General features: G+C 36.9%; 4 protein-coding genes across 6 annotated transcripts in view; 3 read left to right on the top strand and 1 right to left on the bottom strand.

Annotated features, from left to right (window-relative positions):
* Positions 1 to 26,051: 26,051 nt before the first annotated feature.
* Positions 26,052 to 30,372, top strand: LOC126816320 (cathepsin Z). Its single transcript, XM_050542743.2, has 7 exons — positions 26,052 to 26,501; positions 27,043 to 27,158; positions 27,375 to 27,599; positions 28,130 to 28,280; positions 28,953 to 29,028; positions 29,506 to 29,595; positions 30,155 to 30,372. Exons 1-7 carry the CDS (start codon positions 26,365 to 26,367, stop codon positions 30,275 to 30,277), a joined length of 918 nt encoding a protein of 305 aa, XP_050398700.1. The 5' UTR covers positions 26,052 to 26,364; the 3' UTR covers positions 30,278 to 30,372.
* Positions 30,373 to 33,496: 3,124 nt separating this feature from the next.
* Positions 33,497 to 38,166, top strand: LOC126816321 (cathepsin Z). The gene is made up of 7 exons (XM_050542745.2): positions 33,497 to 33,661; positions 34,749 to 34,867; positions 35,546 to 35,773; positions 36,133 to 36,283; positions 36,630 to 36,705; positions 37,197 to 37,286; positions 37,672 to 38,166. Exons 1-7 carry the CDS (start codon positions 33,537 to 33,539, stop codon positions 37,792 to 37,794), a joined length of 912 nt encoding a protein of 303 aa, XP_050398702.1. The 5' UTR covers positions 33,497 to 33,536; the 3' UTR covers positions 37,795 to 38,166.
* An 844-nt stretch (positions 38,167 to 39,010) lies between these two features.
* On the top strand, positions 39,011 to 50,226 carry LOC130010339 (cathepsin Z-like). The gene is made up of 7 exons (XM_050542742.2): positions 39,011 to 39,280; positions 43,906 to 44,024; positions 45,576 to 45,803; positions 46,880 to 47,030; positions 48,079 to 48,154; positions 48,484 to 48,573; positions 49,878 to 50,226. Exons 1-7 carry the CDS (start codon positions 39,126 to 39,128, stop codon positions 49,995 to 49,997), a joined length of 939 nt encoding a protein of 312 aa, XP_050398699.1. The 5' UTR covers positions 39,011 to 39,125; the 3' UTR covers positions 49,998 to 50,226.
* Positions 50,227 to 53,073: 2,847 nt separating this feature from the next.
* LOC126816322 (peptidoglycan-recognition protein SC2) overlaps positions 53,074 to 70,173 on the bottom strand; it is a 21,311-nt gene continuing 4,211 nt past the window's right edge. Inside the window, exons 1-5 of one of the 3 annotated variants that reach the window (XM_050542746.1) lie at positions 61,093 to 61,153; positions 59,227 to 59,379; positions 55,303 to 55,494; positions 55,016 to 55,129; positions 54,479 to 54,740 (exon numbers count right to left, since the gene is read on the bottom strand). In XM_050542746.1, coding sequence (XP_050398703.1) covers positions 54,541 to 54,740; positions 55,016 to 55,129; positions 55,303 to 55,494; positions 59,227 to 59,379; positions 61,093 to 61,135 — 702 coding nt within the window. In that variant the 5' untranslated portion in view covers positions 61,136 to 61,153 and the 3' untranslated portion in view covers positions 54,479 to 54,540. Of the gene's footprint in view, positions 53,250 to 53,822; positions 54,071 to 54,478; positions 54,741 to 55,015; positions 55,130 to 55,302; positions 55,495 to 59,226; positions 59,380 to 61,092; positions 61,154 to 70,173 lie in introns of those variants that run through there. The other 2 variants (XR_008787751.1, XM_056100008.1) reach the window with 2 other exon arrangements.

Raw genomic sequence — 70,173 nt, 5'->3', positions numbered from 1 at the left:
ATATAATAATGTAATCTGATTGTATATAAACTGATTAACATTCAACTGTTTCCGTTTTGACTCTAATTTAAAATCAGTTATGTCCAGCGATATAAGGCATGTGTCTCAACCCTATGGCAATTTCTAGCGTGTGGTTATTCAAGTCTATTCAGCAGGCTCTCCAGTTGAATATGTCTAGCCTCGTTCTTTCTGGTCACTTGTTGCAAATGACGCTAAAACGCACTATGATACACGATTCGTGTACCAATGGTAAAATATTTATTTTGTCTTAAATATTGGATATCAGAAGCCTGCCTTTTCCTGGTAAGATCACAACATCAATGTTGATTTGAATTGACAAATAATTCGCATTTTCAACGTGTAAGACTTTGGATGATATTGAGTTAGAGACTTAGCTACTTTAATATACCGTTGTATGGGAATGTCATATTCTGGACTCTGGTAGATATAGTAACATGTACAGCTAACGCATCTGTGGATTAATTTTTCTAGAAGCCTAGGGACCTACGTGAAAGCTCGCATGATATTCTCGGATTAACTTTTATATCAGATGAATACGAGTTCATAATGGTCCACACAATATATGTAATGTTTAGAAATAGTTAGATGTGCATTCCAAATATGTAATATTATTGTTCTAAACTAATTGCACCGTTTATATCGTTTTTGTCCAGATACCCGGCTATAACTTGTCTGACAATATCTAATTTTATCACGGCTTAATTGACTATAAAATGTACTCAAATGAATTATTAAAATTTGATTAAGAAAACAAAATCAATATATCAACAGTAGATAATCGCTAAGCTAGCAATCAATCGGATTAAAAAGCCCATTGAAACATTTTTTGGACTGATATTCAGAGATTCAAGTTCCACAATGCCGTAGTTTTCAAAATCCCATAAATGACAGTCAGTGACTTTAATTGTATTATTGCTGGTTGTTCTACCTGTATATTTATGCACCACCTGTTGTGTTTATTTGAATATCTCAAATGTTTTAATATTATTTCAGATAAACAATATTGGTAATGTTAGCATCTGTTATCCTGAAACAGAAACCACTGACATTTAATTGGCACCACTTACTGATAAGAGCCCATGGTGATTTATAGACTTTAATGCATTCTAAAGAAACAACTTGTGGCCGAGTCGATGTGCCAGAACGAGATGAAGGACTATTGTGTTATTTGATGCTGTAATTGGACTTCAGGGAGGGATGATGTAAATGATCAAATCTGTTGATCTACTTTGTGAAGGATCTCGGCTTTACGTCGAGAAAGATTTCCGATGCCATTTAGATCTAATGTTAACTTGATTGCCCAAGATCACGACGATATTGACACAGCGGTATTGTTTATTATTCATGACATTTCGTTGAACAGACATACTTTGGATTATCACAAAATATACGAATAAATCTTGCGTTTCTCAAATGTCGACTTTGGAAACTTCTCATTTACAACATCAACGAGCATGATCATACATAGACTTAAAATGGATGAAAATCTCTCCGAATACTATTACGACGAAAGTGAACTATTATGTCCGACCGTCAGTGCTTTCTATGAATTTGAAACTGTTTATGGAATCATAGGATGTACAATAGCCACTATAGGAATATTGGGGAATATGGTATCTATAGTGGTATTATCACAGGCACGACTTTCGTCAACTACCTCATTTTTCTTAAAATGTTTGGCCTTGTTTGATACTCTCCTACTTGTCATGGATATGTTAATATACGCCATTCCTTGGATCATAGATATGTGTGGTATTTGGGACCATTTTCTTGTGGCCACTCTGTTTATTGTCTATCCGTTATCAGCTGTCAGCCATACCGGTTCTATTTACATGGTGATTGTGCTGGCACTAGAACGATTCATGGCGGTTTCCAAACCCTTTCATGCCATGTCAAAATGGACGTTTAGCCGAGCTCGAAAAGTAGCCGCTTGTGTGTTATTGTGGTCATTTCTGTATAACGCCCCACGATTCTTTGAATACCGACCTAGACTGTACACTGACTTGACGTGGAATATGACGTGGTTGAACTCTAACAGCACGGTTCTTACAAACAATCGTGATTATGTAATGATTTATTTAGGTTACATCAACCTAGTGATAGAGATTATCTGCCCTTTAGTTGTTTTATCCGTATTTCACATTCAATTATTACATTTATTACAAACAAGAAACAAGTCCATACTGAGGATTAACGCGGTCCGCGAACAGGACACCCATAAACTAGCTGCTACAGTATTTGCCATAACGTTTGTGCTGTTTGCCTGTCAGATATTTGTGTTTGTGAACAATATTTTAAGTACCACCTTATGGAAGGAAGAATGTACTATAGCTTGTTTTCATCTGCATCACATAACAATCATAGTCGTTATGATAAATTCAGCTGCTAATTTCATATTTTATTGTGTATTGGGAAGAAAGTTTCGCATTGTTTTGCTGGAGTTATTCATCGGTCGTAGACAGACAGTAACTACTTACATCAAATCATCAGAAGCAAACGGGCATTCCTTGGTTAGTGTGGGGGCCACGTATTAAAAGACACTGGACGTATTAAAGGTTGGACTATCTTTAGTGGATGATTATGCGCTTGGTTAACTTCTAAACCAAAAACGAGAGACCTAACAGTTTTAAAAGTCACCTTCAAAATCGAAACTTATTGCTGTGAGCAAAATTGTTGTGTATATTTTGTTCTGTTCTTAGTCTCTCGAATTCCTAGTTTTAACAAAGGTGTGTCGATCACTTTAATGTGTGATTTCGAAGCTTGATCAATCGATCCTTGCGTTCTCGAACTATCGCAGGATATTATTATGTGGTCTGTGAAGTGGCGGATATGACTTACTGGTAAGATTTGACAGTAATCGACTGTTAGCTAATTCTTTCCAACCAAAATCAATAATTATTCTGTACATCAAAGCCATAATCTTATTATTTCGTATAAATTTGTGATGTGAAATTTATGTTCGCGTAAATTAGTTTAGGATATATAAAGCTTTATAAAGACAGGCTGACGTGTGGCTTTGTTTTTGAACAGGAAGCTGTTCTTTTGACATCGCTAAATACGGCATTCAATGACACAAGGCGCCACGGACTTAGATGTCAAACTTCGAATCATGTACTTTTTATGGAATATTATAAGAATTGTAAAGGTTCAAATTTGATTGGTTCAATTGCTAGTGCTGAATAATATTGATGCTACAATTTTTAACATTATTCGACTGTGTTAGCCAGACTATTTATTTATTATACTATTTTGCATCAGTAACATTGGTGTTTCATTTGATTAGTCCGATTGATTATATATTAATTTGCATCACGTAACGTACATGTATTCCGAAAAGCAATGATTTGAATTCAAATAATAAGACTACTGATGCTTATAATAAAATAAAATATTTTCTGGTGATACGCTGAAACAAAGATTATTCCTGGTTGTCATTTTTGGAAAATTCGCATTAAGGGTTTGAAAAGACCATGATACAATAGGTTCATAATACCGCTTAGGCGTCCCCATTAAATTTATTTAATACATATAAATGTTTCCGCCAGAAAGTTAACGATATAATTCGGGTTACCATGGGCGTCATACATTACAAAATCCCACTAGAAGGTATTCTGAATGCGACAAAAGACCTCTTTAATGTATGACTTTAGTTAGTCTCCTGAGCTTTGAAATCCATAAATCTGTCTGTATTTAAGCTGTTAGGTTTCCTAATAGGAAATGGTATTTAAAGATAAGTATTAAACGTCTGTGTGTGGCGTTGTGAAATTTTAAATTGGTTTATGCTATTTATATCTAAGAATCTTCTCTATTTACCATATATTTTCCTAAAACCTCCAAGAACTTTAATAACAAACAATGGTTATGGTATAATAATATGACTATAATGCACAGTAAATCTCAGCTATACTCTGTTTTCAGAAGTTGGATTAATTTATATTACTATAATTGGCATAGTCGTGTTGCCTGCTAATAGATCCTTTCTATTTAAGACTATTGTTAGGTGGCCTTAGTGCCCAGATTTCCGGTATGAGTGTAAAACCTTTCGTGTCAAATTATTATGTGGCTTAAGTTTTCCTTCTTAATGACATATTGACTATGTAGCCTTGTTCGTTACGAATCGATTCTCATGCAATCTTCTGTGTGAAATATACAAACTTCAAATCAATACACGTCATTCTTTTATACTAATACTTTCGCTCCAGTTTCCAAACGCTGTTCAACTTTTTGACCTTAATTAAACTATTCTCAGTAAATAACCGTAAAAGTTTAATCAACATAAATAAACAACGACTAGACGGCCATTAATACAGACAGTTTGTATTTATCAATGTTGTGAATAGTGTTATTGATTTGACACAATAACCTCATAACGTTACCAGAGTTACCTTTTGAAACGATGCTAACAAGTTTTATTCAAGCTAATTTGGGACACAAATTTTCATCCATTATGACAGGCATGCTTTACTAAATGCTATAATACCACGTTGCTCAGTCCCAGTCCTACACTGGTTCAAGCACAAAATTTCAACATTCAGAACCGAATACACGGACCGCTGAGACAAAATATTTGCTCCATTTGTGAAATAATTGTGATTAATCTCTTTATCCAATTTATTTTACATTTTTTACGACTGTATCAATATTTTATGACTGTCAGTTAAAAGGTTAAGTATTGTTGTTATGTTGTAAAATGTTATAGATTATTGTCTACGGTTATGATTTTGAATAATTCAAACAGAACAGGGCATTTATTTACATACAGTTGCAAACAGTAACATGCATAATTAAAGATATTTTCAAAAATTATTTGAAACAAAATAATGTGTTTATATTAAACAGAAAATCCTGTCAATTTTATTCCCTAATCTGTTTATGTCTCTTTAGCCTCTGTATAAGGTAAAGTTAATACTACCCACTTTAAAATAATGTTTAATATCATATAGGTGAGGCCAGATGTTCTTTCGTAATCCTTCTTGATTTCCTTCATGTTGTTTTCGATTTGACCAGTAAAAGAATACAATGGAAATCTGAATCTATTTTTTTGTATTTTGAGTTTAATTATGAAAACAAAGTTTTAACAGACGATATTGAAAAGAACTTTCTGAAAAACGAATATGGTAATGAGCGCTTCTATTCCTTGCTTTTATATTCTTTGAAGAATCGACCTACTCACATCGAATATTATCTTTTCGCTTTAAAGTATCCATTGAAAGCTTCTTCTTTTCATTTTTTTATTCGCTCTATTAAATATGATTTTTGTCTGAATATAACCATCTTTACCATGTGTAAGAAATATATTTTATTGTGAAAAATGTAATAAACCCAGACGGAAGATATAATTATATTTATATGATTGACTTATGGTTTGGTGATATTCGCCAGACGATTAAATTGAAGAGATTCTCATGCTACGATAAACCAAATAAGATACTCAAGAATGCCGTCCGTGTACATAATGAATCAGATTAGTTTAAAGATAGCAGAAAATGAAGAAAAATATAAGACACGCCAAATTTGAAATGACAACTGAGTAGCTTATCATTTATATCCACCACTCAACCAGGGCCTTTTTGTAGCACCATGAGCGGGTGGTCCCAAACCGGTCGCCACATCCTACACACGACCAATACATCTTTTCTTACTACATATCTTAGTAGCCTTGAGATCGTCTAGTATTTTCACTTGTCGGCTTTGCTTCCACTTCACGTTGTGTATTTACTTCTTACTGTTTTCTTAAGACGTTTGTCTTCTCAGTAATAACAATGCAACAGTTCGTTTTTACATTTTATATATCGTAGCCGGATACATGGATACAAGTATAGTATAGATAGTATAGATTTCAATACTAAAGTCATTCTCAAACACTAGCCAGCCAGATAGAAATTGATACATATTTTCTCTTCTGGAATCAAGCTGCTGTCTAGCGAATTCTCACCAGTATGATAGTTTTGTAGCTTTGGGTTTTGGACCTTCAATTATCTAATTGGTCAAAAATGATGTAAATAGGTATAGATATTGTTTAAACAAGCTGAATGATGCAATCGTAAATTTCCTATCACGTGTAATACATGATATTCTTATTCCCACAAAACCAGCTAATGTTTACCAAATTGTAACTCTTTTTTATGTAACCATCTGTCACTCATTTAACTTGATTTAAGTACAAATACTACATATATGTGAATCTAATAACTTGCCAAAGATATTAATTAATACAATATAATGCCATCATTAATTTCAAGAGCAAAAATTCTACAAAAAGTGTTACATTTTGCGACATCCGCACTAATTCTTTAGCGGTACGAAAAAGGGTTTTTGGTATCTCATGTGCATGTTTAAGTTGCTTATATTTTAACGAAAATTTATACTACCCTGGTCAACCGAATTCCTGCGAAAACATTTAAATAAAAGAGTATGCTATTTGATTTCAGTGTGTATTACATTTAGGCAAATACACATTAAAGGACAATGTTGGTATCCACCAATATTACATTTGTGAAGAAACTGGTTAAGCATATTCCAAATATAATATTAACACAGAGATCATTGCTACGGTAGATGCGTAACGAAGATTTGAAGAAAATGGGAAGTGACGATAAAATCGATTTTCAGCTCACTGATAATTCCTAGACAAAAAGTTGTTATACTAGACTGTGGGTGTATCACTTACATAGTTGGATATCGAAAAATGTCTCTTGAATGTCTACGTAAAGAACTGTGATATTGTTATTGTTATGTGGATATATTTGTAAAATGTGAAACTATTTCTGAATGTAAAGCTTGTTGAATAAAATATGAATATTTAGTTTTATCTCCACTGTGTTGCTGTTTATTGTTTAACGGGGATACAATATGGGCATGGAAAACTCAGAATCACTTGATAAACATGCGTATCTGAACGGGTTTGTGGTATTACTTACAACATCTAAACTTGATGATCTGATAGGAGCTGCATCATAAGGTCTGTCATTAAGTCAACTGGCATGGTTTCAATTCCCCGGTTGTACGTGACAAGGAGTGGGGTCGCCTGTCCAAACTCGTGGGTTTTATCCGGGTCCTCCGGTTTCCTCCCACTGCTAAAGATCCCTACGCGCAAGCGAATTATTGAAATAAAATTGAACCATATGTTAGTCCCGAAATGACCTAGTTTGTGTCAAGTGGACGTTAAAACATACTCTCTCTCTCTCTCTCTCTTGTATCGAAATATCTTCCATTCAAATAGATTGCTTGGAAGTGCAATAATATGTCTCGAATTATAATGACTAAAATCATAAAAACTGATCTACATGTACATTGTAGATAAATAAATATAATTATTTTACAGAAAACCCTTTGCGTATAGTCAAAATCAGTAGAGCCAAATAAATTGTTGCACTTGCTTGATTAACTGATATCGTTTCATTTATGTATGAAACAGTTGATGGTTCAAAACAAAATTCGTTACATCTCATGATTAACTCCCTCTTTCGCTGAACGTTAAGAAAAAAAAAAATTAAATTCAATTTGATTTTTATTAGATAATGTTAACTTTTATTCGTAGTCTAGCATAACAATTTATAAGCGTGATATTTATTGATATGAAAAATGACTAAACCAGATACTTCCCTATTTGTCTAATAGATATCTTAAAAAATAATAGATTATGAACTAAGATAAATGAATGACATTTACAACATCATGTTTTTCTCTGCAAAGCTATAAATCAGTTCTTGAGAACTGACAGTGGCTTCTTATTTAACCAAGAAAGGTGCCATTTGTATAATTAATTATTCATTTAAACATAGTATTGCCGTTACAACAAAATGGATAACCTTTTGAAAATGTTCATCTTTGATACGTGTTGTTTTTTTTCGGAATATGTTTTGCCCGAAGGTGGATTTCACAGAACTAATTAATGAATACTCTACAGATGTCCATAACTTGATTTATTAAATACCATGAGAATTATGTGTTTTATGATTTTTCACGACCAGTTGCAAATATCGAAAGTGAATCGAAAAGTTATCTTCCCAGCAGCCTGTAATATAAACGGAAACTGAAATAAATGTCGACTTACGTCATGTAATAACTAGGGCAGACGAGCGTATACTTTTAAAATCGCCCGTGTGCTCGTTCACTGCGACGACGATTCTGTTCGGCGAACCATTCGCCCGACCGATCGGCCGTATCTAACAGACGAGCGTATTTTTTCGCGTGATCGCGCCGAATAAATATCGCCAACGATTTTTTACGGCCGATCACGAACGGACACACGTAGCGATCGTCTTGAGAGTGTATGCGATGCTGTGAGTAAATTATGCCGATCATGTAACTTGTTCTAAATGGCAAATCGCCGCAATTAATTTGATAAAAAAAACCCCGTAGAATACCTAGAAGGGCTCGTTGGACAAATCGCAACTTCTGGTACAGGAGTTAGATTGAGCGCTTCTGCAGTGGAGGCAGACATTTTGAGATCATGTGATGTCAATCATGTCTCCGACTGGCTAATAAAAGTGGTTCGCCCGGCAATATACTCTAGACACGGGCACACGAGCGAATTTGATCGCCGGCGAAAAATATTTAGCTAAAAATATGTAACATGCTAGATACGAGCGATTGATCGGCGGATATGCCGGCGAATCGATCGCTGGCGTAAAATATTCGGCCGAAAATATCTGAACAGTCAACCCGAATAGTCGAAATCTGCTGTCGCAGGACAATGCACTTTGCCAACTGCAATGTTGGGCAGTGACGTGTCCAAAAAGTCCTGTAGCGTCAACGTTGCTTCGTCAACTGCATTCTCCAGAGACGCCAAGTAGCGACTTGTATCACTATCATCTTCGTCTAAGGATGGCGTTCCATATGTGCCGATCGGTTTCTTTTAGAATATCAGGTAACTCTTATATACGTCACCGTCTATCTGTTACACAGGTTTTTTTGGGGGGTACCCGTAAGCCACTTAGTTTACCACAGCCACACATGTTATTGACATTCTAAATATTGAAGATAAGTAAATATTCAGATTAAAGACATAAAACGACGCCATAATAACCCAAAATGTTTGAATACATGACGTTGAGTGATATTAATTTTTGAGCATGTTAAGTAAAATTTGTCACAGAATACACTTGAGCATTGTACTTTATCAGGAAGCCACATGCCTTGATAATAAGCGGTAAACTAAAAAACAGTAACACAGAACGGTTACCAACTAGTTAATTCCCGTTGAGAGATAATAATTTATAATCAGACATAGTATGTTACGCATTCTAATTGTGCAATGGGTAAAACCAGACCAGGCCACTTGATCACCACAGAAAAAAAGAATCATTTATGTGGAACAATATTTCAGGAACCGTTATATTCCGTTATATAGATGCACTACATTCTGATTTTTGAAAATTGTACAACTCCAAATGACATGCATCTGTTTGCAGAATAAAATATGTTCCAGACGAAAAGCATGTTAAATCAATGTGTTGTCACACTTCTCAACAACTCTTACGCTTGGATTGTTCGCGAGTTTTAAATTGTTTGGTGGGTGGTTGCTTGTTTGTATAGATATCAGCCGGGGAATACTGTATCAAGTGTAGAACTGTAACCGATTGTAAATGTAATTAATAGCTCGGATGCGTGACATAGTGGGGTCCAATCAACCGCGATTGACAATACTTCTGATTAATGAATGTTTTAAAAAGTAAATTGAATGACGGCAATACTGACACCAATTCTAATGAAGTTATATTTGGGACTTTTCGATTCACCGTGTTCTTGTTAATTAAGGATTCACCCTAATAGATATATGTCAACACTTTTGTACTCTATTTTAAAACCTATGACAATTTATCGGTCTAAGCAGTTACGTGACAATGAATATTCTAATTATATAGCCCTCGGGAACTCTGACCGTTTTCCATATTTTTAGTTGATAAACGTTATCTGTTCATTGTACATGTATCCTTTAATCTAGGTTATAACGAGTTTTCTATTCCTTACAGAATCTGTATAGAATAGTCTCCTGAACACTAGTCTGCCAATTATAAAAAAAGTAATTTAGCATCATTTTGTCTTGTGGAAAATTGAACCAATCACAGTCCCACTCAATGGCAATAAATATTCCTTTGTTATCTATTTATCAATCCCATTTTTCTATCGTCTTCTCTAATATATTACCAATAATAAAAACGTTAGTTTTCTAGTGCTGTATTTTTATAATCCTGCGAATTTCCCAAATTAAGCAGTTCCCGATGATCAACGTTGTCAGTAAACAAATTGTTTATAATATATTTTATTTCTGTTTTGTGGCACTCGTAATGAGTACATTCATTTTTAAAGTTCGTTTTGGCTATAAAAAAAATAAGTCATAAAGGGAGGTGAGAAAATTTGATTAAATAAGAAATGAAATGGGGTTTAACGTCCTACTGTTCTGCTCTGACTGGGCTAATGAAGACGGCGGATTAAATAAGACAAATGAAATGAAATGAAATGGGTTTAACGTCCTACTGTTCTGCTCCGACTGGGCCAATGAAGACGGGCATACGCCATGCACTATACTATGAGGGAAATTTTGCCCCGGCAGCGGCACTATGGCCTACACTTATATCGAATTCCAAGTGCCAAGGGATCTTTTACGTGCTTGCCAATGTATACACGGGACCTCGTTTTTTCGTCACATCCGAACGACTAGTACATGTAGGAAATCCTCGATGAACTTTCTCGGCCAATGCAGGGAACGAACATGTGACCTCCAGGCTAGCGAGCCAGTGTCTTACCCACCTGGCCACCGTCGATTAAATAAGACATTCCGTTTACAAACAATCACAACTCTATAGCAACATATTTACCATTTGTTTGGAATCCATTGAGTGGTTTTAGAAGAAATGAAAATGTTTGAATTTGCACGTGCCCAACCCCTACGTAACACAATAACTATATTTAAACAAATCTGAAAAAACGCTGCCCAAAGGACCATACCTTTTATTCTTGGAGAATTAGTCTACGAAAATGTCTAAATCTCTCTCCTTTAAGTGTTCCCACCAGAAAAAACGGAATATTTTATTGAAATCCACTGAGCTAATGTCCAAATTCGCCTTAAACGTATCCCCATCTCACTTTTATTCTCACCCCGTGTATCAACAGTTGAAGATTATGCGTAAATGCCCAAAGAGTCCCCTTTAATATACCACTGACCCTCTCTTATGGAAGCAATCAAAATTTTAACTCTGCCATTCATAGTTTTTGAAACGAATGTCTAACACGAGGCAGACATCTTGAAATCCAATATCGACGTGGCTGCTTTAAATGAATTTAGGTGTTTATGAAGTCGGATATACTCACCAGGTGCAGTAAGTGTTGGAAGTTTGTTACAGTTTTTGAGATACAAATGAATGTCTAAAAAGTAGCACCATTAATCCAATATGTCGATCATTTGACCGAATTTCGGATACATGTATTTTCATAATTTTCACTGATATTGAAAACATTGGTATATACATTTCATTTGCTATCCCAAGGGCAGTTGAATTGGGAGATATGGACAAGACTAGGTGATTTTGGTGGCCACTTTGGAATTAAAGATGGCGCCAACAAGGGCGTGCCTTTATTTAGGGTCGATTTGTAAATGATCATTAGATGTCTTAGTAACCATGTGCATCGTTTCATGCTACAAGAAGTGGACGTTTATGCTTAGTCGCTCTACTATTATAAAAGACATGATCACACTTCAACATATTACAGATCGAGGCCAATCCCTTTAAAGCGTTTATAGATTATTTATAGAATTATATTAGAAAAACCTTTCAAATATGATGGTTCTTATTGATTTATGTAAATACGGACAATCAATATTGATATTGCAAAACACAGATATTCTAAATATATTGTGCGGAAATAGCCTAAATTCGTTTTGATTTTTTTCTTCCGAAATTTTTAAAGCTCAAAACAATGAATCTCTTTCCAAGCTGCAAGAAATACATAACAAATACTATAAAATGTCTACTGGGACGCCATGGTTCACAGTCAAGAGGATATGGAGGGCAGAAGTATTTTGTTTTAGAGCGCAATACTAAGATTTAATCGCTAAAGGGTTAAATCGTTTTATCACAGTACATGTAATCATCATGGGTAAGGGGAGGTAATCCGAATTGAATTTAAGAGTTGTCTCTCTTGAATAGGCCTTTCTTTTGACGCCACGTTGTCACTCAGCAGCATTAACGTAGAGTTTGTATGGCCTTTTATTTATTGCAAATTTAATTTATATGTTCTTATTTCAATTTCTGGTTTTGGTTTCTCACGGAATAGCCCCCATTTTAAACTAAAATGTGGGGTTATTATTGGGGATGGTTCGGATTAGTCGGAGTATGTGCTAGTATATTTTGGACAATGCTCTCGGCATCGTTGTTGGCCTCCCCACAAGCCCGGGAACCGCTCATTACGGACTTTTCAAGTCTGTAGTATGTTTTACATATTAAATATTGGACAGCCCGCTGAAAATGAATTTGAATGGCACATTCTATCTTAAAGTTAAAACTTGGCTCCTCCCCTAGCCTAGACAAATTGAGGACATGTAGATGTCCTTCCCAAGCTTAGACCTGGCTATGAGTCCCAGCAGCACCCCCCCCCCCACCCCCGCGACAGGCCTGAACAGGGCTACAACAATGTAAATGTTATGACAGTTGACGCCTGAAATGGGGTGGGTCGCTTTCCCAGCCGCTTCCTTGCACGGATTGGCTAATATTACTTAGTATTAGATTTGTTAAGCTTTCTCATCTCATCTCATTTCATTTTTTAAAGCCCAGAAGTAGAAAAGATATTATTTAAATATGCCGAAGACACGATCAACAATCTCCAAGAAGAAGACAACAGGGCCAATCAAATCGAAGTCGGCGACGTCGGCAGCAGTTATGGAGACGCCTTCTACTAATAGTGCATCTAAGTCTACAGAAGTTCAGGTCCAGGAGGGCCACGCCTGTGACAGCGTTTCTCCAACTCAGCCAGCTTTAATACCTGTTATAAATTCTCTACCTTCTGGTAATATTTTTGATTCAATTCAACCAGTAGAAAGCGCTTCTAGTGAGTTAGGCTACATGTATCCATACTCTAAAGCAGAAAATTATCAACGGCGATTATGTGGATCTTTGCCAACTCCTCAGTAGGCACCCGCAGCAAACTGATCCGGGTTCGCCGGTATTTATTTATTCTGAGGGTCATTTGAAGCTACAACCCAAACCCTCTGGCGCTGCCATCAAAGACATAAGCCAGTGGACAGACGCCTTTATTGTTTAATCCGAATTGAATTTAAGAGTTGTCTCTCTTGAATAGGCCTTTCTTTTGACGCCACGTTGTCACTCAGCAGCATTAACGTAGAGTTTGTATGGCCTTTTATTTATTGCAAATTTAATTTATATGTTCTTATTTCAATTTCTGGTTTTGGTTTCTCACGGAATAGCCCCCATTTTAAACTAAAATGTGGGGTTATTATTGGGGATGGTTCGGATTAGTCGGAGTATGTGCTAGTATATTTTGGACAATGCTCTCGGCATCGTTGTTGGCCTCCCCACAAGCCCGGGAACCGCTCATTACGGACTTTTCAAGTCTGTAGTATGTTTTACATATTAAATATTGGACAGCCCGCTGAAAATGAATTTGAATGGCACATTCTATCTTAAAGTTAAAACTTGGCTCCTCCCCTAGCCTAGACAAATTGAGGACATGTAGATGTCCTTCCCAAGCTTAGACCTGGCTATGAGTCCCAGCAGCACCCCCCCCCCACCCCCGCGGCAGGCCTGAACAGGGCTACAACAATGTAAATGTTATGACAGTTGACGCCTGAAATGGGGTGGGTCGCTTTCCCAGCCGCTTCCTTGCACGGATTGGCTAATATTACTTAGTATTAGATTTGTTAAGCTTTCTCATCTCATCTCATTTCATTTTTTAAAGCCCAGAAGTAGAAAAGATATTATTTAAATATGCCGAAGACACGATCAACAATCTCCAAGAAGAAGACAACAGGGCCAATCAAATCGAAGTCGGCGACGTCGGCAGCAGTTATGGAGACGCCTTCTACTAATAGTGCATCTAAGTCTACAGAAGTTCAGGTCCAGGAGGGCCACGCCTGTGACAGCGTTTCTCCAACTCAGCCAGCTTTAATACCTGTTATAAATTCTCTACCTTCTGGTAATATTTTTGATTCAATTCAACCAGTAGAAAGCGCTTCTAGTGAGTTAGGCTACATGTATCCATACTCTAAAGCAGAAAATTATCAACGGCGATTATGTGGATCTTTGCCAACTCCTTAGTAGGCACCCGCAGCAAACTGATCCGGGTTCGCCGGTATTTATTTATTCTGAGGGTCATTTGAAGCTACAACCCAAACCCTCTGGCGCTGCCATCAAAGACATAAGCCAGTGGACAGACGCCTTTATTGTTTACATTAGTTTATACCTAACCGCCCATCCACAGGCTGTCCAGGGCTTATTAAAATATATGCATTTGATTCGTCTTGGCTCGCATGCGCGTGTTACAGGTCTTGCATTGAAATCTTACGACGAACAGTATAGGCTAATAAGGGCTACAGACCCAACCACTACATGGGGAGAAGTAGATCAAGAGCTATGGCTCCTTTACATGTTTAGCAATACGCCTAAGCCGTTTGCAACTGGTGCGTTGGGGAGTTCCTCGCAACAAAAACAGCTGAAGTGCTATGAGATGTTTGAGATGTTCTGGTTTCCATTCTGCAGTTAATTGTACCATAACACCTTCTACTAATTACTCTAATTATAGGCCAGGCAGACCCGTTCAAAGGGGATATAGATTTTATTCACAACCAATCGGCGGATACAGCCAACCCCGGTTTAATCGACCAAATTCGGGGGAATCAATTCCACGTGCATTCCCTCGCCAAAACACCTATCAAAACTGATGTTCTACAATTTTTATTACAAAACTACCCAAACACCGAGGACGGAATGAGTTAAAGGGGTTTTGCTAGGGGTTTTATTTAGGTTACAATGGGCCGCGAATCGAAACAGATTGTAAGAATTTAATTTCAGTTAGAGAATTTGAACGGGAAGCATATGAAAAGGTTCAGAAAGAGGTTTACTTAGGCAGAATTGCGGGTCCGTTTACGGAGAGACCTTTACCAAATCTTCGAATCTCTCCTATTGGTCTTGTCCACAAAAAAGACGGTGGGTGGAGGCTTACACACTGTAATGTTCGGGGTTTGCGAGCGTCTTATTAGTCATTAATGACAATATATATATCCACAACACATGTGCTTCGCTTCATAGCTTTATTACTACACTCCAGAATAAACCCGAAAAATATGCCTACGTATATGACCACGTGACGTGACCACAGTGAGGCTTAGCCTGTCACACTTTACATGGTTATATACTCAGACATAACATCCCTTCTTAAGTTTAATTTTAATAAAATGTTTGTTTGGAAAAAAGTTCGTTTTGTTTCACTGGAAAACGAATTACAGTTTTCCAAAAATTTAATAATAATCTCTGAATTTCACAGGTTTATATCTGGTTCTCTTGGTTCTGGTACCATTCATCTGGGTAGTGGTTTTTGGGTACATATTTACAGATGATTGATTACTGGCACAAATTCGATCTGGATTATTTTTATTGGCACTGGAATATTTGGCACCATGAATATCATTACCATACACTGCACTTGGTTTGCTATAATACTGTCTTGTCAGAACCATGGGCCTTACCAATTGGTTTACTGGAACATTGATTTTTGTTGGAATATCTAGGATCATTACTATAATATTTTTTCATCAGCGATGAATTTCGTCTTAGGGTTTCATTTTCATTTTGTATTGTTATCGAGTTACCACGTATCTGTATAACCGTGTATGGTCTTGGATTAAAGTTTGTGGATAACTTATTAGATTTTTCTTGCTTCAGAAGGACTTCATCTCCAACCTTAATATCTGATGCCCTTGCTGCTCTACTCCTGTCAGCGTATCTCTTCCCCTTCTCTTTCATTTGTTGATCTCGTCTTCTAACAATTCCATCGGATACAGGATCTCTGCTGGAATTTCGGTTTTCAATTTTCTATTCATCAATAATCCTGATGGTGACTTTCCAGTAGTAGCATGAGGGGTTGACCTGTATGAGAGAAGAAATTTATAAATTTCATCCTTCCATTTCTTGCCTTCCAAATGAGATGTTTTGACTGTTTTCAAAAGGGTTTGATTCATCCCTTCGACTTCACCATTAGCAGCAGCGTAGTATGGAGTAACCTTTCGATGATTTATACCATTTTGATGGAGATATTGTTTCATTTGGTGCGATATGAACTGTGGGCCATTGTCACTCATTATTGTTTCTGCATAACCATGTCTCGAAAATATCTTTTCCAGTGCGCTGATGACAGATGTTGTTGTGGTACTTCGTAAAGTTGCTACTTCCGGCCATCTTGAGTATAGATCAATCACCACCAGCAAATTGTCTCCATTTGGAAATGATCCGCATAAATCGATTGCTAAATCTTCCCACGGACCTTTTGGAAGTTCAGTCGGTTTTAATGGTTCTGGTCTAATTGGTGTTGTTGCTACCACTTGACATGCATGACAGTTTTTAACCATTTTCTCTACAGCTTCGTTCATTTTGGGCCACCATACTTTTTCTCGAAGGATCTGCTTTGTGCGCACGATCCCTTGATGTGTCTCATGTACCAGTTTTAGCACTCGTGTCCTAAGACTCTCTGGAACTATAATACGTAGCTCATTCAAAACCATTCCATTGCAAACAGCTATTCTATTTATAAACTGTTTGTATATTCCCTTATAAATCAGCTCTCTTCCCGTCTCACAGTATCTCATCAGTTTCTGTAATTCTTTATCTTCAGCAGTTTCTTTTACTATTTCATCCAGTGTAACAACAACTGGGACAGCATTATCTGCTATAAACTGAATGTACTCTCCAGCTTCATATTCATCTCTAACTGGTTTAGAATTTGGCTGTATTAATCTGGATAGTGCATCAGCAGCATTAGTTGGACCAGGGCGGTAGATAACTTTGAAATCGAATGGTTGCAGTCTCAGGACCCATCTTTCGATTCGAGCGGACGGCTTTGATTTGGGCGAATATATGACTTCTAACGGTTTATGATCGGTTACCAATTCAAAAGAAGATCCCAAAATATATAATCTAAATCTCTCACAGCCCCACACTACAGCAAGAGCTTCTTTCTCAGTCTGTGAGTATCGACTTTCTGTGTCAGTCAATGTTCTACTGGCATACATCACAGGTCTGTATGATCCATCTGACTGTTGTTGGGTTAATATTCCGCCAAGTCCAACTGGGCTCGCATCAACTACTAATCTTGTTTTGGATGAAGGGTCGAAGTACGCCATTACTTGTGCACTGGCTAGTTTTGATTTAAGTGTGTCAAAAGATTCTTCTTGCACTTCCGTCCATACAAAAGGGGTACTACTTCTAGTTAGTCTTCTTAGTGGCTTTGATATAGTTGATATGTCTGGAATATACCTGGCGCAGAAATTAACAAGACCCAAGAAACTCCTAATCTCTGAAGCTGATTCTGGTCTCTTGGCGTTGACTACTGTTTGTACTTTTGTTTGCTCCACTTCAACTCCTTTCTATGAAAATACATGGCCTATGAAGATTAGTTTTTCCATCCCAAAATTACATTTTTTTACGTTTAAAGTTAGTCCAGCTTCCGCAAGTCTTCTCAATACTTCTCGCAATCTGGTGTCGTGTTCTTCTGTCGTTTTACCGTGATTGATATATCATCTGATAAATTGTTGACTCCTTTGCATCCTTGAAGTGTTTGTCCTATAACATGTTGATACATTTCTGGTGCCGAGTTGATTCCAAACATAAGGCGTTTATATCTGAAGAGTCCAATATGTGATGAGAATGTTGTGATAAACCGGGACTCGGACTCTAATTCTATCTGATGATACCCCCATTTAAGGTTTAGCTTCGAAAATATGGTGCTACCATTCATATCAGAGATAATTTCTTCCACTGTTGGAATTGGATGTCGTTCTCGGATGATTGCCCGGTTGGTCTGCCTCATATCAACACATATCCTTATTTCGTCACTGTTGGATTTTGGTACAGCAACTAAACCGGAAACCCACGGTGTTGGACCAGATACTCGTTCGATGACATCAGCATTTTCTAATTCTATAAGCTTGGCTGCTATCTTCTTTCTAACCTGAAATGCTTGTCTTCTGGTTGGTTGAGCAACGGGTATAACATCTGGGTTGATATGTAATTTTAATTAAAAATTCTTCAGTTTTCCAAGTCCTTTAAAACATTCTGGAAATTCCTTGATTAAACTGTCATATCTTGCATTATCGACTTTCTGATCAGAGACTTCATTAACTTCAATCTTTAAAATTCTCATCTCTATAGCCGTCTTTCTGCCTATCAGACAGGTTCCATTTCCAGGGACATAAATAAATTCAGTCGTCTTACTTCGACTTCCACATGTAAAATCAGCTGTGATTTTGCCTTTAACTTCAATTTCATTCTGATTTCCATAAACAAATATCTTCTTGTTCACTGGCTCTAATTTATAACCTTTCTTCTCTCTTTTTCTTGGAATCACCGTGTTAATTATGTTAACCCCAGCTCCTGAATCAATAAGGAAATCTGCTTCTATTCCACCAAAGTTTGCTTGCACTATACAGCTACTCCTTTCATCATTCGATACCATAAAAACATTTTCTTCTTCAGATTCTTCTCTGTTTTGTAAACAATTGACGGAGATTTTGGGGGTGGGGCTTGCGAGGGGTGGCCTCCATATAGAACCGATTTACAGACCTTAGTCAGGTGCCCATATTTCCCACATCTTCTGCACTGGCGCCCTCTAGCTGACTGGCACCGTTTGGAAATATGTCCAGCTTGACCACAACGAAAACAAACTATTTGGTGTGGACTTCGATTCGTTTGACACCTGTCATTTCTGTATTGGTAGAAACCCTCATTACTATTTGATTGGTTACCGTGTCGAGCCTCATTGAAGTAACTGTTTCTATCATTTGATTGGTTGAATTGACTAACCTGATTTGCGCCCATCTTTGACATGCCACTCTCCATTTCCTTGGCCTGGATATCCACATTTTCCATAACCCTCGCAATCCCTAAACATTTTTCGATCGTAATGTCATCTTCTCGCAAGGATTTTCTTCTCATAGTATTCGATTTACATTTTTCTATCACCTGTTCTCGTAAGGCCTCATCTAAATTATCCCACTCGCAAGTTGCTGCCAAACTTCTCTATCTTGTCACTAATGCATCTAAATTTTCATCCTCTTCTTGTTTGGCTTGTTTGAAGAGATACCTTTCATACGGCACATTTTTCTTTGGCAAATAACATTCATCCAATTTATCTGACGCTGTCTGATAATCCGTCCCCGCATCTTGTAGAGTTTTGAAAATCTTTTGGACCTTCTGTCCCGCTAGGTGCAATAACAATGCTCTCTTCTGTATAAAGATCAAAACCATCCTTCCATTCTTTCCATCTTTGTCCTAAACTACTGGCTTCTCCATCTGCGTTAAAAGGCTCCACTGCTGGCAATGATAGGTCGACATTTCGTCTCGACGCCATTTTTAAATATTCGTCACACACAGGACATCAACTCCACACAGAAAATTGCCAATATAGTTCCACAAAAATCACTTTCTGTCCGAAATACTACTACCTAACACTCCATTTTCTCGTCGCCAATGTAATGTTCGGGGTTTGCGAGCGTCTTATCGGTCATTAATGACAATATATATATCCACAACACATGTGCTTCGCTTCATAGCTTTATTACTACACTCCAGAATAAACCCGGGAAAATATGCCTACGTATATGACCACGTGACGTGACCACACTTTGCATGGTTATATACTCAGACATAACACACACCACCTTTCATATCCTTTCGGGGAAGGTGTAAATGACTTCTTGGATGTCTCAAAATGTTCCGTTCAGTATACTTCTTTTGACACCGCTCTGGAATTGATAAGTAGTCTTAGGAGGGGGGGGGGGGCTTCTTACTAAAATGGATATTAAATCTGCGTTCAGGCTTTTACCAGTACATCCATCAGACTTTAATTTGCTTGGTTTCAAGCTATTAGACCTATATTTCGTGGATAAATCCCTTCCAATGGGCTGCTCTTATGCTTGTGCATTGTTTGAAAAATTTTCAAGTTTCCTTGAGTGGTTGGTAAAAAATACGGCCAAACGGGATAGTGTCGTGCATTATTTAGAAGATTTTTTGTTTGTAGGATCGAAAGAGAGTATTGATTCGAGCTTTCTTGCATCCACTTTTGTTCGGATTTGCAATGAATTAGGTGTTCCGTTGGCTAATGAAAAAACCGTTGGACCAACCTCCGAAAGCATGTCCGTTAGAATCCCCGCGGCAAAATTATTAGAACTTTGTTCAAACCTACTGTTAATCTTAAATAAGACAAAGGTAACCCTGAAGGAATTACAGTCTCTCACGGGTATTTTAAATTTTTGTTCTCGAGCGATACCGGCTGCCAGGGCCTTTAATCGACGATTTTACGACGCAATGGCCGGCTTAACGAACCCCAGACATCATGTGAGGGTAACATCAGCGTTAAAAGAAGACCTTCGGCTCTGGTTGATATTCTTAGAAGCCTTTAATGGAACAAGTTTTTCTCCCGAGCTAGCCTGGACGTCTGACAATACTTTGCATTTGTATACAGGCAGTGCTGGAAGCCCAGACTTAGGTTGTGCTGTTTATTTTCACCCCAAATGGTGTTATTTTCCATGACCTAGGCATTGGGGTTTTACTGACTTAATGCGTGATATTACGTTCTTGGAGTTAATTCCAATTTTACTGGCTTTCCAAATGTGGACTTCGTTTCTGACACATCGGAAATTAATTTTACATGTTGATAATCAAGCTTTAGCCTGTATTTTAAACACAAAGTCCTCTAAGTCTAAGCAAATCATGCATATTTTACGCCCATTAGTCTTATTAACCATGCTTCATAATGTTCAATTTAAATCTGTTCATCTGAGTTTATGCAAAAATGCTATATCAGATTCTCTTTCTTGACAGCAATGGTACTGATTCCGAACACTGGCTCCAACCGCAGACGTATATCCATCGGTAATTCCTGCACAGTTCATGAAGCTGATCTCCGATCCAAAACTAATGAGTTATTATTAAACGCCTCTATCAGTGGTAATACTAAAGAGGTCTATAGTAACGGACTGAAAGCTTTTGAAACTTTCCGATTTAAACATGGTCGCCAGCAAATTTATGTGCAGCAAATTATAGATTTTGTAGCCTTCCTAGCCGTTCAAAAGTGTGCCCCTAGTACTGTCCGTAGTTATTTGTCAGGGATAGCTTTTCATTCCAAGCTATTAGGGCACAAGGATGTTACACAAAACTTTGTAGTTAAGAAAATGTTGACTGGTATGTTTGATACTAGACGTCCAATCACTCCGACATATTGTTGCGGTTAATAAACATTTTACCTATTGTATGCAGTTCAATATTTGAAAGCACTTTATTCTGGGCGGCTTTTTCGCTAGCTTTTTACGTTTTTTTTCGGGTTGGCGAACTTGTCATTTGTAAGCCCGGCATAAGTCCTCATGTTCTTGGGGTGGATGGCATCACCTTGGGCGATCTCGGAAAATGTTTAATGATACTACTATCAAGTTCTAAGACGGACCAAACAGGCAAAGGTGTAACTCTCTCTTTGTCGCAGATCGGGGGCCCCACCTGCCCTGTAAGTCTTGTCAAAAGATATATGCATATCCGCCCTTCCCTCCCCGGTCAATTCTTTTGTCATTTCGGGGGAATGCCAGTAACTAGGTACCAGTTTAATGCCATTTTGAAAATATCACTGAATCTATTCGGTATGGATGGTATCCCTTACAAATCTCATTCTTTTCGGATCGGGGCAGCTACAACAGCGTCACTATTCGGTTTCTCTGATGATCAAATCAAAGAACTTGGGCGTTGGCAATCTCGTTCATTCAGTGCCTACATCAGAATTCCACCAAAGCAAATGAGTAATTATCGTGTGGCTACTTAAATGTGTATCGTATGTGTTATATAATTAGAATTTTGTCTGTTTCTTTACCTTGTCTTAATCAAGTTTTCTAAAGTTTCAGATGTAAGGTTTCGAATTTGGATTGTTGGTTCGTCGTTGATAAAGGAGGCTTTTCTTAGAGCTAGGTCCTCTTACCAGGGCAGTCAGCTAGGCCTGAGTCGTACTCATGCTTTTGTATGGTGGCAGGGAAAGAGAGGAATGGTCTGGAAACAGCTCCTTCTGACGCCTTCAATTTTTACTTACGCTGGAAGATGCACCTGAATGTCTTGTGATACACTGTGGTGGTTATGACATAACTCAAGGTAATTCGCTTCAACTTCGTTTTAAAATGATGGAAACCATAAGGCAAATTAACCAGCTTCTTCCGGATACATTTATTGTGTGGTCGCAAATTTTACCACTACTAATATGGAGGGGTGAGCTTAATCATAAGGCAGTTGAACGGGCGCGTTTAAGGGTGAATAGGGAGTTGGCTAAATTTGTTTTAAACTTGGGGGGTGGTTATATAAGTTACCCTGAAATAGGCCATTCTAATCCCTACCTTTTCCGCAGCGATGGTACCCATTTAACACCTTTGGGCTATGATATATTTTTACATGCTATTCAAGTGTATCTGGACAGCTATTTATCCAGTTATTAGTAGTTTGTTATGTAGGGTCACGGCTGGCGGTGTCAAGTTCTCCTTTTTCTCGATCTTTCCATGTGGCGGATTATGGGCAACACCGCGTATTTATAGGCGTAATTTAGTTAGTGATAATGGTTTTCATTTAATTTGCCTTCATTAAATTTCATTAGTGCATGAACGAACAGCTGTTCCCGGGGTTCGTCATAAACTAACTCATTTTATCTTATCTCAATGAAATTTGAAGTTTAGACGAATTTTCATACGAATTATTTTATCTGAATGGAATTTGTAATTGTGACAATTTTTGGGAAGTTTTAATTTTAATTATTTTTTCGGAATAAAATATGAAGTTGTGACAAATTTTTGAAGTTTAACTATATGACTGTTTGATTTGATTTAAGGTTTGCCCAAAGTCCAAGTTCGGGTGGTAAACTTTCGATTGATTTATTTAAGGTTTGCCCAAAGCCCAATTTCGGGTGGTAAACTTTCAGTTGATTTATTTGGTTTGCCCAAAGCCCAAGTTCGGGTGGTAAACGTTTGTTGAATTATTTAATACAATTGAATTTGAATTGATTGAATTATTTGGTTACAGCCGTGGCCACATTATGCCAAAAATAAAGTTTTTCTTAAATATCATTTAATGTCTTGAGTCATCTGTGATAATAATGAACGTGAGGTTCAAATTAACATTTCCTGTTTACACCACTGCGAACATTGGCTTAACGGATAAGAAAACCACCTTCAGTAGCTTCTTATATACTTGAGACTGGTTAAATTCTTCAAAAATTATTACACGCTTTATAATATATCGGCTTAGTAAGAGTTCCGTCTATTCTATATGCCGACATTCTCTATCTACAATTTCTTGTGAGCACTCTAGTGATTTATGTATCCCCCCGCTTACGTTGAAGTACATGGAATCTTGTAAACGATAAACGGAAAGAGAATTGTCCTAGAGGCACAAGAAAGAAACCTATTGAATTATAGTATTTTCCGGTGGTACATGATAATGCGTTTCGCTAAGTTATCTGTCCCACCCTATTTTGACTCCCAAAGCTTGTGAACGGGGCATAAGGAGGAAATCTGTCGATATTTAGAATATCTATTGCGTCTGAAGTCTTAAAGATTGTGAACTTGATCGAGGATAGTGGTCATAATGGAACTTGAAATAAGCACTAGTGATAGTGTTTGTCACACATACCAAAGGCAAAATATTAATAGAACAAACAATACTGGAACCAATGCCATTAAGCATTCCTAACTAATTAATATAGACAATGACAAAAGAAACGAGTTCACAAAGGTGACCAGAATTAATTTGGCTTATGACCACCTGATAGTTGGTTCCTATTATGCATTTATCAGCCCAATATAGGTCTCTTCGTGATGACACAAAATCAATATCCATCCTAGTAACGTATAATGAAACTGAAAGATTAGATCATTCAAATAATCGATAATCAATATCGTACGGGAAGCTTGGCAGCTTAATAAAAAAAATAAAGACTGCGAATGGAAATAATCTCTAATAATATTACGAATTAGAATGTACAACGCACGCACTTTTAACTGACGTATGCCGTCTCAGTTCAATCTGTGGAAGAACTATATAATGTTTATCCGAGTTCGTGTTCTTTACTTAAGATTTAAACATAAAGTTGTTAAACAAATTTATATTACTATTTAGCCTATATATTATACATCGTTGGTTATTTGTCTATCTTAAAGATTTTGTGCGTCATTTGCTCTTTTCGGAAAATATCAAATTTCCATGGATTAATCCAGGCTAAAATGTTCTCATATTCATTATGTAATATTTAATTGAGAAAATAGAAATCACACATAAACTGCAGATAAGCTGCAGACTTGGATTTGGTCTGATTAGAAAGAGTGCTATTAAAATATTCAGCGAAACTTATAGGTGGCGTGTGTTGACTACATACTATACATAATATTGTCTGCAGTAGATTCCGAATGTTAACAAATTTTCAGGTCATCTTATCTTTGTAAGTTCTGAACGGAATTGTATCATTTTTGGATTGATATTTCGTTGAGAGATGTAGTTATAAAATATTGTAATTGCATTGACGATCAGAGACTTTACGTCGATTGCTACGAGATTAGTAAAACATTGGGTTTGGACCATTGGCTGGTGACATTTGACACCGATATTAACATACATGTTAATAAATCTGAAGCACAGACAAAAATCCAGTGGACTTACTGTGTGAAATCAAATAATAACAAGTGGACTATACAGATGACATAATTTCTTAGTTGTATCAATTATCCTAGAAAGAGTGAGCTTATCCAGGCTGAACTTCCAAACCCATCGCACCATGTGCCATTCGTTAAAACGTTTAACAATAACCAAATCATTAGGAAGTGTCAATCAGATCTGAAATGAAAACTAACATAGACCTGTTATATTCATATACTCAATCATAGACACACCTATGAAAATCTGACCTTAGTTTAGATGGTAAGTTTTTCAATTTACATGTCAAAATCTTTAATCTACACAATCCAAGGACTAGACCCGATATATGGGTTGCGCCTGACAAGTAAGATAATTTAGCTACCTGTAACTGGGCTGCAGACAGACAGACAGAAAGTGCTGTAATGAACGCTCTCGGCTGCAGTCAGGCGGTTTCAGTGCAAAAAGCGGTTAGAAATTCTAGCTTAAGGGAAGCAACTGCTATTATTTTACATTCCGTGTCATTTTTTGTTGACTGAATTGACATTGTTTTCCCAGGTTTCGGTAAATATTCATGATTTTGAAACAGAAGGATAACAGCTGGTTACAGTGATAGGTAGCCTACGGCGCACGTTAGAGCATCCGGCTACACACCCACCCCGGTCTACAATCGCACAAGAGGTTTTGTTAGGTTTTGGTGAATATTCATGAGAAGCGGAAGGGTAACAGAGTTAGGAGGTTGATTACGGCAAGATATTGCCAAATGTTGGGAAGATTTTGGTGGTCTGCATCCGCCTGGATTAATGGTAGTTATCTCCCTTTGATATACTCGTAAATATGTAATTATCTAGAACGCTTGATCGGAGACGGTCCTGTACATATGACGTCATATGTGGATTGTGCGTTGACGTTAGGGTTAGGCTTGGTCGAGGGTTAAGGTTAGTGCTAGCCCCGTTTACATCTCGAGACATTGACGAAATCTGCAGGTCCTAAACCCTTACCCTAACCCACAGTCCACATATGACGTCATATGTGCTAAAATGTACAGGACCGTCTCCGATCTAGCGTTATCCCGAGATCTATTTCTTAAGGTCAACTCAATATTTCGTCATGGTCGCTGAGATGTAAATAATACGTGATTGTTGGTGAGATTGTAGGTTAGGGTACGCGTTAGGGCTAGGTCCAGGGTTAGGGTTACGGTTGGGGTTAGCGCTAGCCCTGTTTACATCTCGTCATCTTTGTTTTGACCAAACTTGAAGTTGGCCTTAATATGAAATAGATCGAGCCCAAATATCTAGTACACTGCACTGAATGCGGACGAATCGATAGTCTTTGTGGTCACGAGGGTGGCATGTGACCTGTTAGTCAGTCATATGATCAAAACACTGGCAATATCATTTTAGATAGGAAGATTTCTAATCCGTTAGTCAGGGTATCCTCACCAGTCAGTATACAGAAAGCAAGAGGTATGATGGAAGGGAAAATTGTTTGCTTAGTTGTAGTTTTGACTCTGTCCGTAGCTACGACAGAAGAGTTGAAATTCAAATCACTCAAAGCCACTAAATCACCATGCTACAAGCCGATGCTAGACTACAAACCAGTCAGGTAAGTTTATGTTAGCCTAGCCTAGACTTAATAGGGCTTTACAAAAAAACCCGACCCATTGCATAGATCGTATATATAGTACAGTTATATCATATGCCCCATAATTATAGCCAATGAATTAGTATTAAATGTAGACTGTTACACACACTTTTATAATTTTCTGGAGAATAAAGACCAACAATATATAAACCCACTCGTATCCTGATAAGTGAATCATTCAACCGTGATATTAAAAAAGACTAAAATGTCATTGCACGGATGGGGCGGATATAAAACGGCTCATACTGTAAAGATCATACAGTAATCTGATGAGTAATTTATGACTAACTAAGGGGAAGAAGGAACATATCGACCTTCTTTATTTATGTGTTTTTCTTTAATTTCAACTGACTTGAACCTTTAAAAATACAATAAGTAAAGAGTCCATAAGCGTTTCTCTCAAATTTAGTTGTAACAGTTACTAATTGTTTTCAGCATTTCTAAGTTAGTTTGAAAGTTATTCAGCATTTTTAATTAATTTTTGTTTATCAATATATTGTAGAACTTACCCACGTCCACAAGAATTAAGAAAGGTAGATTTACCTGCAGGATTTGATTGGAGAAATGTAAATGGAACTAACTATGCCAGCACAACAAGAAATCAACACATTCCACAATGTATGTCTACACTAAATTTGTGAATTTCCATTTTATTGTTTTATTATTACTAATGATAATTCGAAAATATCATATATTTTTTTATTATAGAACTTAAATGATAAACAAAACAAATGATATTCTCAAATTGTCATTAAATTATAAAAATAATTTTAACAAATATGGTAAATGTCCACAACTTTATTGGGAATGTTAATATTGATCATTGCTTTGTAGATTGTGGATCATGTTGGGGTATGGGATCAACCAGTGCTATAGCCGACCGTATTAATATCAAAAGAAAGGGTGCCTGGCCTTCTGCTTATCTCTCTGTTCAACATGTTCTGGATTGTGCTAATGCAGGAACTTGTCATGGCGGTGATGATAGGGCTGTATATGATTATGCTAATAAACACGGCATTCCTGATGAAACTTGCAATAACTATCAAGCTAAAGACCAGGGTAAGTTACTTATAACATTTTTAAAACGACCACTACACTCCTTTGTCAAAATAATTTTCCACAAAGAAACCCTGCTTCATGAAGAATTAAGATTCTCCCACTGCCTCAATAAAGAGTTCCACCTAATATAAAAAAAAGCACACACAGCTATGTCCTGTGTCCTTGGAAAGATAACTCTGCGAAATGCGTTTGAGATTTAGGACAGGGGTTTTGCCCTGTGCTCAAATGAACAACCACACCAAGTCTCATAATCTTAACAAAGTCCACCAAGAAGTCTTTCCTGTACTACGTTCACAAAATATCACAAATCTGAATAAACATTTAGAAAAACCCAGGATTTGCGGTTGAAAATACAGAATTTCAAATTCAATGGCTGCAAATTTTAAATAAAAATTGTTAATAATTATGACAAGTAGAGTGTTGGCAAGAAATTATCCACATTAAACGTGGATATATAAAAACCTATATCACGGTAATGTTCAGCCTGAAATTGCACACTTATTAGTAACCGATATGTATTTGTCTTACAGAATGCGATAATTTCAATGCATGTGGTACCTGTACAACATTTGGTGAATGCTCGCAGCTTCAAAACTATACTCTGTGGAAAGTCGCTGATCACGGTGCTCTGGAAGGAAGAGCTGATATGATGGCAGAAATATATCACAATGGTCCCATTAGGTATGTTTTTACCTGTATTCATTTAACTGTTATCGTTTAGGAGATAATCTATTGTAAATCATCTGTAACAATTTTAATTTCCTACAGTATTTGACATAGTGTCTGAGCTGTTTTATGAATGGAAGTTAATTACAAAATGTAAGCATAAGTTCGTTCGTGGACTTAACGCCCGCTTCCACCGAATGTCTGAAATAGCTTTATTTAATGTCCGCTTCCACCAAAGTGATATCGCCGACAATGGCATATTATATATAGGCAAATATTTACATAGTGATTAACGTGAAAATAACGGATGGGGTGATTTTTATACGCCCACATTGAAATGTGGTCGTATATTGTCGTTGCCCCCGTCCGTCCGTCCGCCAGGCGTCCACAATTTATACACAATGTTTAAGGTCATGAGATGAAGAAGCCTATTGATGCAAGAACGAATGTGCAAATAGTATATACATAGAGACACACAAACAATATCAATACGACAGTCTGACAAATAAATACTGGACAGACAAATATGTACACGCATATATACATCGCAAACAAATATAAGCATAACAGTTATAAAACGAGTTATTGTCTGCGATATCACTTCGGTGGAAGCCGACGTTAAATAAAGCTATTTCACACACAAAACGAGTTATTGTGTAATCTGTTATTTGGATGTTTGTTTTACAGTTGTGGTATCATGGCTACTGCTGGTTTAGAAAAGTATAAAGGCGGAGTTTATTCTGAATACTCAACATCACCTGGTGTAAGTGATAAAATCATATAAATGTCAATTCTGTCTTTACAGTATAATACATGTGTCAAACTTCTAACATAATTAATATCAAATTTAAAATCATTCTAATTAAATGCTGCCTCATCCTAATGGAAATGACTCATCAGATCATCCCAATGCAATACTTTATATTTACCTTAATTATTAAGTTTTCCATAGTTATTCGGTGAAATTTAAATTTCATTCCCTGAAGCCCTAGACTAGCATGCATAATCCATCGGACAAATTCAATCGCTAACCGACAGTCCTACACTTAACCCATTATCAAAGAAAGTGGTGTTTAAAATCGTACATGACTATATTACAATTATGGTTATAGAAGTAAGAGTACGTTGACACCAACCTGATTAGAGATCTTTCTGAGCTCAACTTCCGTAACTTTTCCGACTTGTAAGTAGGATTGTCCGGAGCAAAGACCCAAAGTAGCATTCCTATTTTTTTTTTTAGATCAATCATATTATATCAGTTGCTGGATGGGGTGTAGATTCTGTTGATGGAGAATACTGGATCGTCAGAAATTCCTGGGGAAATCCATGGGTATGTTAACTATGTTATTTTACCGGTATTTAAGTTAATGTCCTAGTATTAGTTTCGTTTCTTCAAATGATAACGATGATTTGCAACCAAGAGGACCTTACGCATAACGCAATTAACTAAAATATAACGATATTTATCTGAGAATTATGCATTATATGCCGGGTCGTAATTTAAACAATAAAAAGCTCTATTGTGCGCAGGCCTGGAAATAACAGTTTTAGATGTACCTGACACTAATGAAATAGTACCTGACATTTTCAACTTTGTGCCGGACATGTATTAATAATATCAATAGAAAAGACAAATCAGTGCCCGACAAAATGACAGATGTTTTGTGCCTGACAAAGCCTGGAATCTGTGCCTGACATTGTCTGTGACAGGTGCCTTATTTCCAGGCTTGATTGTGCGTGACAAAGAAGTGGGTCGATTGCCTAGTTTGGATTGGGTTTTTGTGCCCCCACGGGATTTAGTTCATCCTGAAAATCAGAGGTCACCACGCCACTTTAGAGTTGAGGTTATAATTATATATTTAAAATGTAGACATTTTTATATATTTTAGGGTGAACGAGGATGGTTCCGTATTGTAACTAGTGCTGGTCTAGGAGGTAAAGGTGATAATTATAACTTAGCTATAGAAACACAATGTGCTTTTGCTGATGTTATTGTTCCACCAGGTTATTAAGTGTTTTCATCTACCGTCACAATGTGATATTGTTATAAAGTACATTTTTCATATTTGTAAAAAAAGGTTTTTAAATAAATTATTTTATGTACAGATTTTTGAATTGAGTTTTATGTGATTTTAAACATATGACTTTTACAGCAGTTAGATTTCGAGATGCAATATTTGCTTTAACAGGCCAAAAACAGGATGACACAACCATCTACATTGAAAACATATGGATTTCAACCTCCTTATTGACAAAATAGCTGATTCATAAAATGGCATGCTTGGTGTAGTTACAAAGCATCAATAGACATATTTAGTTCTAGATGTGAGAACGAAAAAGTGTGTAAAAAGCTATCATGGAAATCATTCATCATTGTGTTCAATAGTTGACCTGAAATGATAACTGTCTTTATCAAAATTAAGTCAATCTTTGTTTCCATGGTACAAGGAAACTGTATTTATTCACCGGGAATTACCAATAAGTTAAAGCCACAACCTCTACTATATATATTTGGTTGATGTGTGCACAAATTGTCGTTATGAAACCGGAGGGGACATGACCCATTTCTGTATTCCGAGGGGGCAGGCGTGACCGAATGGTTAACGTGTGCGCGTTGTATCATAAGGTCTGTCATTGAGTCAACTGGCGTGGTTTCGATTCCCTGGTCGTACGTGATAAGGAGTAGGGTCGGGGTCGCCTGTCCAACCTCGTGGGTTTTCTCCGAGTCATCCGGTTTCATCCCTCCCACGGCTAAGCTAAAGACCCCTACGCGCAAGCGATTTATTGAAATGAAAATGAATGATGTGTTAGTCCCGAAATGAGCTAGGTTGTGGCGAGTGGACGGTAAACCCCATTCCTCTCTCTATATCTTCCTTCCAGTGCCCTTAAAGATACTTTTCCGCATACAAACTGTGTGATTTGGTGATAATCTTATTAATCTATCAAATATTTGCTTCAAATCCCTCTCAAAACTTTGTATTCGTCGGGAGATACCGTAAGCTATAAATTAACTGTTGTTAGACGCCATGCCTGTCAGCTCAATTCAGTGAGCGAGGGTCCATTTTTAAGTATGTATTTTTCATTACTTTCTATCCATTTATCATACATATTGAGGCCTAAGTAAATTATTTTCCGTCAACTTCTTTTTCCGCCGTTTACTTTGAAGTCTTTTGTACGTTGACACCCCGCAATGTTCCCAAAACCGCCTTACCAGTTGACCAAGAAGTAATAAGCTAGCACATAATAAGCTGGTACACAACAGCCGGTTTGCCAGTTAGGGATACTCTGACATTTTTGTCCAGTGCTTGCCCCATGAGTGTTTTTCGGGTAATCCATAATTTTTCTGGTGAGTTGGGTGTCTATATTTTTTTATACATACTTAATATGCCATACTTTTATTGGAAATAACCACCCGATAAATACTCACGGGACAATGTATCTAAAGTTCGTTTGGCGCGAAACAATATAGAAAGAACTTATTTCCATCAGAGCTGGAAAAATAGTCGTTTTTCTGACAACTACACAAAAAAGCCAGAGAAATAAGCCACTGAGAAGGGAATAACAATTATTAATGGCGATGTCTTTTAAGATCGTTGAGCTAGCTAATCGAAATGATCTATGTTGAACCTGAGTAGAAGTTGAAAGGCTTTCGCAAAGAAATGTGTTATTCGTACCCGATTAAGCTCAATACGTTCACTAGGATTTAAGGTCAAACTTAACTGTGTCCAAAGAAGCAACGAAATCGATTGTTCCATGGTCATTTAGCCAATTTTAAGTTAACCTCTCCCGCAAAGTTCGTTCGGCTGGAATGAAAATCCGAGGTCCCGTGTATACTTTGGGGCGTGCACGTAAAATTGGAATTCGATATAAGAGTAGGTCATAGTGCCGCTGCCTGGGCAAAATTTCCCCCATAGCACACTGTATGGCGTATGCCCGTCTTCATTAGCTCAGTTGGAGCAGAACAGTAGGACGTTTAACACCATTTCATTTCTCCCGCAAAGCTAGCAATTTGCATTTTGGCAGTTTTGATTTGAAAGTTTCCAAACATTGCGATGTTTTGAGATTTAGGGGTAAATAGTTTAAGTCTATAACTTGGTCCTGTTAGAAGGTGATCATTTTGTGACCTTAGGGTGCGGTTGGGGATATATTCAGATAGCATTGAACAAAGATATTCTGGGGCTGTTCCATTTAAACATTTATGGGCCATAGGTTACACATGAGTTTGAAACGGATTCTGTGGGTGATTGGTAGCCAGTGCCACAACAGGTCGATTATCTAAACAACAACTCAGTCACCCAGACAACCATGTGTTGAATCATCACACCAACAAAATCAAATGAAATGTGGTATAACGCCCTACCTTTCTGCACCCACCGGGACAATGAAGACGGTGAACACCAACAAGTAAATCACCATGGATCATACTATTCACTAAAAGGCTATAATATAGACTTTCAGTCTATACACATTAAAAATTGGTATTATCTAAAAGCATATTGATATTATTAAGATCGGCCAATTCGAACGCTAAAGACAAGTTGTAATTATCATTCTTTAGTGATCTAAAGAAAAATGGCCTCTAACCTCGATTTTATGATTTAATCAATCAGAACGCAATTCAGTTGAATCTAAATTAAGAAAATGGTCTTTAGCATTGGTTTAAACATATTTTATTATTATAAAGTAAAAGGATCGGACAAAAGTTCCAGAAACTTACAAAAACATCCTTTCCTTCTTAAGTACATGAAATTATTCAAGACAACAAAATGTGCAATATAAAGAAGATAATTAAAATGGCACTGAGGAATAAATCTAAAGATTGACAAAAATCAGCATAAGTAAGAGATAATTATCTGAGAATCATTCTAATGTGCAAAAGTCTTGACATTTTTCTTGGTGGGGGGGGGGGGGCTTATTTTTCGTAGGGTTTTTTTTTTATTAATCGACTATTTCAGTCCATGTTTCTGTTCACAATTAAAATACGGAAAATGATTACTTGCATGTCCCCATGTTACATCTATTATACAAAACCGTATCTAATCATTGCTATTTTATCTTTTACTTTCTTACTAAGATAACCATTGTTATTTTTAATTGATTTGAACCTTGATACTAAATGTTTTTATTATAATAAACCTTGATATCATACGATAACATATATCAATATAGATAAATAGGCCTTAATAATCAATAATACAGGTTAATGTAGGTAACAAGAACGGTGCCTGATGTACTAGTGTAGATAACATGTAACCTTGTACCATCAACAACATGGGTGTCAAGAAAACAGCGTTTCTCATCGTGGTGGTGGTTGTGATCATAAAGTCCAATGCTGTGCGAGTACAGTCTCCTGATCTATCATGCCACAAGCCATTACCACATTACAAACCTGTCAGGTAATGTCAGTATGCTATATATTAACAAAAATATAATGGTTTTTGGCTTTCATTTCAAATAATCTAATATACATTAATAAACCCTAAAACTCAAACTTGGGAATGTGGGGATATTAGACGGCACTATACATACAAGTAATTGAAGTATAGTATATGAATCTACACTTGCAAATTTTTAGCATAGCTACAATACGATATAGTGCCTACGGTGGCTGATAAGGGACATGAAAAATAATATAATTTGTTTTTTATAATTTTCAACCAAGTCAATTTTAATTTTCACCCAAGTCAATTTTAATATAATTTGTTTTTTATAATTTTCACCCAAGTCAATTTTAATATAATTTGTTTTTTTATAATTTTCACCCAAGTCAATTTTAATTTCAACCCAAGTCATTTTTAATATAATTTGTTTTTTTTATAATTTTCACCCAAGTCAATTTTAATATAATTTGTTTTTTATAATTTTCACCCAAGTCAATTTTAATTTCCACCCAAGTCAATTTTAATATAATTTGTTTTTTGTAATTTTCACCCAAGTCAATTTTAATATAATTTGTTTTTTTTATAATTTTCACCCAAGTCAATTTTAATATAATTTGTTTTTTATAATTTTCACCCAAGTCAATTTTAATTTCCACCCAAGTCAATTTTAATATAATTTGTTTTTTATAATTTTCACCCAAGTCAATGGGTGGAAATTCTTGGGTGAAAATTATAAAAAAAACCAAATTATATTAAAATTGACTTGGGTGAAAATTACAAAAAACAAATTATATTAAAATTGACTTTGGTGAAAATTAAAAAAAAACAAATTATATTATTATTCATGTCCCTTATCAGCCACCGTAATTGCCTCCTGACATGTCTTAAATTCAATGAGGCCCACAAACAGTAAATATTAATTATCCTGACCAAATTAAAGAAAACTGTTAAAAATTCAAGTATTTTATTATTTATTTAAAATTAAATACAAAAGTGGCTCGAAATAATGTGCTTTCATATGCATTACTAAAAGTATACGTCCTCCCTTTCGTTTAAATCATCGTTTTTGAAAGATAATTATTTACTTGAAACCCTTTTTTAGAACTTATGCAAGACCACACGAATATTTGGATTTATCTAATCTACCCAGAGAATGGGACTGGAGAAACATAAATGGCACAAACTATTGCAGTGCCACAAGAAACCAACATATTCCACAATGTAAGCAATATTGTTTGTAAAACATACAATGTAAAGGCAAGTATATGTTAACGGGAGGGGAGGGGGGATTTGGTGGACTAAAAAGCACATATTAATTATCGAAATACACGTATCTGTTAAAACTGAGGAATCACAGTTCTGATCCATACTTTTGTTTACATGCAAATAATATAATTACCAATAAATTGTTTCATATCCATCTGCCTGATTCAGAAATTGAACTATTTGAACCCGATTGCTAACTCGTAAATTTCGTTGGTGATATGAAATATTGACCGATACATGAAATGAAATGGGGTTTAACGTCCTACTGTTCTGCACCGAATGTGTTAATGAAGACTGGCATACGCCACACAGTGTGCTATGAGGGAAATTTTGCCTGGAGAGGGGCACTACGACTTAAGTTTTAATCGAATTCCAACTGTCAAGGGGCCGTTGTACTTGCACGTCAATGTGTACACGGAGCCTCAATTTTTCGTCCCATCCGAACGTCTATACGTTGTCCCCTGCCAGGCCTTCCGTCCTGCACCACTGACAAGATGAACTTTATCGGCCAACACATCGATCGAACACTCGACCTCCATGTTAGCGAACCAACGTCTTACTCACTGAGCCACCGTGGTCCCCATTGGCCGACGCACGCTGTTCTCGGAAAAATAATCGTTGTTTTCATTGCAGTCTGTGGTGCTTGTTGGTCAATGGCTACTACTAGTGCACTAGCAGATAGGATTAATATTAAAAGAAAGGCTGCGTGGCCTCTAGCTTTTCTGTCCGCCCAAAATGTCATTGATTGTGGTCAAGCAGGTACGTGTTATGGTGGGGATCACAGAGCTGTTTATGTTTATGGTAACCAGAATGGAATACCGGATGAGACCTGTAATAATTACCAAGCAACCAGTGACCAAGGTAAGTAAAATCTATACAGATGTCCCTTGTTTGCATAGGATTAAGATCTTGTGGTCAAGCAACGCAAAAACGGATTGAAGTCTGGCTTCGGAGTGTTGTCTTCCATCTGCACAAAAATGTGTAAACTTTACTATACTAAACTAGAAACCGAATTTCGGATAAATGTATGCAAACGATTTAAACCCCATGTGTTAATAGACTTTGATGGTACACACTCAAAACGTAATTAATTATTTATCGTGGCCAACCAATCACGTGACAGTCAAAATAAATACCTATCCAGACAAAGCCGTTGTATAACAAACCATCTTAATTCAAGCCTAAATAATTGTTTTTGATAAACTTTAATTGTACACCAGCATGTAACGAGTTTAATTCATGTGGTACATGTACAACTTTTGGTGAATGTGAAAAATTACAGAACTACACACTGTGGAAAGTTGGTGATCATGGACAAGTAACTGGTCGATTAAATATAATGGCTGAAATCTATAAAAATGGTCCCATAAGGTAGATACTAATTTCTAACAAAAGTTTGTATTACTGTTGAATTTAAAATCTGTTTAAATTTGGAGTATGAGTATAGGTTTAATTTCACATATTACCAGGAGAGACGTTGCAGAAGAGACATTAAACCTCTGGAAGAAACTATGTAATGTAAATATACTGCTAAATGATAGAAGACACTGAACTGTTTTAGCAAATATACCGCTAAATCTGTGTTTTGCAGCAAATTTAGAATTTCACAGTCATCGTTTAAACCATTACAGTTTTATTCTTGTAACTTAGTTCTATAGCTTCAACATAAATTAATGATTGCAATGCATGAATGATATTATATGATATCCATTTGCAGTTGTGGGATTGACGCTACTCTTAAAGTGCATAGTTACCGCAGTGGAGTGATCTCTGAAAGAACGTTTTACAACTTTGTAAGTATAATATATATTATAGGTATTATACAGATTACCATATCCAAAATTTACCCGATAGAATTATATTGTGCATATGCACAATTTGAGACAAATCTGTCAAGCCAGAAATTTACGTACATATTAGCTGCATTATTGTGGAGTGCCCGTGCAAACTGATTTACTCACAAGTAATTTGAAAAGTATATAATATATAAAATTATATCTGATTATGGCGAGAGTGACAATTAATATGATTTTAATTTCACATGAAGGACCAATATGCAAATCTGTTTTATTTCCTTTAATTATTCAACGTGGAATTTTATATTAATCCACGACACCGGGTCAGAAAATTCATAAGAAACGAATATTGTTAACTTGAAAGTAGTCTGTATAAATATATCAAGATAATGTTACACCATAATTACGGAGGTTTTAAATTGCTTGAAAAGCAATGTGCTCCTTAGTGAAGAAGCATGAAAAGATAACATCTCTATTTTTGTATTCAGATTAATCACGTGGTTTCTATAGTTGGTTGGGGTGTCGATGACGTAGCTGGCGAATATTGGATTGTAAGAAATTCATGGGGAGAACCCTGGGTATGATTAAATATTTAAAATTAATGATTAATCTCGGTATTGTACCGGATGATGACTCAATTAATTTCCGGAGTATAGAAATACATGGAAACTATTGGTAACATCAATTTTATAATGAAATGGCCTCCATGTATGTAAATGAATAATACTTGACCTTTTGTATTGTAGAATATAATCAGTTTGAAACAGGAAGAGTTATGTTAATGTTTCCTGGGTTTAGAAATACACGGAAACTATTGATAACATCAATTTTATAAGGAAATGGCCGCCATTGCTGTAAATGATTAACGTAATAAACAGTTTGATTTTTTGACGCTTTCTATTGTAGATATAATCAGTTTGAAACAGGAAATGTTATTTTAATGGTTTTTTTTATATTCTACAGGGTGACAATGGTTGGTTTAAAATAGTAACAAGTGCGTCTCACAATGGTGATGGAGCAAAATACAATCTGGGAATTGAAGATTCGTGTGCATACGGCGATGTGATAATACCACCAGCACCGTAGATGTCTTTAAGAGGACATTGTTACTTTACCTAGAAAATAAAAATCTTAAACAATGTCATATTTAAAATAACCTAAAAGTTAATTATTGGATATCCAAACTTCATAATACTACTTTGAATAAGTCATTTTCCTCGAGCGTTATGTAAAGTCCCCGGAAATAATGGATTGACAGACCTTTGTCAAACATTGTATAAATTCGGATTTTTACACGCCTATCCCTTGATGTTGAACGTCATGTGCCCATTGGTGGTGGAGCAAAATACAATATGGGAAAAGAAGATTTGCATGTTGGCTACTAAATGTAAATTGTTATTTGCTTTAATTTTTGCAACCTTTTAATAAATAAAATATGCGGTATGATAATACAGAGATTTTCCTTGTTATTGTAAATCTAAAATGCGCACATGGGTGTACATGTATATTTTATATCTTAATTTTTTCTACACGGTCTTCTATCATGCCCACTGACAAGATAAATATACTATATAGAATGAGAAAATAATGTTATTAATTAATATACGCTACAAGTCATTTAGTGAATGAAACAAAACCACCCAGCAACACAATTCTCAAATATAAAAAGAATCAAACTGATTGTCCATATTACTTACTTTATAGTAGAGGAAAATACTAAGAATCCGTGACCAATTATTTCAGCAGAACTTGCTTTGAAGATATTTTCTGTATCAGAAATTAAAATGTGCTGAAAAATTTGACTTGGAGAACTCTCTCAAAAACTTTTGGGTTTCACTGATATTATAGAAAACACATTCTAAATCAATTCTGCTGAAATTGACCATGGATTCCTAGTATTTTCCTCAACTATTCTGTAATGTTTTTATAAGATTTGATTTCATAGATGTATTATAAGATGACGGGTGGAACTAACCATTGAGAAATAGCGTGAATGAAGTTGACTATACATATACGCTCGTTTTTTTAATTCACCGGCGGTCCCCGTCCCCTTCAAGAAAGGACATAGAGATGTTCAAAGATTGACTAAGGAGAAACAAATAAACACCAAGAAATGACTAATTTCGCCGTCACCCATTTGTTTGCATTATAAAGTTTAAGTGAAATAAGATGTTGATTAAATTTTTATTACATCTGTCATTGTACATATTCATATAAATAAACAAACTAGGTCAAAATATAAACAAATCTCGTAGAGTTATCTCCCTTGTGTTTGATTTCCAATACAATCGAGTGTTCTTTCGTATTGATGTATTTATAAATAGCGTGTTATTGGTTAGATAGTAGGCCTATATGTCACATGTACATTGTTTGTCATATGATATCCGCCGTACAATCACAAACAGATTAGACAACGAATGTTCTTTTTTTTTTACAAATATTCGGCCCTCAAGATGGAGTGGAAGTCATTAGCTCTGTTCGCGGCTTGCATTGTTTGTATACATGCAAACTATAAGATAGCTGCTGGAAAATCAGCTTGCTACAAACCATCGCCAGATTATAAACCACTAAAGTAAGTAATCTAAACACACAGTATTGTGAATAGAAAATGTGTATCACAACATTTGAGACCTGTTCAATGTAACATAATTATACAAAGAGACAGTATGGTATGTATGTATAATAAATAATGTTTATATAATAGCCTATATATACTATATAGTCTAGTTTATATCTGAGGGTATGTGGAGCAAATCAGAATGTAGCATATTTAACGCAATGGATATCAGTTTGGGATTAAAATTATAATTCACAAATAAATGTGCATCAATTAGTTGTTAGTTATAAATCTCAGATGTATGTGGTGCAAATAGCGTAGCTGGGTAGACTACCTGGGTGGGGCGCCACCTGGTTTTGTATTTCGTTATTAAAATTTGAACCCTTCCATGATTGCACATATTATTTTTTTTAAAGAAAATATGATTGTATACTCATTTAAAGATACATTCCCGCGTACAAACTTTGTGATTTGATGATATATTTGGACTAAAAAAATATTCAAAGTAACCAATCTATCAAGAATTTGCTTTAATTCCCTCTCAAAACTTTTCTCCGGGTCCTCCGGTTTCCTCCCACTGCTAAAGACCCCTATGCGCAAGCGAAATATTGAAATAAAATTGAACCAGGTGTTAGTCCCGAAATGACCTAGTTTGTGTCGAGTGGACGTTAAACCCCATCTCTCTCTCTCTCTCTCCCTCTCAAAACTTTGTTTTCGCCGGGGATACCTATAGCTATAAGTAAGCTGTTGTTAGACGCAATGTCTGTCAACTTAGCTTCATTGTGTAAGGGTCCATTTTGAAGAATGTATTTATCATTACTTAATGTACATTTACCATACATATTGAGGACTAAGTAAATTCTTAATTATTTCTGTTTATTTGTAGAGTCTTTTGTACGTTGACACCCCTCAATGTTCCCAAAACCGCCTAACCATTTGATACCGCTCCCTCACTTAAGCTGACACACAATAAGCTGGCAGATAACAGTCGGGTTGCCAGTTAGTGATACCCTGATAATTTTGCTAGTGGTTGCCCCATGGGCGTTTTTCGGGTATTCCAGTATTTTTCTAGTAAGATTGGGTGTCTATACTTTCCATATATACCAAATTTGAATACTTTTATTGGAAATAACCACTCGATAAATACTTTTCTGGGAAAGTATCTTTAAAGTACACTGTAAGCCTTTTCTGTAATTTTTACAGACTTGTTTCTGTAAAACGCCTACAGCGCAGGTCTGTTATCCTGATAACAGACACGAGTCTGTTAATATTTAAGAAATACAGAATTTCGTCCGTAAATATGACATACGGGTGTTTAAATTAAAGTGACGTCATCGGTCTTCCTGGGCGCCATTACTGCGAAGACCGTTAGTTAGCGGCAAAGAGGAATCCCTCAACATCGAGCACAATAGTTGAACACTACAGTCAATGCCAAACATTGCAGTTTTAGGTAAGTATACAGTAGGGACACATCTTTGTTTGACATAGATTGATTCTTAGCATTCGTAAAAATGTACGGTAACTGATTTATGAAATAGTAGGAATAGACTCTTCTACTTCTAGACAAATGGACATACATGATACTCACATACACTGTCACAGTGTTAGTGTTAGCACAGAGTAAAAATACACTCTGGTGTTAGTGCTAGGCCTAATATTTTTTCGCATTGTTTTTGGAGGCTTCAGTTCTAGTTGAGGCTACTCGGATGACATAATAATAACATTGATATAGAAAAAAAATATATGAACTATGAAGGGCTAACATTTCTGGGCTTCATTAAGTTCATAGTCTCAGGTCTGTAGGCTAGGCCTACCACTGAAAACCATTATTAAGAATTTATTGAATTGTCTTACATTCAGTCGTTTCTGTTTTTAGTGTAATTTGTAATCAGTTATGCTCGGCGAAATATGTCCAAATTGAATGGCAGTCTGGTTATTCCAGTATACACTGATAGTATGTGTGATATGTTTAGTCTCCTGGGGGGGTTGGATGGCTGAATGGTTAGCACGTGCGCGCTGTACCATAAAGTCTGTCATTGAGTCAACTGGCGTGGTTTCGAATCCCCGGTTGTACGTGGCAAGGAGTAGGGTCGCCTGTCCAACCTCGTGGGTTTTTCTCCGGTTTCCTCCCACTGCTAAAGACCCCTACGCGCAAGCGAATTATTGAAATAAAATTAAAACCATATGTTAGTCCTGAAATGACCTAGTTTGTGTCGAGTGGACGTTAAACCCCATTTCTCTCTCTCTCTCTTTAGTCTCCTGTTTGTGGACATGAAACTTCATTTTCTCGCACATTTAGCTCCCTTTTCCTTAATTAAAATGTGTTCTTTTGAAATGGATGTCATAAGAAACAACCTGATTGAGAATATTTGTTTTGCAGGTGCATTTTTGAAATTAACCCAGATAACGCACAGAAATCATGAAAAAGAGGAAGACTCGAGTGTGCCAAAAAGTGATATAACTAATCACTAAACTGTCAAACTTTAAATGGATGAAGTACAGTTACAACAATAGCAACAATATACCGGTACTGTGAGAAGGTATACGACGGTATAGATGCCACATTTTGGTTCAAGGTGCTTTAAATTCTGGACCACGGTTTGGTTCACATGGTACAGATATTTTAACTGTCCATTTTCATCCGATGCAGAATACTCCCCTGTAGTTCATGTGACAAGATGGCTTTCGGCAATGAAACATGTGTCCCGCTGAAAGTACATTCCCCTCCGGCGAACCACAAATCACGGATATAGGAACATTTTGAATCAAAAACGTCAGATGGAAAAGCAGTGGCTAGGGAGCTGGAAACACGTCCAAGAAGAAATACTGTGATATGTATCATTGCAACCTATGATGCAATAATGTTCATGCATGCAAACTTTAGGGATAGGCCTATTGAGTTTATGGTTAGTTTTTATACACCAGCACATAGTGTGTATAAAATAGGTGATAAGGGACCGAGCCACAACCCTTTTATGAGTGATACTTTGTAAATGAGACTTTAAACGCACTGCAAGAAATCTTTTTAATGAATCTTCTTAATTAAACTTGATCTTCTTATTGTACTTTTGATAAGATGTCCGTTTACTTTAATGGAAAAATCTTTTGGTCATTTAATTTGTCCATCAACAATTTGGTACATTTGTAAAATTATCCTCAGTTCATTTTGTCTCTAAATATGCGGCCGTGTTGCATAAACATTAAAATTGTGTAACTCTCATCTACACATTTCATTTTGGGACTGGTTCATTAACTTTGTCAGTAGTCGAGTTCCATCTAAATTTTTATCTACGAGACTGAATCAATTTATGCCATTCTCACTAAGGAATGTACATGCTTAGGCAGAGTTATTGTGCAAAATTTAATGATATACATTTTCAAACAGAGATTAAGCTAATCATTGAAACAAGCTGTACATTTAAGGTGGAATAATAGGAATTCTGCATTGATGCTGTTCTTGTTTTAAAGTCATGATACTTTTGGGGTTCAATAATTGTTAGATTTTAAATTGTTCATTTAAACATTTAGAATGCAAATTCATTAATTCCAAAAATTTGAATGATTTCATTATTTCATTAGATCATGTTTTACTGTTATAATTTACTTTCATGTTGTTGATGTTTTAAATAATAGATTTGAGGTAAATATTACAACACCTTGGTTAAGATTTTAGAAAAAGATTTGAGGATAATTCTATTGTAACACACTGATTATATATTTGTAGAATAGATTCAGAATGTTGTTGTTCTACTATAAAAAAAATTCATTTGAATATTATAATGTAAATGTTACATTTACAAGAATTTGAATGGATAATTTCATTATTGTTAAATTTATATTTTGTTGCTACCCATTATTTGATACATCCATGGAAATTTTCACATACATTTTTTAATTGCTGGGAATTTTTGTTTGCTTGTCTTGTGAGAACTTGATAAATATTTTGGAGAGTTATTTCCCTTGTTAATAGGGCAACAAATTCTCTTTTTTTTTTTTAAAGTCGTCACTATTCCATGTACAAATGTTCATTATTATTAATGAAGAATTATGAAAGGAGCTTTGTTTTTGTTGAAATATACCACCAAACTGCTTGACAGCCAAAGAATATGTTAGATCTCTAAACATTCTCCATATTGTAATATCAAATCTGCTCTTGATCCAATGTGTTAAAAATATGAATTTGTGGTTGACAGGTTTTTTTTTTTTTTAAGGCAGTTGTTAGCTTTACTTACTGACAGTAATCTCCAATTTCCAGTATTTTCAGGTCTTTTATTATATCTTAAACTATCATGTAAAAGCATTTTTGAGGAATTAATTGTATCTTATATTGTTTTGAATAATTAAATTCTGTTTTAAATCTTAAGTAAATGTCTTTTTGATGCTTATCATACCATAAGTTTTTTACAGCTGTAAAACATTTTCCGTAAAATTTACGAACAAATGGCTGGCAGCTAGGTTGCCAATCTTTGGACGTAATTTTTACGACATGTTCGTAAAAATATATTTACGGTGTGTCGTAATTTTTACGTACATTGGTTGGCAACCTAGCTGCCAGCCATTTGTCCGTAAATTTTACGGAAAAAGTTTTACAGTGTAGAAATTAATTATTTTTACAATGGTTCTGGTTTATTGTATTTCAGAACTTATCCACGTCCACATGAATATATGAATCTAGATGATTTACCAGCCTCATTAGATTGGAGAAACAGGAATGGTGTTAACTATGCTAGTACAACTAGAAATCAACACATTCCACAATGTAAGTAAAAGTTGTCCAAACGACAAGATTTTTCATCTGTAACTGTTTGTCACGGAGAAACAACAATGCATTCTCTTGTTGGTCGACATTTGCAAAATAAAACATTGTTGGAAAAAAGACATTTCAACCATTTTTGTATACCCATATATTATACATGACAGAACACTTGAATTTCTAGGGTTTATTTGGTTAGTCATGGAGGAAACCGACAAAACGAATCCTCTTTATTATACTCTTCAAAAAAAGTAGGGGATATTCAGAAACAATACAAAACTGCGGAAATGCACTGCTGTTTTTATTAGAGGTGTATGTTAATAACAGGCCAATTGCCTACACATGAACATAAACAGTTCACATTGGCGGCTTATCTGACGGCCCTATTTCACTTTCAAAGAGATACACTGTCAAAAGTGAAAATGGACGTTTTTGATTTTTGTCTTAATAATGAGTAATTGCGCCACCAATCCTCAGACTTTCAGCAATACGTCGTGGCAAGGCCCTAATCAACCGTCCAATCACGATTTGGGGCAATCTGACCCCACTCCTCTTGCAGTGCCACGGCCAATTCTTGCAGTGTTGTCGGTTGACGTTGACGTCGACGAACACGTCTCCCGACCATGTCCCAGACATGCTCTATAGGGGAAAGGTCAGGACTGATGGCAGGCCAATGCATATGGACAATATGGTGACGCTGGAGGTAGCCATTCACGACACGAGCGCGGTGGGCACGGGCATTATCATCTTGAAAGATGAAACGTCGACCTGCACGTTGAGCACAGAGCAGAACTATCGGTGCCAGGATGTGGTCACGGTAGTACACACCAGTGACCCTTCCTTGAACAATATGCAAGTCCGTTCTGCCAGTCATGGTGATTCCTCCCCACACCATAACAGACCCACGCCCGAAACTGTCATGCTGTCTGACGTTAACGTTAGCATGACGTAAATCTGGACTCATCTGAGAACATTAAACGCGCCCATCGACGATTACCCCAATTTCTACGCTGTCTACACCATTGCCGCCTGTTTTCCATGTGTTGGCGTGTTAATGGAGGCACAACACACGGTCGTTGCGCATGCAAATGGGCTGCATGTAGCAGATTTCTAATCGTTTGGGGTGTAACTCGAATTACTGTAACTTGGTACAAGTTTACAGGAAGCTGATTGGCCGTTTGTCCTCGATTTCGCAGGACCTGTGTACGAATGTATGGATCCTGGGCTTGTGTAGTGGCTCTAGGGCGACCTGAACGAGGTCTTATCATCAGCTTTGTGTGTTTGTTGGTACCGGTTTCACAGTCTGCTGATCACAAACTGTGACACATCAAGCATGTTGGCTACTGCTCGCTGTGTAGAACTCATTTGAAGCATGCCAATAGCACGTAGACGTTCATCATGTTGAAGACGTCTCATTGCAAATTAAACGTAACACACTAAAGCAAAGTTACGCTAAACAGTAAATCTGTACAAGAACCGGTAGGAAAGCAAACGTGGATAGGATAAACCAGCCATGATCAAGCTACGAGGGATTATATGTGACAATTTCTGTTGTAGATTGTGGTGGTTGTTGGGCTATGGGATCTACTAGTGCTATCGCCGATCGTATTAATATAAAAAGAAATGGAAGTTGGCCGCTAGCATATTTATCTGTACAGCATGTTATTGATTGTGCTAATGCCGGTAGTTGTGCTGAAGGTGGTGATGACGGTCCTGTATATGATTATGCTAACAAGCATGGTATACCTGATGAAACGTGTAATAATTACCAAGCTACAGATCAAAGTAAGCAATAAAGATAGCATTACAAAATATTTAGACCACATCACTTTATTTTGTTTCAGTGACATTATGATGATATCAAGCACGACTAGAGAAACGGGAGTAATAAACAGAAATTGTATTCTTTAGAATTGTATCCTGTGGATGTAAAACATTATGTACACATGTTATCAGCGGCGTACATAAAGATTTTGTTTCGGGGGGTGTTTAGCAAAAATGCGACCGACTGATGCACATTTCCCTAATACGAGTGACGCAGTCAGGGGCTAACCACCACAGATGACAGTTTTCTAGGGGCCAGTAGCTGATTTGGAAGCTGGGAATAGGGGGTGGGGGTGTGGCGGTTCCAAATCTAGGACACCATCCACAATCCCGCCCCACAATGATGGTCAACAAAATACTGGCTATAACAATGTATGAGCGCCCCGCTAGAACATACATCGTATTGTCTATATAGTTGTTCGCTGATCGTTATCTCGTCGGAAAGCAGTTTTATTCAAGTTGACATAAAGTTTATGTCATATAATATGATGATTGTGAACCTTAGCTTAGGGGCAGTGGCTATAACACTGAGCAACCTGAGAAAATTTTGAAAAATTGAATCAATATCCTGGCATTTGTGGTCATTGCTGGGAGCAAATTCTTGCGAACAAGAGAACCAGAACATTTGTACAATCTGACGCCTCACGACCCACACACCAGCGGTACTACTAACTGGCCCAGGCAGTTCACTATAACCGTGAATATGATAGTGCTGAGGCAGTATAAGACCACAGATAAGTGGAAGAATGATGTCATAATGGAATCTAGCGGTGCAGGCGGGAAAAATTTCAGATATGTAACTGACCTTTTCATTTTTGGGGACTGGGCCTGAAAAGTTTTAGTCACTGTCATGACACCCCTCCACATTTACGCCCCTGCATGTTATATATTTTAAGAAAGAGAGAAGGGGTTATAAGTTATTAAGAATATGCAACGGAACGTATTAGCGATGATATATAATATCATAATCTGAAAGATATATGAGTTTTGTTAGTGAATCTAATTAGAATTTACCCTTTGAATTTTTTTTACTGCAGAATGTGACACATTTAACGAATGTGGTACGTGTACAACCTTTGGTGAGTGTGAAACTCTAAAAAATTATACCCTATGGAGAGTTGGCGATCATGGAAAAGTCAAACATCGTCAAAACATGATGGCTGAAATTTATACAAATGGACCAATTAGGTAAGTCACCAGCTTGCTATAACTTAACTCAGATTTTTAAAAAAAAACAAGTGCGGATCCAGATTTTCGGCAGGGAGGTGTCAAGAAATTTCAGGTCTCCATATTGAAGTGACCATTCACCATTGGTCTGGGTGGCATCACCCCACGTAACTTTGATATAAAATGGAACGCAATTTCCGACCCCCCCCCCCCCCCTGCATCCACGCTTGGACAATGTTCCCTCTATTTGACCATTGTGCCAAGATCAAAGATGTATGTAGCAATAGCGTTTAACTATATCTATGCACCTCTAAATTCTAAATATTGCCAAATGTGGTAAATATATCCGAAACTCCTGCGTCGTTAGCTCGGTTGGTGCAGAAATGTAAGAAGTTAAATGACATTTCATTTTATTTCATTTGTTTCTGAAACATAACGAGAGAAATGGGGTTTAACGTCAATTCGACACAAACTAGGTTATTTCGGGACTAACATTTGGTTCAATTTTATTTCAATAATTCGTTTGTGCGTAGGGGTCTTTAGCAGTGGGAGGAAACCGGAGGAAAGCTACGAGGCTGGACAGGCGATCCCACACCTTGTCACGTATAAACAGGGAATCGAAACCACGCCAGTTGACTCAATGACAGACCTTATGATACAACGCGCATGCGCTAATCATTCGGCCATCCCCCCTTTCTGAAACATACTGTTGTATGAAGATGTATATCAAGTGGATTACACAGTCCATGAGTTGCTTTTGATTAAACATTATAAGCAGTACCTGAACTCAGATGGTATTCCGGCCTTTTACACCACATACATGTATACGTCACCCGAGTTGATTGGTGTACATAGATTGAAAGGAAACATGTTCGAATTAATTCATTGAGGCCTCAAAAATTTTAATTTCTGTTCGTAAGGAATACTAATTACAAATTCTGCCTCCAATTTCTCCAGGAAAAAAACTAATTTAAAAACAAAACTTAGTTGCTCTTCCTGAAAGCTTTTAGTTATTGGTTTGATGAAATTTGTGTTAAGTTATTTTATTTGCTTATCCTCATAATTACAGTTGTGGTGTCATGGCCACAGATGGATTAGAAAAATATCGTGGTGGAGTGTTTTCGGAACATCATTTCTTTCCTATGGTAAACTCATTTATTATAGCTTTCCCCCCTTTCGTTATAAATAATTTACAAAGACTTCCACAATAATACAGAACTGACTAATCGCTTTTGGAACAATTTTCTGGTTGTGAAAGGTTGTCTGGGATGTATATTTTTACCCATTTGAAATGTCCTTGTGGATACAAAAAATAGTCTTGAAGAATTGCATTAATCTACATCCTTGATTCACTATTGTCAAGTCTTTTTTAATCCGGACACATTATGCCAACCTACAATGATCCTTTATTATTATGTGTTATGAATTGACATATTTTAACATATACATGTATGCCATAAACCGCTTGTTTCAGATAAATCATGTTGTATCGGTAGCTGGATGGGGTGTTGATTCTAAGATGGGTGAATATTGGATTGTTAGAAACTCTTGGGGAGAACCATGGGTAAGTAACCATAGCTAACAGATGGAATAAATGTTATGGTTTATGACGATAAGGTTCAATTATGACAACTATGCATAAAAACAGCAATTGTCCCTTTACTCTACGTTAGCCTCATACTTGAATCTAGAGGTAGGACTAAAAATTTGAAATCCCCGATTCTGTACCGTATGAGTATAGCATATAACAGATGAATTTAACACATGAATATAACATGAGTGTATAACATATGAGGTTGAACTCAAAACGAAGAATGCCATCAACCTACATGTAGGTCGTTCGTTCGTTCGTTTCTAGAGTTTTACGCCCACTTCCACCTAAGGTGATATCGTAGACAACATGTAGGCCGTGAATGTTTAATCTTTTATAGTATTTGTGCTGAGCATGCGCTCCAACAAGCCAGGCCTTCACTTATCAGGAATACCTCTGCGCCTCTGCAGGGCTGATAAGGAGAGTGTGTCTAGTCGTTCTGGTGAAACGAAAACCCGAGGTCCATCCGTGTACTAGTAGGCGTGCACGTAAACGTATCCTCGACAGCAGAGCTCACGGCAACCATAGACACAAACTAGTTCATTTCGGGACTAACATATGGTTCAATTTTATTTCAATAATTCGTTTGGGCGTAGGGGATCTTTAAGCAGTGGGGGGAAACCGGTAGACCAGGGGAAAACCCACGAGGTTGGACAAGCGACCCCACTCCTTGTCACGTACAAGCGACCACACTCCTTGTCACGTACAAGCGAGGAATCGAAATCACGCCACTTGACTCAATGACAGACCTTATGATGTAACGCGCACGCGTTAACCCCCCCCCCCCCCACCGCAACCATAGAAGTAACAATAATCATATCTCCAATGACAGACGTAGTGTGTTGACGAGACATTTATAAACCCTATTCCATTGTATTTATTATTTATTATTCTACTATCAAATGAATATTTCTATCAATTTCCTTAGCATAATTTCTTTTCATAATCTTCAGTAAGTTATCTAGGATATAACAAACAACAATTTCCTGATCGTATTTGCACCGGTATATCTATTTAATCCAACGAAATTAACCATAAGTCACCATGTAGAGTTATGTCATAATTATAGCTTTAAAATATAGAAATTTGTATATAAGAGTTTACATCTTGATCATAGCATTACATATAGACATTTGTGTAGAGTTTACGTCATGATTATAGCTTTAAATAATTTGTGTCGATGTTACGTCATGATTATAGCTTTAAATATAGACATTAAGTGTAGAGTTTACGTCATAATTTTAGTTTTAAAGTGTAGACATTTTGATATATTTTAGGGTGAACGAGGATGGTTCCGTATTGTAACTAGTGCTGGTCTAGGAGGTAAAGGTGAAAGTTATAATCTAGGTATAGAAACACAATGTGCTTATGCTGATGTTATTGTCCCTATTGCTTAAATATTACGTAATGTAAAAGCAAAATTTGTATATAGAAGTTTATACAAAGGATGTACATTATTTTATAATTGTGTAATTTATTTTGTTACTTATGGAATTTAATATATATTTTTTTTATGTTTAAAATGTTTTTATACAGTCGTGTGTGTACGCACAATTTACATAAAAATGGGTACCGACGACTACCTCAAACCCGTACCTGTCTGATTAAATTCTCATAAGCAACGTGCATGTCGTGTATTTAAACATTTTTAGTATTTTATATATATATATATATATACACACACATGTGAAGACTCCCATATAGAAATGTTGTCTTTTCGCAAGATTTTTCTGTTTTACCCACTTGTCACAGTTTGCTCCATGGAATGTAATATACAATACTCTTCCCCAATTAAGTTGCTGGTTTGTCTTGGCGATGAACATTTTCTGCCAGTCTTGTCTGTTTGCCCGTCAGACATTTTGGAACACAATAACCCTGCTTCTAATTAAGTTGGATTATTTAACTTAGTGTAAATGTCAATCGGGGGTTCATGATAACTTTCTGCTTAGGCTGTGATTGAGATAATTTTCGGCTTAGGCTAAGCATAGATACGCCATTTTATTTGTCGAGGCTTTGGAACGCCATACGTTTCATTCTGATTTAGTGACATTAATAAAACTCGGTGTGCAGTTCATTACATCAACACCTTGACCAAGTTCGATAATAAGCAAATCAGGTTAAGCAGAGTGATAATCAATTTGATTGCACGATGGATGTCATCGAAATGTGGCGGATTAAGGCAGGGAACACCAACCTCACTGTTGGGTTGTTTAACTATTTGCTGCGAATGAACATGCCTAAAACCTTAATAGAAGATTATAGATAATATAAACTGTGTTTTCTAATGTCAGTGTGTACATATTATGCCTGCATTGACCTTGACTATGAAAAATAATTACCCTAACACAAACAATCATGTGCAGCTGCTTCAATGTACATGGTCTTATGGTTGGATTGCCGAATGGTTAGCATGTGCGCGATGTATCATAAGACCTGGCGTGGTTTCGAATCCCTGGTTGTACGTGACAAGGAGTAGGGTCGCCTGTCCAACCTCGTGGGTTTTCTCCGGGTCCTCCGGTTTCCTCCCACTGCTAAAGACCACTACGCGGAAGCGAATTATTGAAATAAAATTAAATATGTTAGTCCCGAAATGACCTAGTTTGTGTCGAGTGGACGTTAAACCCCATCTCTCTCTCTCTCTCTCTCTCATTGTCGTTAAGAAATTGAACTGCTTTAGAAAACCGGTTCTCATCGATTAGAGGTGACGTAAAAAATGAGGTCCTATATATAAATTGGCAGTTCACGTAAGTAAAAGACCACTTATAAAATCATGCCAGTAGTCAATTTATTTTCGTGATATATTTTATTATCTAACATATGGCAAATCTAATGTTTCAGTTTTATCATTATTTGATCTGTTTGATTTTTAAAAAATTTCCCGTGTGCGAAATATACTATTCAAAAAAAGTAGGGGATATTTGATTTTGGGGGCATAATACTAAAATATGCAAATGACTACGAAAAAAGTCACTATAGAACCTAACAGAAGAAACATTTCCAGTTACATGTGACGCCCAAACGCACCAATAGCTACCGCATGGAATGCAGGTGATGCTTGGGATCATCATGGGGTCCAACCCAAGATTTGCACGACTCTGACTTTGAATGTTACAGTCATTGTGGCATTGAATTCCAGGGTGGAAACATCAGTTTAATTGTTTTAGTGACCAGAAAACAAATTTTGATATGCGTCGGCTTACCCAAAATGAAAGGTTACGTGCCCTTGGCATGCTACAGATCGGCACAACACAGGCGGTTGTGGCGCGGACGATGAATGTTTCTCAGTCTGTCATTAGCAGGCTATGGTCTAGATACCGTGATACACAATCTGTACAGGACAGACCACGCTCAGGTCGACCAAGGGCGACAACTCAAGCCCAGGATCGATTTATCCGTACCTTGGCCTTGAGAAATCGTGTCATCACAGCAAATCAGATCAGCGCTCGTCTTCAAACAGACACTGGTGTGAGAGTGAGTGGCCAGACGATTCGGAATCGACTGCATAGGGGTCACCTTCGCGCCCAACGTCCTCGTTTGATCCCTTGTTTGAGAGATCATCACATTCAGGCAAGACGTCGTTGGTGTAGGGATCGTCAACACTGGGATAATCGACGCTGGAGCAATGTGATGTTTTCAGATGAGTCAAGGTTCACTGTTGATTTTTTGGACAGACGTAGGAGGGTGTGGCGTCGTCGAAACGAGCGCTTCCAAGACGTTAACGTCATCAGACATGATCGATTTGGGGGTGGTTCTGTTATGGTGTGGGGAGGCATCACTGTTGCTGGAAGAACGGCTTTACATGTTGTTGCAGGGCGTGTTACAGACCAGTACTACCGGGACAACATCTTGGCAGTCCATGTTGTGCCGTTCGCACGACGTCACGGCCGCCGTTTCATCTTCCAGGATGACAACGCAAGATGTCACAGGGCCAGGATCGTTACAGGTTACCTCCAACAACAGAACATCACCACATTACCTTGGCCAGCACTGAGTCCCGACCTCTCCCCCATCGAGCATGTCTGGGACATGCTTGGACAGAGGCTACGTCAACGTCAACAACGTCCTGCCAATGTCCAAGAACTTGCTGCTGCGTTGCAACAGGAATGGGACAATCTGGACCAAAATGACCTTAGACGTCTCATTAGGAGTATGCCACGTCGGATCAATGCTTGTTTGGCAAACAGAGGAGGATTTACCCGTTACTGACTTGGTTGTGATGCTGTGGTAACTTTGCTGTTTGACCCCGGGTATCATTTTACCCTTATAATGGTCAGTCTGTGCCTTACTTAGTCTAACGATCATTTGGAATAAATCGATGAATGTGAACTTCATTTCATTTTGTCATTTGTTTCTTCGTCAGTTTCATTAGGTGACTTTAATAACACTTAAAAATCAAATATCCCCTACTTTTTTTGAATAGTATATATTATAATTTACAACATAAAGATTGTTCTGTATTTCAAAAGGTTGTATATTATATCATTCAGAAACACCGTTATATCATCTATAATTAAAATATCAAATTTTCATGGAAAGACAAGTGTCAACAAGTTATTAATAGTTGAATCGTACGAATACGACATGGATCGCACACAAATATCAATACGACTATGACCCTTACCAAAGAAAGCACTTCCGGTATCCACAACCTAAAATAAAGCAGACATATTAATTGCATATAATTTTCAGAAGTTAACTTCTCAACCTAAAATAAAGCAGACATATTAATTGCATATAATTTTCAGAAGTTAACTTCTCAATTTGTGGAACAATTAGTGTTAACAATCCTTTAGAGGCATTTAGCAAATCGATAGAACAATAAACTGTAACAAAGAACAATTGGTGATTCTCTCAACGTTTTCAAGCAAGTATAATTACGGTAGTAATGTTTAATGTTTATTACAGCGGGGTAATCTACATGCCGTGTTTTATTCCTACTTCTTGTGTACATGTCGGATGCTTGTAAACTGATCTGGTGGCTTGGATACTTCCTATGTAATCTTCTATACAACAATATCTCCAAAATGGCAACAATAAAGACCCCCCCCCCCCCTTTGAAATCTTAAGACATTTAAAGATGGAATATTGCAAAATACTGCCAAATGCATCCATTGGACTTGTATTTTGATCACCGGTTAGTGTCCATTGTGTTGAGTTTATTTTTATTAGAACATAAATTATTGGTTTAATATTAAAACGTAACTAACGTAAAAACCATCTACCTTAAAGATAATTTTTTTGTTGTATTTATGATTTATCTGTGGAATGCAGATTGTAGTTCCATAAGCAATGCCTGCTCTGTTGTCCATAGCAACACTAACATAACTAGCACCTCCTTCAAGAAAATCTTGTAGTGTATGTAGTTTTGATCCTCTCATATCAACAAAACCTCCTTCTAATGCACTGTTATCTGGGTAATATGCCGTACCTCTAGCATTATATCGGTGTCCGCCTGGACAATCTAACCCACCTTCGAAACAAGACAAATCATTGTTTTATATTGCTATGTATTTAAGAATCCCCTAAATATAAACTCACAATTCTTACCGATTTGTAAGAATGAGTGAATGAAATAGGATTTCACGTACTACTTTATGAAGACGGGTACACGCCGTACAGTGTGCCATGGGTGTTGGGTCCACTGTCAAGGTTCTTTTACGTGCATGTCATCTTGTACACTGGACCCCGTTTTTTTTTATTTAATCCGAACGACTGGACACTGTTCTCTGCCAAGCCCTTCCTATAACAGCACCTAAGCTAAAATGACGATTCATAGTTAACGATATAATAACCATGCAAGATTTTAAAAATGACGACACTGATAATAGGTGTTTCGTAGGCTTTATTCTTACTAATATTAACACTAAAACACCCATAATTATCACATCAAGCTTTATTTCTTTAAATTAAGAAAACATGAAAATAAGCCAACAGTTCATCTCAGTAGTGTGGCCATGTTCTGATAAGATTGTACAACGCTTGACCAGGACAGCTGGTTGAACCCATATCTCTGTGACCTCTTAGCACGTAGCTTTGGGAAATCTTGCCCTTGCTGACACCACAAGCAATCATTCTTTTCACTGTAGCTATTGCAGCGGCATTCGGGACACGGCTATCAAAACTTCCAATCATACAGAAGGCTAAATAAAATAAACAAAATATTCTTAATTCGATAAGAAAAATTGTACTGTAGATTTAATAATAGATAGACATTGTCATGTTATAATGATATGATTCGGCTTCAGGTGTTGTTATAAAAGAACTATGTGCACCCTGCCAACCAATGAACATCCACGGATGGGGTTAGAGGAGGTAGTCTACCTTTGTTCGTGTATACTCGGCATACCTAGAAGTCAATTGGTGGCTCCATGCTCTACCACATAATTGTCTTCTAGAATAATTAAAATAGGTTTACCTAAACCAACAGAATTGTATCCTTGAGTATGAGCACCAACTCGATCCCAGCCTCTACCTTCATAAGCATTACCATCTTCACCAACCAAAAAACTGTATCCAATATCACTCCATCCTGAGAAACAAAAGTAAAATAACCAGCCACCCGTTACATTTTCATTCTCGTAACAATTACTAATTCTGACTTTATAGCGAGGAATCATTATTATGCTTTAGTTTTTTTGTCAATTTGCAACTGAATCAAATAGCCAGTCGCGTCGATAGGTTAAGTAAGGTGTTGGAACCTACCATGGGTGTCCATGTGGTAATTCTGGTATGATCTGACGATAGCCGAACAGGAACTCTGGGTTGTACAGGATGCACTTTCTCCATGATGAATAAAAGCATAGTGTACTGGTTGTTTGGTTAGGTATGTAATACTTGTAGGAGAACGGGCACCCCAGGCTGATCTGCTTACGATGTTTGGACAACCACCAAGTACTATTAGAAATAAAGCAACTATCTGGATCTTTAAACAAAAGACAGCGATCAAAGGTAGCTGGATAAAATATTGGGAAAATCAGACAAAGAACGCGGCTATGTTTTTGTTTTGTTCTGTTTTTAATTCACTGTTCATTTCACAATTAAAATCGATACTGTAGTGGAAATTATATTTAATGATTTTTCCATGGAATGATGAACCAGTGGCTGCCAGACAGGATACGCCCACATTTTGCAAGAGATGGATAGAGAACAAGCTATAAACAAAATCGATTTTTTTTGCACAATCAGGGGTCATAATCTAGAAAGTTATGGTCTGAAATGCGCAAATATCAAAAGGGACTGAGAATTTTGGAATATAAAGATATGTTTTAAGTTTCATCAAAATCGGATAAAAATTGTGACCTCTAAAGGGTCCATAACCTTTGTATTACATACTGATACACAATTTGCGTACAAAGAGCGGCCAATTTGTCGGGCAGTTCCATTTCAATTTTCCCGAAATTCCAATTCAACCTTCATTATGGTGGAATGGTGATATATCTAAACGGTTTTTAAAATCGGAAAAAAGTGTGACCTCTAGAGAATCCACAAGCTAAAAATTCGATTTTTCGACCAATCAGGGTCCATAATCCAGGGAGTTACATTCTGATATGTGTGATTATCAAAGGGAACGAAGATCTTTATGATAAAAACATATATTTAAAGTTTCATCCAACCTGGATATACCATATTTTTACACTATTTGCTTACAAGGGGCGGCCATTAGAGACTTTTGGCAAGCGTAAATTTCTGACCCGTATCGCGTATCCATATGGATTTTGCGTGTGACGTCATCAATGTGTGTGCAATTCTCATACATGATACGTCACACGGATACGGCAGCACGTATCGAACAGCTTTCATACGGAAAAGGTCCGTATAACATTGTCGTGTCCTTTTACCGTCTTTTTTTACTACTTTTAGACGCTGAAATGTTGTATCGTGGCGTTTTTATGAATCTTTGTGTATTCCAGAACACGAAGGTGTATATTTGATGTGATGTTAACCATGATGGTTGATCTACATTTCTACGTGCTAAATTTAGGGAACGGGGCCTTGCAATTCTGTAAATAATTTTATTCTGTGGTAAAGGGGTATAAACTTTCTGAAATGATACATTAGTGAACCAAAATTGCGCGAATATCAAAAGGAACCAAGATCTTTGGGTTATAAACATGCATGTCAAATTTCATCAAAATCGGATCAAAGTTTTGAACTCTAGGAGGTCCACAACCTTGATATACCAGATGTTTATACTATTTGCGTACAAGGGGCGGCCATTTTGTTCAACAGATGTGGTCGGATTTTCACGAAATTCGAACTCAACCATCATAAGGGTGTAACGGTGATATACTAAAACGTTTTTTTTTTTTAAATCGGATAAAAATTGTTACCTCTAGAGGGACCATAAGCTAAAAGCGCGATTTTTCGTACAATCAGGGGCCATAATTCAGGAAGTTACGAACCGATATGCGCAAATATCGAAAGAAACCAAGATCTTTGGGATATAAACATCCATTCCAAGTTTCATCAAAATAGATTGAAAATTGTGATCCCTAAAGGGTCCACAACCTTGATATACCATATTTTACACGATATTGCGTACAAGGGGTGGCCATTTTGTCCGGCAGTTTTGGTCCGATATTCACGAAATTCGAACTCAACCATAATTAGGGTGTAATGGTGATAGATTAAAACAGTTTTTTAAATGGGATAAAAATTGTGACCTCTAGAAAGACCACAAGATAAAAACGCGATTTTTCGTACAATCAGGGGCCATAATTCAGGAAGTTACAATCCGATAGGCGCGAATATCGAAAGGAAACAAGAAATTTGGGTTATAGAAATGCATTTCAAGTTTCATCAAAATCGGATCAAAATTGTGACCCTAGAATGTCCACAAACTAATAACGTGATTTTTCGTACAATCAGGGGCCATAATCCATGAAGTTATGGCCCGAAACATGCCAATATCGTAAGGAACCGAGATCTTTGGGAGATTCAACTATATTTCAAGTTTCCTCAAAATCGGATAAAAATTATGACCTGTAGAGTGTCCACAAACAAATTGTGGACGGACGGAGGTCCAGACGGACAGCGGCGACGACAATATACGTCAACATGAAAATGTGGGCGTATAAAAATACGACATTGGGCAGCGTCGATGCTGACATTTGTTTTAAGTTACTATAATATATATTTTTAATTAATTAAACTTGAAGAACAATTTAAATATAACTTCAATCACCTCTGAAAATTATCGCGGTACACATTTTTTCACGCTTAAAGGAGCCAGGTATTTAACTTAATATCATCTACAGTCTTCAACATTGCAAACACGACATATTCGTCAATTTAAATCAACATTGGTGTTGTTATCTTACCGTGAAAAGTTGGGCTTCTGATATCCAATATTTAAGACAAAATGAAAATATAAAATTTGTATGAAGCGACTCGATGCACGAGGCGAAACATTTCTCATGTAGGAGAACACTACCGGTGTTGACTGGAACAACCAGACGTCAAAGACGGCCATTCAATTCGGACTCTTCGCGTATTTCGCCGAACATAACTGATTAGAAGTACAGTAAACACAGACGATTGAATGTAAATCAGTTTATATACATTCATATTACATTATTATTGCGATCAATTTGTGTCCATTTCTAGGTGCCAAAGAATAGCGATTTGGCTCCTTTAAACAATTTCAAATTCTTTGTGTTCTATATTTGAATGGCATTGAATACCAAAGGTGTGTTAATCAAAACAGTCAGTATGCAGTAGAGTTTATTCTGATATAATCCTGGATATAATGATATAGGATAAGTAAAGGTACGGGTCATCCTGTCTTGTTCTCTTTGTATGGTATATATATAGATGTTCAGTTTACTAATTGTCTCGGTTTTTAGTTACACGGGCACCTTGTGTCACATACTTATTGATGTTCAACTCCAAAATTCATTCAGTTGTATCTATCACACCTCGGCTCAGCAGTTCATTCCGGCTGTTGTTCGAGAAAGTACTTCGGATTATTCTTCGTGGTTTCCCATTGTCAGTGGTACAGGACGTTCGGAACAGTGTCTAGTCGTTCTGATTCGGCGGAAAACCGAGGTCCCGTGTACACGTTAGCGTGCACGTAACAGTTGGAACCCGAAATAAAAGTAGGCTGCAGTGCCGCTGTCCGGGCAAAATTCCCCTCATATTATGGCGTCCCCTTCTTCATTATCCCAGTCGGACAGAAAAGTAGGACGTTAAACCTCAGTTTTTTTCATTTCAATTTCCCATACCTCAGATGATGTAGTCAAGTTATCTTACGTATTTTGTAATATTTTGACACTGCGTCGATGGTTGAAGACTTGATAATAAAACTAGACAGGAGGGTATCTTATCTGTCAAGTTGTGATATGTGCAGCAACTGCCGATGACTTATTAGGATAAGGTAAGTTTTAAGATTATTTTTTGTTATGACATCGATTACCTTAAAACAAGAATTGTTTGCGATATAATATTATCATTAATAATCATTAATATGCTAAATTAGTCAATATGTGTCAAATTTGTGGTTTTGCAGCTGTTAAAAATAAAGAATTGAGAAATTAATTATGGTATGTTATAAAAAATATATTCCAGCAAAATACCATAATGATATATTGCGTACGGGGCGAAGGGCATAACTTATATTTTACTTACCGCTCCCAGAACCACAATTATCCTGGGCGAAACAGCATGCTTTGTCTCCAGAGCACAGGTCTGAGATATAGGTGCCAAAAGCACAGCAGCTCTTAGATATACATTTTCCTACTTTACCAAATTTAGGATGATTATAATCTGTACAAGAATCACCTGCATAAACATAAACAATCAATAACCTGGGAACATAATATAGTTATCAAAGATTGGGCCACTTTGCCCCTGAAACTGTTATATACCCAATAATATAACAAAACAGATGACTTTATACAGTTTGGTGCAACACGCGACAATAAATTAAATCTTAATCGAACAATACTTTGTGCTAGTTTATCAAAAGCCCACGTTGTGGGTGGTTTGAGGGTTTTAAATTCAAAATCTAGGGGTCAAAATTTAGCAACCACAGCATCCACAGGACTTTTTGAAGTCTGACGAGAGCCAAGGCTATCCCCTCAGAATCTACATGATGTTTCTAAGAACTCTGAATGATGTCTTCGTTGGTCCGAGTTCCACTAGCCAAACTTCCGAAACGCTAGATGATGCCCCTCTCAGTCGGTAGCTCGAGCGTTGGAATCAACTCTCTCCATCGTGGCATAATGATGTCTGCTGAATCGGAGTCAATTCCACCCTTTTAAAAGCGCGGAGGGGGGGGGGGGGGGTGAGAGTTGGGTGGGGGGACGCCCATAGTTAATAACTCCAGGTCTGCGACCAACGGGGCACCATTTATTACATTAGTTTGCAAATACTGTACCTTAGATTCAAACATAATGGACTAATATGGAAACCGCTGGCCAGTTTTCCTAAGAATTAGCCAAGTACCAAAAACTATGACCAAATTTGGGTTACTAGACTTATAGCCCAAAATCTTGTTTGCAATCCAGGCGAACCTCCCATATGCACGAAGACAATTACAATATTCTATCTATATGTCCAGCAATATAGTGTTACCATCCCAACATTATGGCATCTATTTACTCAAATCTAACGCGCGACCTTTTGTAGGTAATGTCCACGATACACTAAAATGAACAGTGTAATTTTTTTCACAAAAGCATTATAGTATTATATAGAAGTGTGCCATCAAGTGTGCCAGGAAGTTTTTGAAAATCAATATGATTCTTGACATCGTTCACAAAGAAGCTGTGGACGTCGGATGGGCAATAAATTCCCATAATAGACCGACAAAAATTGGTGGAATAGACTGTATAATAGTATTTGTAGACTGTACTATAGAATCTTTTTAAAAAGTATATTCGGAATTAAAGTAAGAGTCTTGAAATAATTTCGTCCACATGTCCGATAATCATAATATAAGCCCATACTGACACTTAACGTAGAATTTTTGGACGCCATTCCAACCAGTCTAGCTGTTGAGAGAAGGACAAATAAAAAGAGTTCACTTTGTGAATATTATCCCGAATTTTCATTTTTCTATACATAAAAGGTGAATATAATATTATATAGAAGTGTGCCATCAAGTGTGCCAGGAAGTTTTTGAAAATCAATATGATTCTTGACATCGTTCACAAAGAAGCTGTGGACGTCGGATGGGCAATAAATTCCCATAATAGACCGACAAAAATTGGTGGAATAGACTGTATAATAGTATTTGTAGACTGTACTATAGAATCTTTTTAAAAAGTATATTCGGAATTAAAGTAAGAGTCTTGAAATAATTTCGTCCACATGTCCGATAATCATAATATAAGCCCATACTGACACTTAACGTAGAATTTTTGGACGCCATTCCAACCAGTCTAGCTGTTGAGAGAAGGACAAATAAAAAGAGTTCACTTTGTGAATATTATCCCGAATTTTCATTTTTCTATACATAAAAGGTGAATATAATATATCCATTCAGCTTACCCAAAACGGCACCAACAAGTCCCAACAACAGCAATGCGTGCATGGTGCTAACTTTATTCAATGATAATACACCCACTAAATGTAAGAAAAGGAATTTATAGGCCTTATATAGGCCAAGATAACATGAAACGTTGACACCACCTAACAAATATTGAGCTAATCATTACTTATAATAGAAGGAGCCACTCAAGGAGGGATAAAAATCAAATGGCACATGACATTCTTTGATATCAGCATGGTCAGAAAAGATATTACCGTCCGGTATATTACACGTATTGAGTGCATAATGGACAAACACAGGAATGTTTTCTGTACAATATAATGTCACGAGAACGTTTTCATTATTGGAAATGTAACTAAAAATGGGTTTCGAGAATCATGGTCAATGTGCCCACTTGAAAGTTTGGGAAAATGGCAGCAGGCGAACAAATAGTTAAGGTCGATGGGCTTATGAATGGAAACAAACCACCTGGTTTACAAATATCTCAAGTAAAAACGAACTGTGCTGTTTAACTCTAAACCCTGTCTGATTATGAACAAACTTCTTAAAGGAGCATTAGGTAAGAATAGATAGAGAGCTGACAGTTCTTGCTATAATAGTTAAAAAATAGATAATGGAAAGGGAATATGTTGAAAATTTTAGTAAAATTACTTACCCTGAGCCGAGAATATTTGCTACAATCACACTGTAGCCTCAATTGTGATTGCTACCGTTGTTACGATAATAAACTAAGCCTCGATTATCCAAATCGCCGTAAATTGCACTCGAGTTGGCAGTTTAGTGGGATCCCGTTCAACTTTTGCAGTGAATCAAATCAAATCGCCGTAAATTGCACTTTTAAGTAGTTGGCAGCTTGGTGGGATCCCATTCAACTTTTGCAGTGAATCAAACCAAAATTTGTCCAATATTCTATCTAAATTCAGACACCCTGATTTGCTGACGAGCGACTCTAGTCAGGGAGACCAATTGCGCCCCTGCATGTCACAGCCAAGTTTCGAACACTGCTTCCATGAAGTTTTAATTTCTTTTATACGATAGGCCTACAGAGTTTAATCAACTGATATTCTAAATCTATTGTTTTTATTTTCAAAGACATTACAAATTTTCAAATGATATATAGACTACAATGCACTAGGGTACGTTGAACCAGTGGTTCAATTCAATCTGCCACAGTTTTATGATCAAAATTAAAAAAAAAAAATTCAAAATCGATCATGCCATTGTTTCTCTGGATTGTAGATTAGACATATATGAACTGGTTGTAAACAAATTATTAAATGATATATAGTCTATAGCCTATATAATGCACTGGGAAAGTTGAATCTGCCCCATCACAGTTTCATGATCAAAATTTTATCTGGATTGTAGATTAGACATATATGAACTGATTTTAAGTACAAGAATTTCCTAGGCTAAGCAGTTAACATGTAAGGAAAATGATAAGTGGAAGTAGGTCTAAGAAGTTACCTCACTTCTGACTAGTCTTGGGTTGTCTAGTATTATAAAGGATATTTATGGTGGTTCAATGTATCCATATGTTCAATGTGCCCCGGTCTCCCCTAAACCAAATTTCATTGAAGTTTTCAGCATATTCTGTTTTCATTACCTATACCTAATATAGCGAGAACTGTCAGCTCTTTATCTAACCTTACCAAATGCCCTTTAGTTAATTAATATAACATTTCAGGCCTAAAAAGAATAAAATGGAATAGACAGATTTAGCTCTTGCAGTATGCTTGTCTTACTAGCTACTAGCTACTGTTCATAAAGCTATTCTCGTATGAACGAAACTGATGATCACCCGTATACACATGGAGGCTTTCTGGAATCAGATTGTGATGAGCAGGTTAGCTCATATAGGCCTAAATGTAGGCTTACATAGTACATGTATTATACTAGTATCAATACCGTACTTCAGAAATAAGACACTAAATTAAACAAATTCATCGTAAATTTACTATCAATTTAAATGTAAAAGGTATACAGTAAACTTGTAATAATATAACTGTAAGCATGTATTTTAACACGGAATGGTAGTTATCTCGATGATTTACAGGTTATCGTTGAACGACACATTTTCGTACGTTAGTTACGTACATAGCCTACATGTAGCCTATTCGATAATGTTGTCGTAAAATGAACAAGAAGAAATAAAATTCATTTTACACCGTTTCTGATTGAAATTCATATTTTCATGTCCGTTATACAAGTTTTGGAATACTAGTCTGTTTTAAAACTAGAAACTGCTGTGTACTATGCTGTGTATCGAGAGAAGTAGGCCTACTATGTCGCAAATTTCTGAACGACGTCGGATTCAATACGTCATTGGTCGGATTCGTGGCGGGTTTGTGACAACTTTCTTTGTGGTTGTTGTATCATTCAATTCATTAAAAAGTGATTTGTTTAATAATTTGTAATCTACTACATGTACTTATACGGTAATATTCAAAATTTATGTAGTTAAAGTTAGAGATTCAACGGCCTTCTCCATGCAGTAAGAATTCCTAAATTAGATCTAGCACAATTTGATTTGATTTAGTCGGAAAAATCGAGACTATGACTATGACAGCAATGGCGAATGCTTCATACAAATGCTAAACAGAGGCCGCGGAGCGATTTCCGAAGTGGGGGATCTGACAATGATAATTGAGGGACGAAGTCCCGAAAACGAAGCGTCGCGTAGCGACGTAAGAGCGTATTACTGGAGGCGTCGCAGGCGCCGGAAGCTTCCGGCGTGGGGTTTGAAACTTTGATGTGATTTTTTGCATTTTTAAGTAACCCAAAACCCTCCTGCTATCACAAAAGAAAAGCTGACCATGACTCACCACTCATGTTATCCATGACGAGAACAAATGAAATGAAATGAAATGAAATGGGGTTTAACGTCCTACGGTTTTGCTCCGAACTGGGCTAATGAAGACGGGCATACGCCATACTGTGTGCTATGAGGGAAATTTTGCCCGGACAGCGGCACTACGGCCTACTCTAAATACTTATATCGAATTCCAACTGTCAAGGGATCTTTTACGTGCACGCCAATGTGTACACGGGACCTCGGTTTTTCGTCCCATCCGAACGACTAGACAGCTTTACTTGTCAGCCCCTCCGTCCTGGATCAGTGACAAGGGAGAACCACGCCGGAACATCTGGATGAACTTTCTCGGTCAATGCAGGGATCGAACACGTACCCGACCTCCAGGCTACGAGCCAGCATCTTACCCACTTACCACCGTGACCCCCCCCCCCCCCATGACGAGAACAATGCCAGTTATAATTATCATAAATGTAGAATGGGAAGAAATAACGAATTTCGGATAGGCCTGGACTATGTCGACTTGGTAATGGCCGTACATGCTTTGGATTTTCATGGTAGCCCATTGTTAATGATTTCTAATTATTTAATTTGTTTTATTTTACAATATTCCACTAGTTTCTATTGAACGCAATGTACTCGTAGGCCTAAATTAGGATGTGATCAGTTCTGGACTGAAATGAGTATTTTTGTTTGTAATTAAATTATATTCAGTGGAAAGGATATAATAAATAAAAAAAAGTGGATACCGGTACACTCTGTGTGAGTATTTTATTAATTGAGAAAGAATATATTAAAAAATCGGAAGAAAAATGAACCTTTATGTTTGTGCTAATTTCTTTGAATAAGTTAAAACTATATTATTTGGAGTGGTTTTTTTTATTCGTAGTTTAAAATGTTTTAAGTGATTTTGTGTCGTAACTGATCTTGAAACAAATCATTAAGTTAAAGTAGATCTTTACCAGTGAAATAAAATTGTGATTTTTTAAAAAAAAAAATCCAGTCAATATAACTGTATTTTTACCAACACCTGTAACTTTACTGTAGCTGCATGTTAAAATCTCTTCAAATTTTACTGGGTTGTAAGTTATTTCAAACGCAGTACCTATAGTAAATTTACTCCGTCAGGTATTGTCACAGAACAAATGTAAAAATACAGGTGTTGGTAATACAACTGAATTACCTGGAAAGTGGCAACTTTGCTGTCAGTCATTTTATATGTAAAAATACTGAATTACTTCTAAAAGTGTAAAAGCAGTGGGTATATTTTTTTGGATAAATTTTGCATTTTCTAATTATGCCCAATTGAACTGTAGAGTTATGATCAAGTCAAATTGAAGATAATTATTTTAGCAATCATTTTGAAAGTGCCACTTTAAATTTACTTTTAAATTTGTATTTTGTGTTTTTTTCATTTTATAGATCATAATTCAACTATCATTTAATTAAGCTGTGAAAATAAATGGACCAGCTGGTATAGACCGGGAGCCCAGGAGGTTAGCCTAGCTGAAAAGTGTACCAATTTTCACATATATGGTATCAAAGCATGCATATCTGGTATCATCAAAATGTAAGTCTGCCGGTATCTGGTGGTGGGTGTGGCTGTTAGGGCTGCGATACTGGGCATGTTACTTGGGCTAGATTAGCTCAAAAGTGTACCACATGAAAATGGTACAGCAGTGTACCTTACATTTTCAAGTATTACAAAAACATTTTGACTGACATTTCTAGTGGTAGGGTACCCCCGACAGGGTTATGTAATTGTCAGACCACAGCTAGGCTAGATTAGCTGAAATCTGTACCACCTAAAACTGCTTGGAAGTTGTTCAGCACCACAGGAATGTGCGGGCAGGCAGTTTGTGCGGTGGGTTACCCCTAACACTAACAGTCACGCCAAAAATGCCACGCCCTCAACTAGGCTAGTCTAGCTGAAGCCCGTACTACCTAAAACTGCTTGGAAGTTGTTCAGCACCACCACATCAATCAAGAATGACCACAGCCAGACATTTTGTGTGATGGGTTACCCCTGACAGACACGCCCAAAATAAGAATTTGACCCATTGAATCCGACTTGGGTGTTCCTCCTAAAAAGTGACTGCTAATTCCAGTAGGAAGCCAAATTCACAATGGGGGCTCATTTTTGAAGGAAACTCATAATGTTCCCTAAAACGGCGTGTAATATATTGAAATATAGGTTTTCGTTGTCAATTACTTCAAATATAAACATAAAAAACATGTTTCGACCAAAAGGTATTCCAATCCGATGATATTCTGTCCCTTGTATTCTTATAAGGACACAAATTATACACGGTCAAACAGAATCAACCATCGGGCCATCGTGAGTCGAAAGCAAATGTTTATAAAAGCTAACTGGGGCTTGTCGAACCTCATGTAAAAGTCTAACTTACGCCGGCTTGAATCACTGGAATACTTGAATCAGTATAACAGTCTGATTCTTCCGCTTTCATCATTATCATGCAACGGGAGTGAACCTTGTCTTGACAGTTATTAGGTCACTCATACGCGCCGGTAAAGCTGAGGTTGGCAAACATTTTCCATCCCTTCTTCCCCTCTGTTTTTTTGGTAGAGAGGGTGTCATAGTGAATCATAATGTATGCTTGACAATTCGCTCCATGAATTCGGCGAATCAGAAAACTTATAGTTTAAAACATTAATAACATCGTTATGTCTCGCCAAAATTGGCCGCCATTTTGAATATGACCTCAACCTGGAATACCTTTTGGTCAGAATATGTTTTTATGTTTATATGTGAAGTAACTGACACTGAAAACCTATATTTTTAATATACTGCACACCTTTGTTAGGGAACGATATGGGTTTCCCTCCAAAATAAGCCTCCATTTTAAATTTGGCCCCCTAGCGGAATTAGCCATCACTTTTAGGATGAATAGCAAAATTCATTGGATTCAGCGGGTCAAATTACGAACATTTTGATGATACCAGATATGCATGCTTTGATACCATATATGCGAAAATTGATACCACTTTCATCTAGGTTGACCCCCTGCGCTCCTGCTATAGTAGGAATACACATTATTATTTATTAGTATTTTAAAAATCTACTTTATATCGGAGCCATCCGATGGCAGCTAGTGTTTATTATGGTCTTGGTAAGTTAATTAATGTCTAATTAATAATTTATATAATATTTAAGGCCTAAAGAAAGACCTGCAAAAGGCAGATTTAGCTCTTGCATGGTGCCTGTTTAATTATGGTTATTAAAAACTTGACTGTGTTTGAAAGCACCTCCGATTAAATAAAATCCATTACACAATTAAATATTCCAACGAATAAAATAGTTATCTCTTGGAAAATTGGACTCCTCAACATTTACATCGAGAAATACCAATATAGAAACTAATGACGTCAATCATCGGAATAGATCATTTCGTACACGGGGGTGGCAGCCAGGCGTATCTATCGAAACGGTGTATGGCTCTTTACCTTTACGACAATTCAAATTTTGTATATGATTAAGCTGTGTCCGTTATTTTGTTTCTGACTTGGTTTAATTATTTGATTAGGGAGCTGGGTCATTTGAGTGTGATGATTTTGTTTTGAACACTGATGCAGAACAGTTAAGACGACAATCGTTTTACGGGCCTTAATTTCATACTTGCTATCTATATCTTTTATATTTCTAGATGAAACCTCGCCATTCTGCTATAGCCGATGTATTTTACATTTTCCTCTGTTTGTCCCCCAAATAATTAGTGAGGTCAAAATACAGTTTAACCCCCCAAAAATTGCAACAAAAGGTTTCTCAACTGATTCTGGCAGGGTTTAGTGTACTTTATAACATACTAAAAGTTTACCAAAGTAGGACCACCGGAAAAGTGTTTTCTTTTCAAGATGGCGTCAAAGATGGCCACCGAAACGTCTTAATGATCATAATTATGTATCTATCAACTCAAATTTGGTGATCTTGGGGTCTATTCCTACGTTGTTGTTGGGTTTTTTTTGGGGGGCAAAGAACTCATTAAGATCATTAAAAATGATGCTGGCCTTCTATGTCAAAAATGGCCGCCAACACCTCCAAATGACCGCAAGTACATAACTATTGACCCAAATTTGATGATCTTGAAGCCTATCCCCAGGTTTTTTGGGACATAGAACATATTAAGACAACTTTGGATGTCACTGAGCTGTTCAATCATTACGAAATTGAATTCATGACCTTCAGCTGTCCACTATCACCTAATGCACAAACACCCCTGTCCATAGAATAAGTTTCAGAGCGTTCAGTTTGAGTGCCATCTTCCACCTCAGTATCGACCTATTGAGTGTTGTTTTAATTGTCACAATTTTCAGTTTGACAGTGGCCAAATACAGCAGTGTAGGGGAGTCCATAGCGTCTGCAGCTGCATCGAGAGAACTTGCACCACCCCCCCCCCCCTCGAACAGTTGCAATGGATAATTTTCAAGAGTTCGCCCGGCACAGAATTATTTTGGGTCATAATTGAAATTAACTGATCATGTTCCTGTTTCTATCCCTATTCAGTTAGGTCACTTTCATTTGCCATCCCCGTCTATACCATAATTTGAAAGTACACACGTTGGCTATTAAATCTTGCTGCAGGTGATGTTGGGGGAAGCCGTTTAGGAATGACAGATGATATGGTGAAAATGATATGGCACAGTGATGATAGCGTATCATTCGATTTGCCACCAAATAGATCAACCGTCAGGTCTTTGCCAAGATCTGATATGTCCTCTTGAGATTTGAGTTGATAGTTCCATAGTTATGATCATTTTAATACGTTTCGGTGGCCATTTTTGACACCATCGTGAAAAAACACTTTTCCGGGGGTCCTAGTTCTACTTTGGTAAACTTTTAGTATGTTATAGTACACTAAACCCGTTCGTTCGACTCTTTCCAATATGGTAGGATAACAAGTGGTCCGGCGATAGACGGTATCTGTAAGCTAAATTCTCTTTCTTGTTAGACGATATTTCCATTTTTACTTCTTGTTAGGCGGCATTAAGCTATCTCCCCATTTAACTCTAAACAGTAGCGTCTTGCAGTTGCATGAGATGGTTGTTCTTACTCGACACGACTTGTTGCTTGAAGAATTTACATAGCTATCAATCTTGTGTTGTACTGTATCTTCTGGCAAAACCTATCGGATTATAAACTTCAAAAGTATCCGGTCGGTGTTTTTGACAACGAGAATGTTTACGTTTGTAACTATTTTAGATAGCCTCGTTTGTCATACAATTAGTTTTTCTCCGACGTTCTGCTTTGCGCTGGTTTATTGAGCATAATTTGACGCGTTATAACGTAATGTATACACGATTGTCATAATATTAACGTTACCATATTATTTAGAGCTCTGGTTAGTCCCGATTGATTTTGTTACGTTGTAATGTATTGGATGTTGACCCGACGGCAAGGAGTATGATACAGCCCAAGTTAAAACAACCCTATCGACAGAGATCTGCGAATATTTAATACTATTACTAGTAGGAATCGAGTTATGTTTCACTTACCTTGCAAAATGCCAGATGTACCGTGTTTACGATACTTACTGATTCTTTATTATCAACTATTCAACTGTGACGAAACGTTTTCGATAAAAATGGAATAGATGTCCGTTCTCCCCAAACCCAGATGTAGAGTAGGCCTATGTTACCCGGCATTTCAAAGTATATTTTTTATATACCTATATAAATATACTAGATAACAGGTGGGGGTTTGACTGTGCTTTGACATTTAACTTGGATTCTGCTATCCAAAAAGAATTCTGAGAAGGTTCACCTCTTAGTGATACTCGGGATTAATACCCCGAGATTTAAACGTTGGCCTAATACACGTTTAATGCGATAAAATTTCCCATCATTAGATAAATAGCATGATCCGAATCCCTGTCGTACACGAGTAGGTCGAGTATAAGCAGTGGGAGATGTCTCAGATATTTCAACATTAGGATTTGATACACTAGGTTTGTTGAGATCACACGCACCATTTGGACAAGGCACAGAATTATCATTTTGATTGTCTTGCAAGTTACTATCTAATAAATTGTCAAATGGAGATAGATTATCTAATGGATTTAATAGGATTGGGCACACGGACAATAATACACTTTAACTTATCCAAATGTACATTTTGAACAACATGGTTATCACTTGGAAGTTTAATATTGTCAAGATGTTGACTCACAATTTGGCACACGACATAAGGTCCTTTATAATGTAGTTGCAACTTTTGTCCAGCTCTTGTAGAAACAACATTAAGATAAACATA

Source organism: Patella vulgata, chromosome 3 (genome assembly GCF_932274485.2).
Source record: "Patella vulgata chromosome 3, xgPatVulg1.2, whole genome shotgun sequence".
NCBI classification, from domain to species: domain Eukaryota; kingdom Metazoa; phylum Mollusca; class Gastropoda; family Patellidae; genus Patella; species Patella vulgata.
This window is presented reverse-complemented; position numbering and strand designations above follow the sequence as displayed.

What these genes read in the sequence shown, in the direction of transcription:
- LOC126816320 (XM_050542743.2), top strand. Translation starts at nt 26,365, where the DNA reads ATGATGGAAGGGAAAATTGTTTGCTTAGTTGTAGTTTTGACTCTGTCC. An exon ending in CTATCAAGCTAAAGACCAGG is followed by an intron (nt 27,600 to 28,129) that starts GTAAGTTACTTA and finishes TTTGTCTTACAG; the next exon opens with AATGCGATAATTTCAATGCA. An exon ending in AATACTCAACATCACCTGGT is followed by an intron (nt 29,029 to 29,505) that starts GTAAGTGATAAA and finishes TTTTTTTTTTAG; the next exon opens with ATCAATCATATTATATCAGT.
- LOC126816321 (XM_050542745.2), top strand. Translation starts at nt 33,537, where the DNA reads ATGGGTGTCAAGAAAACAGCGTTTCTCATCGTGGTGGTGGTTGTGATC. An exon ending in CCAAGCAACCAGTGACCAAG is followed by an intron (nt 35,774 to 36,132) that starts GTAAGTAAAATC and finishes ATTGTACACCAG; the next exon opens with CATGTAACGAGTTTAATTCA. An exon ending in TATAAAAATGGTCCCATAAG is followed by an intron (nt 36,284 to 36,629) that starts GTAGATACTAAT and finishes ATCCATTTGCAG; the next exon opens with TTGTGGGATTGACGCTACTC.
- LOC130010339 (XM_050542742.2), top strand. Translation starts at nt 39,126, where the DNA reads ATGTTCTTTTTTTTTTACAAATATTCGGCCCTCAAGATGGAGTGGAAG. An exon ending in CCAGATTATAAACCACTAAA is followed by an intron (nt 39,281 to 43,905) that starts GTAAGTAATCTA and finishes ATTGTATTTCAG; the next exon opens with AACTTATCCACGTCCACATG. An exon ending in AAATCAACACATTCCACAAT is followed by an intron (nt 44,025 to 45,575) that starts GTAAGTAAAAGT and finishes TTTCTGTTGTAG; the next exon opens with ATTGTGGTGGTTGTTGGGCT.